General features: G+C 38.9%; 1 pseudogene; it reads left to right on the forward strand.

The window, feature by feature from the left end:
• The first annotated feature begins 13,021 nt into the window (after positions 1 to 13,021).
• On the forward strand, positions 13,022 to 32,028 carry LOC114697967 (annotated as a pseudogene).
• The last annotated feature ends 40,061 nt before the right edge of the window (positions 32,029 to 72,089 follow it).

Genomic DNA, 72,089 nt, shown 5'->3' on the forward strand with positions numbered 1-72,089 from the left:
TGTGTTTTTATACTTGTCTCTGCATCTATATGTATTTCTTGTGATTTTTCTTTTGCTCTTTGTTGTTTGTTTGCTTGTTTGCTTTATTCAAGTTGATTTTCTTGTTATTATTTTTTTCTTTTTGTTTTTGGGTCATTTCTTTCTTTTTTCATAAGATTCCTGTTTGTTTTCTAAAGAGACAAAGCAAGAAAGGATGTGGATTTGAGTGGATAGGGAGATGGGGAAGATCTAGGAGAAATTGGGGGAGAGACAAGCATAACCAGGATATATTGTATGGAAAAAAGTTATTTTCAATAAAAAATGATTTAAAATTATATATAAAAGAATTTATTGTCCTTTCATGAAGAATAGCCTAAGGAAATGCATTCATTGTTGTTGAGGTTACCTGTGGAAGAGGAGAGAGAAGCAATAACAACAACAAGAAGGAAGCTACTTCCCCTTATTTCTGGTCCATGAGTAGCCCCAAGATGACCAAGTCTCTGTTACTGAACCAGCAAAGATAGACAGACCTTGAAAATTAGCACCCAACACAAGTGGCCTCACTGTGGAAAACCAAACCATGCAAGGCTACTCACCATGATTAAAAATAGTCTACACTTAGGAATGACATTCAAGCAAAGAAAGACTTTCTTGTTTCTGCAGGGACAGGAACTCCAGCGGCTGTGTGCTTTAGTCAGATGAATGCAAGTTGGATGCAGGAGACAACTTTATTGGGATGCTGCCTTTAGGATGACCAAGGAATCCCCTCCTCAGTAACACAGCTTTTGCTTCTCTTGAATAATCCTTAATAGACTATTTAAATAGATAGAGTGTGTGGTCATTAAGAGTCATTCAGAATTGAACTAGTTATTTGTGGATCAGATTGGTGAACTATATTAACATAGAGGAGATGCTTGTAACAACAATAACAAAACAAAATAATCTGCCTTTATATCATTTCACTGAAACTAATCAACCTAAAAATCATATCTCAACATGTATTTTTCTCACAAGGATCTAGCAGTTTGCTGTTTAAAAAGGCTTTATGCTTACTTTTCCATATAAGAAGCTATGTTATGGCCCCTATTACTTGAGGAGAAAATAGAGACACAAAGCAAATGAACAGAAAGCTGCATTTCTGACTGCAGGAATTGGATGCCAGACCTTCTGACATGATAGTACTAACCTGCTATCAGGTCCGCTAAGGCCCATGGTTCTGCCTGTGTCAGACCCTGCTCAGCTTCTGGACTGCAGAGTCTGGATTCAAGCAGAAAATTATAACTGGATAATAAAGGTCATTCATCTAAGGCATACATCCAAAGTCAGTGGTTCTCAACCTCCCTAATGCTGTAACCATTTAATACAGTTCCTCGTGACATGGTGACCACCAACCATAAAATTATTTTTGTTGTTACTTTATAACTGTAATTTTGCTACTGTTATGAATTGTAATGTAAATATCTGTGTTCTGCCGTAGTCTTAGGCAAACATTATAAAAGGGTCATTCAATTCCCCAGAGGTCGCAACCCAAAAGTTAAAAACCACTGATTTAGGGTATGATCAACATTCTGTCCTACCTACACTAGTTTAAAACTTCCAAAATTGAGGGCTTTGTGGTGTTTTGGAGAAAGTTGTTCTTAAGTTCAGGGCCTTTGTTTTTCTTAAGGATATTCCAACTTCACCATTACTGTATTGGATGAGAAAACCCAGCCTTCATGTAGGGTATGAGATCCAGTGAATGAAAAAAAAAAACAAAACAAAAAAAACAAAAAAAAAAACTACATTCCTATCTAGATGAAAGCATTTTGAGTAAAGAAGTCACCCTAACATAGTTTAGAGGAGTACTTACTAATAATTGTAAAGAAGATCTACCTCTATGTCCTTTGCTGAATGTGATACAGCCAGTAACTTAAGAGAATGGACGATTAATATCAGAAAACCAGAACACTGGTATGTTATCTAAGTGAACCACCAAATAACCTCCGGCTGGGAAATACTGCTAAAATGAAATAACAAACATAGCTAAGGGGAATCACTTAAGTTCTGTGGTGAATAGGCCCTAGGTCGAGTCTAGTCTGTGCTGCCTATAGCGTTTTTCTCTCCCCCTTGTGGCCACATGTGAACATTACAGTTTCTACCCTTCAAATACAATGTAAAAAGGTTCATCAAGGCAAACTCAGTCTCTTGCCCTAGTGTTAGTTAAAAAATAAATGTTCCCTTTTCCTGAAGCAAATTATTTTTCAATATTATTTTCATTTCCTGTCTCTAAAATTCTCCCAAATTAATATGCTTTAGTTGGAGGGAAACGTTGACAAATATTGTGCTAGAATGGATTTCGGATTTTAGGATACAATAGCTTTGCCTTCACCAATTACATACATACACTAAGTCTAAATCACATCTTATTAATTTTATATATTCTAAAAATAAATAAATAAAAATTAGAAATAACCCAAGAACCTTCTAAAGCTGATGTTGTATGTTTCTAGCTAGCAAGACATCTAAACTGCAAAGAAATATGTGCACGAAGCAAACACGGATTCTCTCACTTAAACATAATCTTCTAAAGAAAACACTGACAGGTTAGCATGACTTTATAACTAATAGAAGTCACTCATTCAATATTTGAACAGACTTCTCCCATCCAATCTTCTGTGGGTGGGGGTCTCTGAGGGAGGCAAGAAGGTAGTTCAGTTCAACACAACTAAGTAGCTGGTGTTGTTTCAAACGTCAGGAGTCTGACCCACAAGTAGTTTATTTTAGGTATATTTGGTAAATTTGGTAAAATTAAATTTAGGCACAATTTGGTGAAAAATTTCCTGGTTCTCCTGGTCCTACCTGTGAGCACAGGACCTCCTACATATGGAGTATGTATACATTTGTGACGTCTCACTGGAGAAAGGAAGTAACATGAAACCCAAGATCTCATGGAACCACAGTAAAGGCTACCTTTCTATTTGACTCACCTCACATGAAAAAGGACACTTAGCCAGATAGAATCTCCTCTTGAACCGAACAAACAAAATAATTCTACTCTCAGAATAACTTTGAGTATGTGTTAGTCTGGTTTTTGTTTTATTGTTTTTTTGTTTTGTTTTTTTTGTTTTTTTCTTTTTTGCTATAACAAAATACTAGAGGCAGCTACTTGACAAAGGATAGTTGACATTTGGCACACAGTTCTGGAGATGCAAAGTCAAAGTGCCAAATTGTGCAATGGCCTTCTTTCTGTCTAGGTGTACAGGACAAAAGACAAGGAATACACAGATTGTGTGTGTGTGTGTGTGTGTGTGTGTGTGTGTGTGTGTGTGTGAGTTCTCTTTCTCTCTTCCTTTAAAACTATTAAGAGTCAATAATAGAGTGTTTATCTTAATAAATTATCTAACCCTAATCACTCCCCAAAGGTTCCATTTCTCAACACTAGTGTTAAGCTCCAATCCTTTTTAATCTTGTACCGTAGGTATTCATTTCAACACACAAAGCCTTAAAAACATTCAAATCAAGTCCAAAGCAGAGCAAAGTCATATAAATTACTGAGTTATAACAGCTTCCTTTAGGCAAAGCTCTCGTTAAGATTAAGTCAACATATTACGGAAACAATAGTATATCAATGATTTTTGAAGCACTGTTCACAAGAGCTAGGCTGTCTAACAACTGAAGAACAAATAAAGACAATGCAGTAGACATACACATGGGATTTATTTCAGCCATAGAAAGGAATGAAAATATGTCATTTGCAGAAAAATAGAGTTAACTGGAGATGTTAAGCAAATTAGAAGCCAGACTCAAGAAGACAAACATAGCATGGTTTTGCTCATTTTTGGTTCCTAGGTTTTATATAGTTACATAAAATTATGCTTGTATATAGAGCCTATCAGCTTGAGGGGAAAAGCAGGAAAGCGAAAGCACAAAGCAGACAGAACTGTTTAACACTTTAATTTTAGTGTTGTGAAATACACTTTGAAGAAGGAGAAAACGTACTTTTATGAATGTTGTCTTGTTTTCTACCCAGGTTATGCTCTTATAAGTAAGGCATCTAATAATGTTCCTTTTATCATAAAATATAACATGCTCACAAAAATGTATTGAAAGTAAATATAAAACTTAAATGAAAATTTTGAAATGAATCACATTAGATTAGGAGATTATAACCAATAACCAGATACCACCACTACCACTCACTACTTCCCTTCAAGATATAGACCCTCCTGCCACCAGGTAGATTAATAACCATCACCTTTGTCAATGAACAAAGTTATAGTTTATTTTTAGTTCTGCCTAATAGTCCATAAATGCAGTACCCTCAGTTACTCTTTGTTATTGATAGATATTTTATTGTTTCATTTAGGGACATTTTGCTGTTGTCTATGTGTAACAGTTCTTCTGATGTACACTATAAATAAACTTGATGTGTCACAAACACATAAACACACAAACCTTCAACTTTGATAAAGGCAAATTTAAGAGGAGTTGTACCCTTTTGGTTATCTGAGTTTCCATTGCTCTGGACTCATGAACAGAATCTCACTAGATACTCTTTAGCCAATGTGGTGGCTACATAGCAGTTTGTCATTGTTTTAGTTTGTTTGCTTGGCACCAAATGAGGCCAGTGTTTGAAGTGTGTTTTATGTGATCACTTAATTCTCATGGGCGCTTTTTATCCCCCATTTTAGGCATGATTGCGACCATTTCTGTGTTGCCAAGTGACTTGTGCTCTGTGCACATACCTATCACCTTTCTTAGACAGTCGTTTAGTAAAGACAATTTCTTCTTAAATTTAATGCAATGAGTGAAATCAACATTTTCTGTACTCACATCAGGAGTGAAGGAAGACTATTTATCCAGATTTCTTTTGTGAAATTTTATATTGGAAAATCAGTCATGGGCCTCATCCCTGGAAAAGACTAGTTCTCCCTCTCTCAGAAATCATTAGTTGTCTATAGTATTGTCTAGGGTCAACCTCAAAACTATATACACATAAACCACCAAAATAAACTCAGCAGGTTATGTTTATATATTTGTGATCTCTTTTACATATATATACATATATACATAAATATGTATATATATATATGAAAAAGAAGCTATCAACTTGACAGCTTGGGACATGGGAGAGCCTGAGGGAGAAAAAACAAGGGTGCAATTGTATTTTAATTTAAAATGTATTTTTTTTCAGGACTAAGTTCCATTTCTTTAAATAAGAAAAAATTTTCACTCATTTTACACACCAAAGATCCCCCTCTTCCCTCCTCCCAACCTCCAGCCTCCCCTTGCAACCCACCCCCTACTCCCCCTCACAAAAAGGTAAAGCCTCCCATGGGGAGGCACATCCAGTAGAGGCAAGTCCAAGCCTTTCCCCCTGCCTCAAGGCTGCACAAGGTGTCCCATCATAGGTAGTGGACTCCAAAAAGCCCCCTCGCGCACCAGGGATGAATTCTGATTCTACCACTAGGGGACCCCCCAAGCAAATCACTACACAATTGTCTTGCCATGCAGAGGGCCTAGTCCAGTCCCATGTAGGCTCCACAGCCATTGATCCAACTTTCATGAGTTCCCACTAGTTTGGTTTGGTCATCTCTGCAGGTTTCCCCATTATGATCCTGGTGCACTTGCTCTCAGAATCCCTCCTCTTTCTTTCTGACTGGACTCATGGAGCTCTGCCTGGTGTTTGGCTGTGGATCTCTGCATCTGCCTCCATCAGTCATTGGAGAAAAGCTCTGTGATGACAGTTAGGGTATTCACTGATCACTGGGGCAAGCCAGTTCAGTTCAGTTCAGGTGCCCTCTCCACTATTTCTAGTAGTCCATGCTGGGGTCATCCTTGTGGATTCCTGACAATTTCCCTAGCACAGGGTTTCTCTCTATCCCCATGATATCTCCCTCCATCACAGTATTTCTCTCATTGCTTTTCCACTCCATATCTGTTCTAGCTTGACCATCCCATTCCCTTGTGTTCTCATCCCTTGTCCCCTACCCTCCATTGCCCACCCCTCACCCCAGTTCACTCATGGAGATCTCATCTATTTCTCCTTCCCAGGGCAATCCATGCATCCCTCTTTGGGTCTTCCTTATTATCTAGTGTCTCTGGAGTTGTGGGTTGTTGTCTGGTTATCTTTTGCTTTACTTCTAGTATTCACTTATGAGTGGGTACATACCATGTTTGTTCTTCCGAGTCTGGATTGCCTTACTAAGGATGATATGTTCTAGTTCCATCCATTTGCCTGCAAATTTCATGATGTCATTGTTTTTCTCTGCTGAGCAGTACTCCATTGTGTATATGTACCACATTTTCTCAATCTTCAGTTAAGGGGTATCTAGGTTGTTTCTAGGTTCTGGCTATTACAATAATGCTGCTATGAACATAGTTGAGTATGTGTCTCTGTAGCATGATTGAGCATTCCTTGGGTATATGCCCAAGAGTGGTATAGCTGGTCTTGAGGTAGATTGATTCACAATTTTATGAGAAACCACCATATTGATTTCCAAAGTGGCTGTACAAGTTTGCACTCCTACCAACAGTGGAGGAGTGTTCCCCTTGCTCCACATCTTCTCCAACATAAGCTGTCTGCAATGCTTGTGATCTTAGCCATTCTGACAGGTGTAAGATGGTATCTCAGAGTTGCTTTGATTTGCATCTCCCCATGACTAAAGATGTTGAGCAATTCCTTAAATGTCTTTTGGCCATTTGAAATTCTTCCTTTGAGAATTCTCTGTTTAGCTCTATAGCCCATTTTTTAATTGGATTGTTCGTTATACTGATGTCTAGTTTCTTGAGTTCTTTATATATTTAGGAGATCATCCCTCTGTCAGATGTGGAGTTGGTGAAAATCTTTTCCCATGTAGGCTGTAGTTTGTCTTATTTACTGTGTCCTTTGCCTTACAGAAGCTTCTCAGTTTCAGGAGGTCCCATAAAATGTATTTTTAAAAGAAATCTCATATTGTCTTCTAAGAGTTTTATGATATTCTTTAAACCTTGCATTTTTCCATGAGTTTTGTGGTCTTGAGAACTAAGAATATAATAGTAGTTTTGAGTTTGGGTTAAACTCATGGACAAGTCAACTCTTTCTCACTCATTTTCATGCTTAAGTGTCTGTGAATGTGAGGATATCTTTGGAGTCTGTCTTCCTCTCTGCTGTTTATCTCTTTATTTCTCTGTCATGACATCTTATTATATCATCTTTACAATAAATCCCAGTATTCATTATACTTTAGTTTTCTTTAGTATTCATTATACTTTAGTTTTCTTTAAACATTCTCAACAATGCCTATTTCTGAGGTCCCATTCAACACTCCTCATGGGCTTCGACTAAAGCAAATAAAAATAGCAACAGTAAGCCTTTCTGAATTTTGATCCCAAATGATTTCTTCAGGCCATAGATCAATACATAGGGAGAGTTGAGTGTCTCTTATACCTCTACTTTTACATATTGATACTTTCTCTCATAGATAATGCAGAGGTTCTTATAAACTCACAGAGACTGTGCCAATACACCCAAGGCCTGCACAGGTTCGAGCCAGATGGGGTCCCAGCGCTGAGAAGGAGAAGTGCACACAGGCTCTCATCCCTAACCAAGAAGCTGTCTGCAGCTGATACCCACTGGCCAAGTGGAAAAAAATCAGTTTTCTCCAATGGAGTCTCACAGGGTATATTAACCAGAATTCAGTGTAGGAGCAGAGTTCAATTCTCAGCATCTGTATTGGATCACTAACAACGACCTGTAGCCCTAGCTTCAGAGACTCTAACAGCCTCTTCTGGCCTCCACAGTCACCCACAAATGCATGTGCATAGTCTCACACAGACATACACATATATAAAAATAAAACTTTTTTTTAAAGAAAGGTCATTTATGCATTCCCAAAGTGGATATAATTATTGTGTGTCAGTTAAAAATAAAGCATAGTTTTAATTCCTGATCTCAACAGGAAATCTTTGGCCTTTTTACAACTTAACTATTTTGTTTAACTAAGATTATACACATACCTATTATCAGATTTGGAAAGTTTGCATTTATTTTCTAAGACATTTTTATGAAAAACCTTTGATTTCACAAAAAGTATTTGTTCAACACCTAAACCATCATGTAGTTTTTTCATCTATTAAATTGATGGATGTAGTGATTTGTTTTCTGATGTTAAACTAACATTCAGTCTCAATTAGTGTTAACCTAATTAGGCATGCATATGCATATTATGATCTATATAAATTATTGTTTACAGTTGCAATGCTGTTCTTTGGACTCTTTCATCTAAATTTACAGGTTAGACCTGCCTAGAATTACAATGTTTTGACATCAAATTTATATCTTTCTTCATAAAATAAGTTATGCAGTGTTCCTTACTTTATTTTATTGAGAACGTTTCATAACTTGTAAAATGATCTGCCCTTTGAACTTTTCAAATAGCTCACGAGACACAGTCTGGAATTTTCTTTATAATAAATTTTATTTTTATATCAGTTAACATTTTCAGTTCAGTTTGGGAAGCTATGTGTTCAACAACCCATTTACTTTTGTCTGAATTTCCAAATGTTTGAGATGTCTCTCGGCATCTCCATGCTATTCTGCCCTCACTGTACCACTTCCCGTTGTTCCTTTTTCAATTGTAATAGTAGTTATTTTTGCTTTTCTCACTCCTCCTTTTTTCTTTGCAAAGATTTGTGACTTCAAATAACTAATGTGGTGCTTGTTTGTTTCTACTTTCTCTATAAACTGTCTCCTCTCAGTTTTATGCCACGTTTTCTGCCTTGTGGGAGCACGGAGATCACACCATCATCTTGTAAGTGCTTTAGATGGTGTCTAGCTTAATCTAGTTTCCATCAGTTTTTTTCTTCTTAAATATTAACTTTTAAATACACATTTTCCTCTTCACCTATCATTTGCCCAATAGGGCTTATTCTATGTTCTGTTTCCCTTGAGCTATACAATAAGAAGTCTGTGGTAGAAAGAACCATTGAATAATCTTCTAGGTGTGGTTATGCATTATAAAATATGGGCTGGAGAGATGGCCCAGCAGTTCATATGTTTGCCATCCAAGTGTGAGACCCTGCAGATCCCATGTCAATGCTGGATGGACATGGAAGCCCCTATAGTGCCTCATAAGGCACGGACAATCTCCAAACTAAGCTAGCCAGACTAGTTCATTGAGAGACCCTGCAATATAATGCATATGGTGAAAAATCAGTTGAGGAAAATTCCCAACTTCAACCTCTGACCTTGACATGCACACACACCTGTCCATGTGCACCCTACAAAACATATGCAAACAGGTAGACTCACATGAATATGTACTCCACACATGAAAAAGAAAAAATAAAATAATTAAAATAAAAACTAGCCCAAATTTAAATTAGACATATATTTTCATAATTCATTAAAATATGTCCTTCATTTGGTACAAAACCCTGAGTGTTATTCAATAGCAAAAAATAAACTAAAATAACAAATGAATTCAACAAATTAGGCGGTAGGCATATAGATCAATGGATTGGTGGGTAGATTCTAGTGAATGGATGTTTGACCTATTGACTTTTGGTAAGTCAGTTTTCATGAATGAATCAGCACTAATCCTGGGAATCTTAGAGGGGCCACAGCTAAGCTGCCCATGATCTATAAAACTATATGTATATATGTATGTATATGTATGTATATATATATGTGTGTGTGTATGTATATATGTATGTGTGTATATATGTATATATATATATATATATATATATATATATATATATATATATAGTTTTGTGCCTCTCATCTCAGTGATAATCACCCAACTCACAATTCCCTATTTGGTCCCATCTGGCTAGTAGTGATATTTCAGTTTCCTAATTAAAGATTAAAGAAAAGGAATGGGTCTTTGGAGGAAATTCTTCAATGGGATTTCACCGTAGAGATCTGGCTGCTTTCTTTCATATTTTTAAAGCCTTTGCCTCATTCAGCCATCACAGTCTATAATATTTACCCATTCTCCTAATTATTATTTGGCAATGAGCAATAAGGTTTTATTTTGCTCATTAATTCAGGTTACAGTCCAGTGAGGAAGCCAAGGTGACAGAACTTGGAGCAGCTAATCGCATCTACAGCAGATTGCATTAAGAGCAGAGAGAGAGAACACTCTCACACAGACATACACTCAGGCAAAACACCAATGCACATAAGAGAAAAATAAATACATTATTTGAAAAAAGAAAGAAATTATCCATTTCTTTTTCCAAGTAAATGTTTCTTTGCCTATGTCTCTGGCTACCTCAATAAAAGACAAAATAACCCATGTGCTCATCAGAGTACTGGCTAATCTGCAGCTACACAAAGAGTACACAGAGGGTCGTGTGCTTACACCTGCTCTTTCTGAAACTTGCGGGGTAAGCAGGTCTTTTAACTATCTGAAAACCAGTCACCTACTAGAGCTGTCAGACTGAGCTAGTGCTGAAATTGAAGCATCTTGCCTAGCCTTCTTGCTTCTCAAAAGAACAAAGCTCTCCTCTCACTCACTCTTCAACAACCTTGATAGCTAGAAAGGTGCCATGCACTTAGGCTGTGCAGTCAACTAGAGAAGCCTCTCAGTGCTGTACAGATAGCAAAGCAACTCAAAATAGTAAAAAGCATGTACTACAGCAGTGGTTCTCAACCTTCTTAATATGGTGACCCTTTAATACAGTTCTTCATGTTGTGGGGACACCAACTATAAAATTATATCATTACTACTTTGTAACTGTGATTTTGCTACTGTTATGAATCATAATTCAAATATTTTTAGAGATGGGGTTTTGACAAAGGTTTGAGACCCACAGGTTGAGAAGCACAGTTATAAAGGATTTACTAATAGATTTATTTAGGAGACATTAGGTCACACAAGGGGAATTTAGGTTAAGGGGCACCACCTCCAAAATACCCCAAAGAGAATAGTCTGCTAACCACGCCTGTTAGAGATAAGCAAAATTTAGGATGCTAGGAGGCACATGTTTATTCAACTACCACTAAACTCCATGCCCATAATAAAGAAATAGCCATGACTTACAACCAGTCATTTTGCCCATCCCCAAAGTCATACCTCCAAGGGCAGCTCAAGAGGGGCAGCACAGAGTCACAACCATCATTAAGTCTAGTCTGCCATAAGTCCCCTGTGCTCCTGTCAGGAGTTAAGAAATAACTCTGGCAACAGCTTTGCTGTGGAAACCTCCTGTCTGTCTAAACAGCCAGACTTGCAGTCTCCTGTCTCTGTGTAAACTGTTCAAAGTGTTCAAAGTCCTGAGGCCAAGACAAGATTTATAGATGACCATGTTTGGGGAATACATAAGCCTACAGTGTATATACCTTCTGTTCAAACCTAACTCTTATTTGGGCCTTAGCCCCAGCCAGCTAGGCATTTTAGCTAAGAGTTTCCCTTCATCTCTAAGTGCGTGGAGTGATCTCTCACTGGGAAGGCATGTTATTCCAATGACAATACCTGTTCACAATTGGACTTCAAAAGGAACCAGAGCCACGCTTTGCGTCTAAAGATCCTGTACCCTGTGCTTTCTATGAACAAATTTCTGTGCTCAGAATGAAGGCAGAAACTTTGTTACCTGGCTTCTTTTAGTAAATGAGTATCAGAAATGAGCAAAAACAGGGAGAAGCAAAACGGCAGTTTGCAGGAAATGAACTGTTGCAGAATAAAAATCACAAGTCAGAGTCACATTTTTTTTTGTTGTTTTTTTAAATAGACTATAGAGAAAAGAATGAAATATAAAGGTGAAATGTCATGGCAAGGCAGATCCCAGACTTCCATTTCCAGGCTAAAAGGAGGGTTCCAATTTTCCCAGGAGTGAGGCGCCTTCTCTGGTTGCATTTCTCTTGGGCTAACAAAGACCCTGACAAATAGTCACTTAGAGGTGGAAGGATTTATTTTATTCACAATTTCAGGTTACAGTCCATAATTCCAGAGGATTCACAGGGGTAGGAGCTTAGAGATGTCATACCACATCCCTATGTCATGAATATAGAGAAATGAATATATCATGCCTACTGCTTGCTTGCTGAGGGCCCAGCTAGCTTCATTTATTCTTACACAGTCCAGGACCCAGCACAGGAAGTGGTGCCTCCTTGGTTCTTTCCACCTCAATTAACAATCACGACAGTCAATTCACAATCGAGACAACCACCCCGAGACATGCTCACAGGCCAACTCAATCTGGATAATTCCTGATCTCTTTTTCAGGTGGCTGTAGGCTGTGCCAACTCGACAGTAAAAACTAACCACCAGTGAGGGTTCCTCACCAGGAGAGTGCATGGGATAACTGGTGTAGTCCAAGCCTGAAATCCTAAGATCCTCGAACAGGCTAGAGGCACCAGTAGTGGAAAGAGGTGGAATTGATACATTGCAGAGTTTGATGGTGGGGTGTTGGATGGAGAAAGGAAGAGGGCAAATGTGATTCTAAAAACGTGCTACTTCCCATCAGTCTGAGCAACTGGGGAGAATGATAAACATCCAGGAGTCGGCTTTTGACAGATGCATTGCCCATCCCTAAACAAATCAACCTTTACATCAAACCTCTCAAGGTTGATAGCATCTTCCTTACACGGAAAGAAATAAGTTCAAATGTTTGCTCTTCTGACAAAGTAAATATGAGCACAGTTCCTCACAAATAAGAATTGGAGCTGATAACTGTAATCTGCTTAGCAAAATAAAGGATTTATGTGCATTGAAGAGTTCTGGGCTGGGGTAAGCCATGGGGATCTTATAAATGAAAAGTAATTACAGGGTCTGGTGGGTAGCATGGAGCTAGAAGAGAGGTGAGCTAAGACAATGGAAGAGAGCCATGGGGAACATCTGGGTGGAAGTGAGGAAAGATATAGCAAGAAATAACTGAGTGATGAAAATATATCCTAAGGGTGAAGCTCCTCAGAGGAAATGAAAGGAGAGGTAAGTACTCTAATTTCTTCTTAAGCTTGAGTACAGGCTTTCTTGTGCAAGACACTGTAAAAGAACATTTATTGCTTTCATTCATTTAGTGCCTGCTCATTCATTCACTATCCTGAGTCTCTGTGTCCTCTGCAGCAGCTGGAAGAAGCATGGCAACAACTCCTGATACTGCTTTTGAAACCCTCATGAATGGAGTGACCAGCTGGGATCTTCCTAAAGAATCCATTCCCAGTGAACTCCTTCTTACCGGGGAGGCCGCCTTCCCAGTGATGGTGAATGACAAGGGCTAGGTGCTCATTGCTGCCTCTTCCTATGGCCAAGGCCGCCTGGTTGTCATATCCCATGAGGGCTACTTGTTGCAGGCTGGCTTTACTCCATTTCTTCTCAATACAGTGAACTGGCTCTGCCCCTCCCCAGGGGCTCCCATTGTAGTGCATCCCTCCTTGGCATCACTAGTAAACATCCTAGGTGACTCTGGCATAGAGGCACTGGTTCAGCCTGAACCTGGAGAGACTCTGGGTGTTTACTGCACGGATGCCTACAATGACAGCTTGACTGAGAAGCTGGTCCAGTTTGTGAAGCGTGGTGGGGGCTTGCTCATTGGAGGCCAGGCCTGGTACTGGGCTGAACAAATGGACATGATAAAGTGCTGTCCATTTTTCCTGGAAACCAGGTGACAAGTATGGCTGGAGTGTATTTCACAGATGTCTGTGGGAATAGAGACTTGTTCAAGGTCTCTAAAAAGATATCCAACCTCACACTTTATGTCAAGTAAGTGATATTTCCTTTCTTGTTAAGTATCAGCCCAATCAGTCTATTTTAAAGGGAGCTTTCAGCCTAACAGTAGATATGTTGGTTATCACCGAGTAAAATAGTTATAAATACTAATGTAATTATCACCTATAGTAGTTGTTTTAGTTAGTGTTATTTTGCTATGAAGAGATACCATGGCCACAGCAACTTACAAAGGAAAACACTTAATTGGGGCTGGTTAGAGGTTCAGAGGTTTAGTCCGTTATCATCATGGTGGGAAGCATAGTGGGACACAGGCAGACATGGTGCTAGAGAAGGAGCCCAGAGTTCTACACCTAGATTGGTAGCCAGCAGGAAGAGAGAGAGAGAGAGAGAGAGAGAGAGAGAGAGAGAGAGAGAGACAGACAGACAGACAGACAGACAGACAGACAGACAGACTCTGGGCCTATCTTGAGCTTCTGAAACATCAAAGCCCACCCCCAATGACACACTTCTTCCAACAAGGCTGTATCTCCTAATAGTGACACTACTTAGTGACCAAGCATTTAAATACAAGTCTATGGGGGGCCATTCCCACACAAACTACCATAGTAGTTAAGCAACGCTATTTTATCTTCTCTAGTATAGACTTGATATTAAATACCCTGAGGTTGGGGTATTTTGTTTTATTTACAAGTGAGTCTCCTCATCATAAGTAATTATTAAGGAGTGGTTACAATTTGAAGGTAAGTGCAGAAAAAAGTCTACAAAATATATGAGAAATAAATTGTGTTTGTTCACATCTGGGAAGATGGCCCAGAAGGAAAAATACTTGCTAAGCAAGTGTGAGGACCAGAATGAGATCCCTAGCACCCATATAAATGCTAGGTTGGCATGGAGACCATCCAGTGATTCCAGTATATGGGAGGCAGAGACAAGGGATTCCTGGTGGAAGCTGGCTATGTAGGCTACCTAAATGGATAAGCTCTGGGTTCAATTGAGAGATCCATCATCCATAGATAAAGTGGAGAGTGATCAAGGAAGACTTCTAAACACCAGACTCAGGTCACCATGAGCATGCTCATACTTAAATTTTCATCTACACAGATGTGAGCACACACACAAGTAAACAGGCACATATACACATATTCCCTCACACAGAGAAATTTAAAAAATGAATTATATCTGTCTTGTATATTATATCACCACTGTATTGTTAGAACATCATGAAAGACCTGGCATTATGAGTAGGAATTAAACATAAATGAATGAGTGAATGAATGAATGAATCAGTCAATCAAACACAAAGTCAATCTATTCCAGGGATAGCAAGGAAATGTGACATGAATAAACTGCATAGCTTTACATTCAGGAACCTCTCTCCTCGAGCAGAGTAGTACTATCAGAAAAGGGTAATGCCTGAGCTAAAAATGGCAAAGTGTGGTGAGATACCTGGGGGCAGCCCTGTAGCATCTTCTTCCATGATACAGCAGGATTACTCATTAGATAAAAATGGGATTATGGTGGGTTTCCCTTGACTGTAGGATTGGATCAACTGCTTGATGCTTTTCATTCCAAACAGATTCCATTAAGAGTAACTACTGTGCTGGGTGGTGGTGGCACACACCTTTAATCTCAACACTCGGGAGGCAGAGGCAGGTAAATCTCTGAGTTCAAGTCCAGCCTGGTCTACAGAGTGTGTTTCAGAAAAGCCAGGGATACACAGAGAAACAAAAAACAAACAAAAAAAGGGAGAGTAACTAGCATGATACAAAAGAACAGAGGTTTAAGTTATATCAATATTTGTTGTTAAAGTTTCGCCATCAGTATCTACAGTTCATCGCATACAAGTTTTTTTTTTTGTTTGTTTGGTTTTTGTTTGTTTGTTTTGAGACAGGGTTTCTCTGTGTAGTTTTGGTACCTGTCCTGGCTCTCACTCTGTAGACCAGGCTGGCCTTGAACCCACAGAGATCCACCTGGCTCTGCCTCCCAAGTGCTGGGATTAAAGGCGTACATCACCACCGCCTGGCCCACATACAAGTTTTTACACCTAGTCTAATCAGGCAAAAGCCTGATTAAAATATGAAATGTCTTTTGAAATTGGAAACTGCTATTTTAAAAGGCCATGTTAACTCATAGTAAAATATAGCCTATACTATTACTAGTACTGAATAGTACGAGTTTTTGTTTAATATATTGTCACTGTGGCATAGAGAAACTTTATTCACTTGTGTTTTCTGATTACTAATGCAGAACTTTTTATATGTTTATAGCAATTCATACTTCTTTCTTGAAATGTCTGCTCTTCAGTTTTTCTACTTAACTTTTATCTCTTTTCTTATTGTTTACTAAGTGTCCTTCCTCTTCTTTGGCTTGTTTACATGTTGCAAATTTTTCCTCCCACCTTTTGTTTTGTGTTTTTTTTTTTGTTTGGTTTGGTTTGGTTTGGTTTTGGGTTGTGTGTGTGTGTGTGTGTGTGTGTGTGACATATATACGCACATACCTGCTGTGATCAATTTTATCAATTTTGTTCTTTTCCTTCTTCTCTTGCTCTCATCTTCCCTTCCCTCTCCTCCCCCTCCCCCTCCCCTCCCACCCCTTCCACCTCTTGCCCTTCCCTCTCCTCTCTGTCCATTCCTTTACTTTTCTTTGTTATTGGCTTACATTTACTGTACAAAATGCCTGCTTGCATTGTGATAGTATTGCACATACACCATGGACACTCCTCATGCTCACCTCAGTACCCTCTCTTGGCTTCATCATCCCCACTGGTCCTCCTCCTAAACGCTCCCCTTCTACTTTTACATCATTTTTAAAATTCTGCATTTGAAGTGAGACATAGAATATTTGTAAGCATGCTTTATCTCCTTCAACACAACCATCTCCAATTTCCAGTTTTGTCCACTTAAATTTATTTTGTTGTTGTTGTTTCTGTTTTTCCCCCATATTGGGGTTGCATCCAAGGCCTTGCACATGTGCGGTGAGTGCTCTACCACTGAGATTCGTGCCCAAAGATAGGCTGTTTACACACTCTATTTAATACTGTTAATAATTCAAAGAAGCAACTTAAATATCAGAATAGGTAGCAATTCACTCTGGGAAATTCCACTAGGATGGTTTCTATGTGTATTTTAAGCTTCACTGTATGATAGATAAAGATCTTGTGTTGTTAAATGTCCAGTTAAAACCGATTTGAAAGCCGGGCAGTGGTGGCGCACGCCTGTAATCCCAGCACTTGAGAGGCAGAGGCAGGCGGATCTCTGTGAGTTGAGGCCAGCCTGGTCTACAAAGCGAGTTCCAGGAAAGGCGCAAAGCTACACAGAGAAACACTGTCTCGAAAAAACAAACCATCGATTTGAAGATGCAAGTATCGCTCTTCTGTTCACTCTCTTTTGTTTGCTTGTTTTTTTTTTTTTTGTTTTGTTTTAAACAAGGTTTCTCTGTGTAACAGCCCTGGCTGTTCTGAAACTTGCTTTGTAGATCAAGCTGGCCTGGAACTCACTGAAATCTGCTTGCCTCTGCCTCCTGAATGTTGGGATTAAAGGTGTGTAAAAGGTTTTGTACCCGAAGCACTGAGGTCCTGGACAACCTCTTCTGCCCTACCTATACTCACTTCTCTTCACTGACTTGAGAACTGTCTCTTTCCAGGTGTAATGATGAGCTCAAGTATGACCAGCAGCAGCTCCTGGAAGGGGTGTCTGAGATGGACATTGGGACAAGGGCAGTCCCCTCCCAGCTGCTGGTACATGGGCAGAGGGCCTTTCCCTTGGGAGTTGACAATTCATTCAATTGCTTTCTTGCAGCTGCCCACTATGGCCTCGGCCGTGTGGTGCTGGGCGGGCATGCACGTTTGATGCTTAATCAAGCGATGCTGCCATTTGTGCTCAATGCTTTGCACTGGCTGATGGGGCATCAAACAGGCAGGATTGGGTTGGCTTCAGAAATGAAAGCACTGAAGTCTATGCTACCAACAAGCAGCTTCCAGTGGGCTGAAACTGAACTTCTGACCAGTGATCTGAGTGTCTTTTGCTGCTGCTCATTCACTGATATAGATGCCAAGAAAGCAGAGGAATTTGTTGCCGAAGGTGGAGGTTTGCTAACTCTGGAGGTGCAGACCCCTGTTATGGGGCCACAGGAACCCAGACTCTAACTGCATGACTAAATACCCAAATAACATCATCCTTAAATGCTTTGGCCTTGGAATCATAAGCCAGGTAGTCAATCAAGGCTCCTTCCCAGTCCCAAATTCTAAAGTGATAAACTACCACATCCGTACAGCCCTGGCCTAATTTGAGTCCATGATCTACAGCCAGGAGAGCATATTACAAGAGAGATGGCTGGGGAAGCTCCTGAAAGACTGTTCCTACATGTTTCAAATGACACATCAGAAGATTTCTATCTATGACTCTGTGAAGAAACACGCTCTGAAAATCATCCCAAACAAGGGCTTCCCAAATGTGAGTGAAGAACACCCAATCGTAAATGGCAGCTCCCAGGCCTTTCTGCTTTTCCTCGCTTATGAACTATTCAAATCCGGAGTTGACATATCTCAGTTACTTCCTCCTCCCTCCTTACTGTCTTCCACAGAATCTCCCATGACCATCAGCACAGGTAAGGAATGGAGTAGGGACCCTGGGAATTCAGGACTAGAGAAACAGGGGCTGGCTAGCGTCAGCATTGCTACATGGTGCTTTCCTCTCAAAAGTCTATCTTTTTTCTTTTCTATGAACTTTTATGAAGGTAAGTTTAGGAACACAGGCAGCTTGGGTGGCTGAAGGATGGTCTGGGAGATCTGTCGCTCTGTTGGTGGAGTAGGGACTATGGGTGAAGGTGGAATCATGAATGGGAAGACTGCAACCTTTCTTATGACTCTCATCAGACTACGGCAATTCCTGGGTGAGCACTGGACTCTACTTACCTGAGGGTCAGGTCGCACAAATAACACTTCCCAGTGAAGTGACTCAAGCCAACCTGAAGGTAAAGCATTTGGCTCCCTGTTAAGTGAACTTTTGACACGTCCGGTGCAGTTTCGCGTCCTCTTCTAGTAACTTGTTCGTTCATTTGAGACAGGGTCTCTCTATGTAGCCCTGGCTGTCCTGGAACTCACTGTGTAGGCCAGGCTAGCCTCGAACTCACAGAGATCCTCCTGCCTCTCTTCAGTAACATTTTAGATTCTCCCAACTACCTCACCAGGCATATAGGTCAGAAAACACCTCCCTTTATATAGACAAAGACAGTAGTCATTGCAAAGCTGAATCTTGGCACATAACAGAGGCTTAGAAATGCACTTCCTCTTTCACCTCTCCATCTTTACTGTCAAAACTTCTCTCACTGGTTTTCTTTCTTGGAGTATCTGAAATACTGTCCAAATGTTTTCCAAGCTTCAGTTCCATGAACCACTTCCATAGTCCTCTCTTGTAGAGACCCGAAGGAAATGGCAGTGTACTCTCTGAATCAATATTTACCTTGGAACTGGTTTTATTTTTTTTTAAATCCCTAAACTCTACAGAGAACAAAAAGTGGTTATGAACAGGAAAGGGTGCCCTAGAGAAAATGGATAAGTAGTAGTAATATTCTACTTACACACATGACACTTGCCATTCTGAGGTTCTCTTCTTGCCAACTCTGCCAGGCTTCTTACGTATATATACATATACATACAGAGGGGAGGTGGTTCGGTCATTCTCATGATGACTTATGCTCACTATGATAGGTCCTCATTGGTTGCCATATGGACGATGTAAGTGAAGCAAAAGTTTACCACCGTCCCCCTCTGATGACGTATACATACCACTTAGATTCATCTCAGAAGTCCATCTCCTGGCTCTATGGGGGGCTTCTCTACATCATTGTTCCCCACAAGTACAATCAGGATGATGTGTCTGTCACCATCACTGGGGCTGTGTCTGCTCCATACTTCAGGATAGGTGAGTAGGAAGCCCAGTTTCATAATGGAACACAAAGCAGAGGGAAACCTGGAGCAGGAGAAGGGACTTGGCTTGAGAGAAGGCAGTTGAATGATTGGGGAAAGATGTGTCCCAAGACAGAAACTGGGCTAAGAAATATGAACACCCTCTTCTAGGAGGTCTAAAAGGAGCACAAAGAAAGACAAAGCGAGATTTATTACCAAGTTATTTCTCTGTGTGGTCTACAGTTGAAGGGGTATAATTGAAATCCAGAAAAAGTGGTATGTAATCTTTATGTCCAGGTAAGACGACCCAGGAGGAATGGAAGAATCTTATCAAGTACAGCAAAGCTCCCTGGGGATAACTAGCCACAGACTATTATCCTGACGATCCCTACAGAAAACCTCATGGTCCTTCAGGACCCATACCCGGTGCTCCAACTCTGGGATGAGATGGTACAGGCTGTAGCCAAGCTGGCAGCCAGGCCCTTCCCTTTTGAAAGACCGGAGAGGGTTGTACTTGACAAACAGATTTCACTTGGTAGGTATTCTATAGGAATACTCTGAGAGTTGAGCTTCAACTGAACTGACATAATTTTATAGAGATCAATGGAGAACATAGTCCATCATCATTTAATCTTAAAAATGCAAATAGTTACAGGATTGTAGGAATGAAAAGCAAAAATCTGTAGATTTTTCATGTGTCCTCATGGAAGATAATTGAATAGAGTCAAAGATGGGTAAGAGAAAAGACAAGAGATGCATACTCAGTAGCTTTCAGCAGAGTCAAGGAGACTTGTTAATGCTGAATAAAACAGGAGAAATAATAGATTGTGTAGGGAACAATGAGAAAACTAATTGGCATCTGCAGACTTTCAAAATGATTCCTCAACATTAAGATATTGATGTATTCAACCGTCTTATTAAATAAGAAACACAGAAACAATGTAAAAGAGAAAGCCGAGAGGTCAGAGCTCAGAGCTAAAATCTCACCCTTCCTCCTGCTGTCCCAGCTTCGCGAAAAGAGACCTACTTCCTGTCGGTTCTTTTTTTTATAGTATGTTGTTCTGCCTTCTCATTGGTTATAAACCAAAACACATGACTGCCTCGTCACTGTCTGAATGTACAGCCCCCTAGGTCTTAAAGGCATATGTCTCCAATGCTGGCTATATCCCTGAACACACAGAGATCTTATGGGATTAAAGGCGTGTGCCACCACCGCCATACTCTTGCTATGGCTCTAATAGCTCTGACCCTGAACACACAGATATCTATGGGATTAAAGGCGTGTGCCACCACCGCCACACTCTTGCTATGGCTCTAATAGCTCTGACCCCCAGACAACTTTATTTATTAACATACAATCAAAATAATAATTCAGTACAATTAGATTACCACCACATTTCCCCTTTTCTATTTTAATAAAAAGAAAAAGAAAGCAAAAGGTTATAACTAACAAAAGAAAAACTATATACAAAAGTACAATAACTATATACAATATATACAAGTAATAAATACCTAAACAGGTATTTGACAAATCAGAGAAAATAATTCCATTATCTATCCTATTTTGGTAAATCCAAGATGTATCTAATGCACTTTCTATCCTAATTAATTTTCAACTATAACTAACTAATCTTCAACCATAACTAACTAATCTTCAACTCCCTCAGAGATCCAAGAAGGGAATAATATTAGCTAACAAAAATAAAAACAGGAAGTGCATGCAAGCAACTTCCAAAAAATTTTGTGAGTTGACAGAAACAGCCAGCTGCCTGGGCAGTCACCTGAGGTTTCTCCACAGTGTTGGGGCATCATCTTCAGCCTATAGGCTTAGTGTATCTGACAGACTCATTTGTGAAGTAGGATGTACACAAGGTCAACAGTTCAACCTCACATTGGGTGAGAGCAGTCCACATACCAGAAACACCTGAATTCCACTAGTGTCCTGGCATGATTCAGGATTTTAAATTCTGGAAATTGTTGACAGTTTTTTAATTCAGCTGTCCATTCTTCTTGGCTGTGTATATATGGCTTCATCTCAGCATCCCCTTCTTCTCCACATCCCTCTATTAAATGCCAGTCTACTTTTGAGAGGCATGAGCTTTCAGCTGCTGTTCCATTGTACAACAGAATCCATCGGCCCTCTGCCTGTTAAGCTGCCTTCGAAGAAAAGGGCACTGTACCTTTTCTGGATGCGAAGGCCACTTCAGGGATGGGGCCATATTGTCCTGGCCTCAGAAGATGCCTTTTGATAAAGCCATAGCCACACTTGTTTTGGCAAGAATCAGTAGTCCCTTGTTTCATGATCTGTCTGTCCATTTTGTCCTGTTGATTCGAGGATACTTTGTTGTCCAGTGGCTAACTTTTGCCAGAATGAAAGTTGACTCCATATGCAGTTTCTTCAATGCCCATATTTTCTCTAAAGTAGATTGGTACTGCCAGGAGCCGACATGTCTCAAAAAAGAAAAATTTTCTAAGTTATTAAAACATTTTAAATGCCATATTCTGTAGATCTCTGAAGGGTTTGAAGATGACCTGTCTAAAACATCTCTGCTCAATTTTTAAAACATATCTAATATGACTACAAGTTCTATGATAATGTCTAGCTACTAGCTTTCATTTCTTTATATCCTAATAGTTGATAATAATAACATTCAAGGATCAGAAATTTGCATTACATTGTTAAATGGATGGAATAAATACAATTAGAAATATACATATAGCATTTTCTAACAATATCAGTTTCAAATTTGTATACAATATAAAACAATTCAATCCAATGTAAAGTATTTAAAACTAGTAATTGTCTATTTCATTTCTTTCTTTTTCTTTTTTTTTTTAAACAAGAACCTTAAATCTAATCTCCTTTGCTTAACCTTTTTCCTAATCCTTGACAATAACTTGTAACCAACCCCCTAAATACTGAAAATTATCCCAGACCCAAAACCCATTAAAAAGACCAAAAAACCACCCGCCCCACACCACCTCTTTGGGAATGTGGGTGTCGTATTCTTAAAATTGCTTCCTGCTGGGTATGGGCGAAGTTTTCTTTATCCTGAAAGAAAAATTTTAGGTTAATTGTCAAATTCTAGGAGAGGTAACTATATCCTTCATTATCCAGTCTGTGTATAATGCCAAAGTTCAGGGTTTATCTCAAGTCCTTATTCAAGTAGTCTTTGAGACTGGATCATCTCAGCTAGTCATCTCAAAATTGCTCTGAGCACCTTGTAGTTCAAAGCTGATCTATGGATGATGTTTGTCAGCTTAATGATATTATTATTGTCCACGTGGAATTGTTGTTGTTGTGGGGCCCCATCTTCTTTCTGGAGACTTCAGTTGATGTTAGGCCTGGCCGTGATTTCCTGCAGAAAACTGATAAGAGACTCGAACACAAAAACATATATATGCAGCTAGCCTTTTTTCTAGAATTAGTTAGTACTCTATGTGACCATTCATATCTTAACAAAGTTTAAAATGTATATATATATATTAATCTTGTAAATTTTGATATAAAATTTATACTTTAAGAAAAGTTTAAAGAATCAGAATAGAATCGAAGAGTTGAGATTAGTAATAGAATAGTCCCTTAATTAATTTTGCTTTTGTCCTGTACCATAGCAGAAGATGGCTCTTATTCTGGCATGATACAGGGAGTTTGCATTTTCCTTTTAACAACATGCTTGATTTTAAAGAAGGAGAGAGCCATTCTCCAGCTCCAAAGTCAGCTTTAAATTTTAATTGAACTGGGACTGTTAGAAGACCAATAGTGTTAAATCTTTAGAGAAAAGCAGAAACAAACATTTAGGAAGACATAATTTTTTTTTTTAGATAATATATACCCATACACCGTTTCACTCTGTTTCTTGGGATAGATGATTTGTCCTTTTCTTCAGTTGTCTCATTTGTCCAGTGTTCTTCAGATTCCTTAACCTTTATTCTCCTAAAAGATAAAAACAAAAACCTTTCCCCAAGACTAATTTTGGGGATGTTTCCTTTTGACAAGTTATTATCTGATTAAATGAAAAGGCATGTGTTATTGATACAAGTTAGTTTAAATTGGATGTTCATGCTGGTTGATGAACTATCACCTCCTCTAATTAAGAGGTCTCTCTTGTTCAAATCGAACCTTTATCAATTTTGATGGTACCCACAGCTTATCTTCTCCTGTAGAAACAAAAGCAAAACCTCGTCCCCAATGTAATACATACCCTGGTTTCCATTCTGAGGTCAGCACATCCTTAAAGTATATAGGCTGATTTAATTCTGTAGTTTTTTCTATTATCCAATGTCTCTCTGCAGCTGTTGTTCCTTTCTCATTGGCATTCAGAAAATTCAAAGTTAGAAGAGCATTATGTAGTCTATTTCTGGGGGTTTTTGTTACCCATTTCTGTTTATTTAGCATATCCTTTAGAGTTCTGTTTGATCTTTCTATAACTGCTTGACCTGTAGGATTATGTGGTATGCCTGTAATATGCTTTATATTGTAATAAGCAAAAAACTGTTTCATTTTAACAGAGACATATGATGGAGCATTGTCAGTTTTGATTTGTGCAGGTATACCCATGATGGCCATAACTTCTAGCAAATGAGTGATTGCAGAATCAGCCTTTTCAGAACTCAAAGCAGTTGCCCATTGAAATCCTGAAAAAGTATCAATGGTGTGGTGTACATATTTCAGTTTTCCAAATTCTGCAAAGTGAAACACGTCCATCTGCCAGATTTCATTTCTCTGAGTACCCTTTGGGTTACATCCTGCTGGTAATGGCGTTTGATTGTAGAAGGAACAAGTAGGACATTTCTTTACTATTTCTTTGGCTTGTTGCCAGGTTATGGAAAAATCCTTTTTTAAACCTTTACTATTGACGTGATGTTTTTTATGAAATTCTGAGGCCTCCAGCACATTTCCTATCAATAATTTATCAATCTCATCATTGCCTTGTGCTAGAGGGCCTGGCAGACCAGTATGGGATCGAATGTGAGTTATATATAAAGGATGATTCCTTTTCCTGATTGTATCTTGTAATTGAATAAATAGTGAAGTTAATTCTGAAGCATCAGGGATAAATTCTGCAGTCTCAATATGTAACACCACTCTTTCAGCATACTGAGAGTCAGTTACTATGTTGAGAGGTTCTGAAAAATCCATTAATACCAATAGAATAGCATACAATTCTGATTTTTGAACTGAATTATACGGACTTTGAACCACTTTACTTAAATTTTCTGATTTGTAACCTGCCTTTCCTTCTTTGTTGGCATCTGTATAAAATGTACGAACTCCAAATATGGGTTTTTGCCGTACAATTTGAGGCAAGATCCATTCAGCTTTCTTTATAAGATCAATTCTATTGCTTTTGGGATATTTGCTGTTAATTTCTCCCAAAAAATTACTGCAAGCTCTTTGCCAAGGTTCACTTTCTGTCCATAATTTTTCAATGTCCTCCTTAGTTAATGGTACGACAATTTCTGCTGGGTCTATGCCTGCTAATTGACGAAGTCTCAATTTTCCTTTGTAAATCAAGTCAGATTTTTTCCACATAAGTTTTTAATTTTTTATTTGGTTTATTTGGTAAAAATATCCATTCCAATATAATACCTTCCCTCTGCATTAATATTCCAGTAGGAGAATGCCTAGAAGGTAAAATAACCAAAATGCAATCCAGTTTTGGATCAATACGATTCACGTGTCCTTCATGCACTTTCTTTTCTACCAAGGCTAATTCTTTCTCAGCTTCAGGTGATAATTCTCTTGGACTATTTAAGTCCTTGTCACCTTCTAAGGTTCTGAACAAATTAGTCAGTTCATCATTTTTTACCCCAACAATAGTTCGTAGATGAGAAATATCTCCAAATAATCTTTGAAAGTCATTAAGAGTCTGTAGTCTATCTCTCCGAATTTGCACCTTTTGGGGTCTAATTTTTTGTAGCTCTATTTTATATCCTAAATAATTAATAGAATCTCCTCTTTGTATCTTTTCAGGAGCAATTTGTAATCCCCAGCAAGGCAAAATTTTCTTTACTTCTTCAAACATTATTTCTAAAGTATCTGCATTTGAGTCAGCTAGTAAAATATCGTCCATATAATGATAAATTATAGATTTAGGAAATTTTTTACACATCACTTCCAATGGCTGTGGCATAAAATATTGGCACAGAGTTGGGCTATTCAACATTCCCTGTGGGAGGACCCTCCATTGGAATCTTTTAACCGGTTGAGAATTATTATAAGTAGGCACTGTAAAAGCAAATCTTTCTTTGTCTTTTTCTTGTAAGGGTATTGAAAAGAAACAGTCTTTTAAATCAATAACTATGAGAGGCCATCCTTTTGGTAACAGAGTAGGCAAAGGCATCCCAGATTGTAGAGAGCCCATTGGCTGAATTACTTTGTTAATTGCTCTAAGGTCTGTTACCATTCTCCATTTACCAGATTTCTTTTTAATAACAAATACAGGAGAATTCCAGGGGCTGGTTGATTCTTCAATATGCTGAGCATTTAACTGTTCTTCTACCAGCTCTTCTAAAGCCTGGAGTTTCTCTGTTGTTAAAGGCCATTGCTGGACCCATACAGGCTTGTCTGTTAACCATTTTAAAGGTAGAGCTGTTGGTGTCTTTGGAAGATCATCAGTTATTGTGCCCTGTTCTTGTATAATATGGATGGCTGGTGACCACTCATTAGAACAATATCTTCTAATATTTCTCTCAGTAACATGTGCTAGTTTATGATTTGTTTCTGAGATTGGAGGGATGGTAATCTGAGTATTCCATTGTTGCAACAAGTCTCGACCCACAGGTTCATAGTTATGTTAGCCACATATGGTTTTAATTTTCCTCTCTGTCCTTCTGGACCTATACATTCGAGCCATCTTGCACTCTGTTTCACCTGAGATAATGTCCCAATTCCTAACAGTTGAACGTTTACCTCCTGAAGAGGCCAAGTTGGATGCCAAAATTCTGGTGCAATTATGGTAACGTCCGCACCTGTGTCTACCAGACCAGACAACAAAACACCATTTATTTTTATTGTTAATTTTGGTCTTTGTTCATTAATAGAAGTTTGCCAAAAAATTTTCTTTATGTTTTCTCCTGAATTTTCTATTCTCTCTGTTTCATCATCCTGACCAGCATGATTTATTCCAATAGGCATTTGGTTATTTAATCGCTCTCCAGAGCAGGCATTTCCTCTATGGCTGCAGGAAAGGTTTGAACTGGATTTGCACTGGGGCCTGCGCGAGGCCCCTCTGGGAGTTTCCCGAAGACTGAGGCAAAGGATTACCCTGTCTGTCCTTTGTTGATCTACATTCGTGGTCCAGTGTTTTCCCTTACCACACCTTCTGCATACTCCAGAAGGAAGGGGCATTCTGTTGCCATTGTTCCTTGAAGAAACATTGTTTCTGGGAATGACCTGTCTACAGTCCCTTTTCAAATGTCCTTGCTTTCCACATCCAAAACATCTAACACTCCTCAAACCTTTTGAAATTACTTCTCCTACCCATGTATCATCATGCTCATCAGCTTCAACATTAATTGTTTCTCTAATCCAATCTTTTATAGGTGCAGATCTTGCCCTTAATGGCCTGATTATTCTTTTGCATGCTGCATTCGCATTCTCAAAGGCCAAAGATTCAATTATTGCCTTACCAGCTTCTGAATCTGAGACCATTCTCTTTACTGCTGAAGCCAGTCTTTGTAAAAAATCTGTAAAAGACTCTTTTGGGCCTTGCTTCACCTTTGTAAATGACTCAGATTTTTTTCCTGGTTCCTCAACTTTGTCCATGCATTCAAGGCTGCCGTTTGACATAAAATTAGGGTTTGGACATCATATAAACATTGTGTTTGTGCTGAAGCATATTGGCCTTCGCCCATAAGCTGATCCTGGCAAACTTGTATTCCTTTATCCCTCCATTGTTTTTCTATGTTTTTAGCCTCCTCCTTAAACCAAGTCAGAAATTGAAGTCTCTGGCTGGGTTCCAGAACACCTTGTGCAAGGTCCTGCCAGTCCTGTGGTACTATCCTATTATATGTTGACCAAGAGTTTAACATTTGCTTTACATATGGGGAATGCATGCCATAAGATACTATTGCCTCCTTAAACCTTTTTAAATCCAACATTTCAATTGGAGCCCAATTATTTTGTGTAGCCATTTGATCAGGCATCTGCTGTACAGTTACAGGATAAATTAAGGGTGACTGTGTGAAAACAGGCTTTCTTTCTGCAACCTTATGATCCAGACTTGAAACAACTTCACTGTTAATTTCTTCTGTCTGAATTTTTACAGGTTTAACAAGTTCTTCTAAAGCTGTTATCCTGGCACTTAAATTGACTATCTTTTTAAATATTAAAATGTGGATTATTATAGTGATAAGGTGCATAATTCCACCAATACTAATATTATATAGTTGTTCCATTGCCAGACTGCCTAAAATTTCGAACAAAAACCAATTTTCTTCCAATGTACACATAAAACCCATTTGTTTTTTAATGTGGAAAAAATTCTCTTTTAGATAGTTTCCTTTAAAATATCTGATATGTTATGACTTACCAAATCTGCGTAGAACAGTAGAAATCCGAGGGGATTTTCAAAGCAGCCACCTAGTGTCCCAGGTGTAAATCCAAAGAGAAAGAGAGAGAGAGAGAGAGAGAGAGAGAGAGAGAGAGAGAGAGCAAGAAAGCGTAGCTGGCTAAAGTTTAAATGCAGCCACGTGTTCCCTCTTGTGCCGAGTCAAGGCTTGGGTCTGGCTTCCTTAAGCTCCGACCACGTGCGTTGGCTTTACAGGCAGGGCCCTGTTCGGCAGGGCAACTCTGAGTTGTTTGTAGCACCGGCTTTAAGCAAGCAGGATTTAAGCAAGCAGCTCACCGATAGTCCAGCCTGAGGTCAAGCAGAACTAGACCCAGGCTAAGAAGCTGCTGCTCGGACTAAGAAGCCGGTCGCCTGCCGCCCTTGCGGGAAAGCGGACCTGCCGCCAAGCCAAGCAGTTTTTAATGGATTCTTGTCACGTTGGGCGCCAGATATTGATGTATTCAACCGTCTTATTAAATAAGAAACACAGAAACAATGTAAAAGAGAAAGCCGAGAGGTCAGAGCTCAGAGCTAAAATCTCACCCTTCCTCCTGCTGTCCCAGCTTCGCGAAAAGAGACCTACTTCCTGTCGGTTCTTTTTTTTATAGTATGTTGTTCTGCCTTCTCATTGGTTGTAAACCCAAACACATGACTGCCTCGTCACTGTCTGAATGTGCAGCCCCCTAGGTCTTAAAGGCATATGTCTCCAATGCTGGCTATATCCCTGAACACACAGAGATCTTATGGGATTAAAGGCATGTGCCACCACCGCCATACTCTTGCTATGGCTCTAATAGCTCTGACCCTGAACACACAGATATCTATGGGATTAAAGGCGTGTGCCACCACCGCCACACTCTTGCTATGGCTCTAATAGCTCTGACCCCCAGACAACTTTATTTATTAACATACAATCAAAATAATAATTCAGTACAATTAGATTACCACCACATTAAGACTAAACTGGAGGAAAGTCATACTGCTTTCCCTCAGTGTTGGGTACCTAGACACAAGACCTCATGACATGCATGCATCACCCATCTAAAAACAGAAAATAATGGATCACATTCCACATATACTCACCCTTCACAGTGAAATGCAGATGAGTGTCAAAATCTGTCCAAGAAAAAAGAGAAGAAAGCCTGATGGGCTGTAAATAAGTTTAGGTAGTGAGCAGAGTCAAAGTGAGCTTATCAGTGTATTTTGGAGCTTCTGGGATAGTGAAGATGCAGTCTACAAAATGTCATTACATGTATCACTTCATCTATTATTTCCCCTTATGTTCCTCAGGTTTTCTCCATTCTGGATACCCCATCATGGGCTACACTAGTATAGCAAAAGGCATCATTGATGAGGTCACAATCAGGTCACACGGTATTTGGGGTGTGATACATGAGCTGGGCCACAACCAGCAGAAGGGTAAATGGAGTGTCCCACTGCACACCAATGAAGCTTTGTGCAATCTCTGGGCTGTTTATGTGCATGAGACTGTTCTAAACATCCACAGGGATCAGGCCCACCCTTCCCTGAATCCTGAACTTCAGAAGCAGAGGATCAAAGATCACCTGTACAAGGGAGCACCCCTGAGTAACTGGGTTGTATGGACAGCTCTAGAGACTTATCTCCATGTACCAAACAGATATTCAGGGAGGTGGGAACCACCAGACTCCCCAGTTACCCCAAGATCCATACACATTGCATGTCCTCCTGGGATATGTGAGAGAGGCAGAGGGTGTCATCTTGCTGTGGGTCAGGAATTGCAAACCTAATGTGGATAATATGTAGATAACTAAATGTGTTTCCTCTTCTCTACCACGTAACTGTGAAAATAAATAAAAGTGTATGGGCTCACTATGGGAAATACAGTGCAATTGACTAGCTGTACTCAGAAAATTTGCAGTGAAACTCAGTTTTGCCAAATGGAAATAGTTTCTCCTGACCTACATTGTTAGCTTAGGAAAAATTAGTGTCACCCCACTCCAACAATGTATTATGAAGATAGATTGTAGGGACAGTGACCTGGTAACAAGTTATTCAAGATGTTATCTTCTTAAGCAAACATCAAACATGAATGAAGTCAAGAGGCTTCGTTGAAAAATAAATAATGTGCAGTATTTTACAGCATTTCAAAACCCTTCCCTTCTAGGTCCTCACTACTTGTGGGAAATACATTGAAAAAAATATTCACATAGTCATACTACATGTTCAAACTTCCAAGGTAACATAGATGAGCTGCTTGCTGTTGAGCTAATTAATTAGTGAAGACAAACCTAGAGCCTAGTTTCAGTGCTTTGGGCATGAAAGCACTCTGTCTCTGGGCTTTCACTGCCTTTGTGATTCCAATGAGTCTGAGATAACTTCTGGACCACACTAGTTTCCTTCTTAATAAGCAATCTGTCTGAAAATCTACAGGATCCAGTCATGGTGTCAATCAAAACCTTGTCATTCAAATTCACTTTAAAGCCCCCTGGGCACAGACTGCTGCTCTGGGGTATGGGACTGAATTGCTGGCCAGGTAGCTGCCTCCCACCACTATTGATGTTCCACATCCAACACCACAAACAACATTCAGTTCTCCAGCATCTTTCACTCCAGTCCTCCAGTACTTTCTTCACAGTCTCCCTCTCTCTGCACTGGATCCCAAATGGACATATCTTGCAGAATGCCGCCAGAAAACACTTCAAACCTAAAACCTACAGTAGCTCTTAGCCCCTTCAGGTAAAGCACCAAACCTCCTCTTTCAGGTTCCAGTTCTCACCTGTTAATCCATCTGCTACGACTACAAACATTTCATCTTCAGAACGGCTCACCATGGTTCATCTTGCCGGCATTTACTAATGATGTTTTTTTTTTTTTGTGGTTGTTTTAGTTGTTTTTTTTTTTTTAATTTAAAACAGTTTTGCCCCCCCTTTTTTAAATCAAGAAACACCCATTTAGCTTTTAATATCAGCTTCTTTGGTGCTTCCAGTAAGCCTTCCTTTATTATTTTCCTTTGCAGTATCTATTCCCTGCCCCACGTCCTAATGTGACTTGTGCACATGCTTCAGGTATTTGTCTAAGCACACATGCGCACACAAGCCTCTGCAGCTCCGAAATCCACATGGACCTTCAATAACGGTTGGTTATAGTTAATGTAAAACATTTCCTAATGACCTAGGCTGTGATTAGAGTTGAGCAAGAATGAAAGGACCAGCTGGTGCTGATTGAAATGTTTTAACTATTGCTCAAGGCTATATTCCTAAGGGTCACAGATTCTTAGAAGGTGAGCCGGGAATCTTTGCTTTCTAAACCTGAAGCAGGAGAGTCCCAGCTAGCCAACTCCAGTGTTTAGCTGCACAAGATAAAAGGGTCTAGCTCACCTCAGGCAGATTCAGATCTTCATGATTAAGCTTAGCAGTAACAGTAATAATAACAATGCTGAAATTAACTGCTGCTTACTAAGACCCTGATAGGAATAAAATGAGTAAAAACACAAAAATCCCTCTGACATTGTCCTGAGGCAGCTTGAGAAATGGCACCTGTCACAGGGATAGGGTTCTGGAGAAAAAGGGATGAGAGACCCACTGACGGATTAAATCAACAGAACAGGATGGCTTATAAGTAAAATCCACAATGTGGTTTCATGCATGTATTCAGGGGATGACTTGCAGGTGGCATATGTAATTCTTCTGTTTCTTTCTCTTTCCAACTTCAGGAGAGCTTCGGGTGGGAGCCATTCATCCAGATCTTTGGTGACTACCAAACCCTCTCGAACTTTCCCCAAGACAATAAAGGCAAGATGAATCTGTGGGTGAAGACGTTCTCTGAGGTTGTGAAGAAGAACCTGGCCCCTTTCTTTGAAACCTGGGGCTGGCCTGTCCAGAGTGATGTGGCTGAAAGCCTGGCCTCTTTGCCAGAGTGGCAGGAAAACTCCATGAAGATGTCTGCAGACGATGGTACAGAGAGAAGAAGCAACTGAAGTTCTATCTGGGAAAAGATCATTTATTGGATGCAAGAGAAAAATCCTCATGATTCCATAGAATTCAGTTTTAGGGACACCCCCCCCCCCCGCACGCACGCGCGCGCGCGCGCACACACACACACACACACACACACACACACACACTTCAGTTGTCAGAATCATCTTAATCTTAATGATCTTTTGCAAGGCAGAGATTCAGTTAGACAATGACTTTGAAAATTTGCAATAGAGATGGCTCAATCTGTTGCTGCTAGATCAATTTCAAGATATTTGATTTGTCTCTTGACCTTCCTGATTAGCATTTTTCATGCTCTGTGTGTATTTACAGGAGCTGCTCAAATCCAGAGACTTAACTGAAGAACTATCCTTTGTTGGCTCTATTGGGAGAATATTTGTTCTAGTCCTAAAATTCATGCACAGACATCATTTGTCTGAGCGGTTTGAACAGAGCGGGTGATCAATAAATGCTTTGTCAATATGAATGATTGCTGTATTTGAGAGTCCACTTGCTTAACCCAGGCTAACCTTTGTGCTACAGCAAAACTACTACTTATGAACTGTCACAGGCAGTCTCTGCTTCAAGTTCATGTGTTACTGGAAGTTAAAGTCTTTATAAAACAGGGTAATATGCACACACACACACACACACACACACACACACATACATTAAGATAAATTCCATTTATATAACAGGCTGCTATATATTTTTTCATGGAGATATATTCCATTAAGGCAGTGGGTGATACTGCTTCATACATATGAATATACATTCAGCTTTACAACATAACTGTGAATTATTCCTTTAGCACAGAATTTCTCTCTTAGCATGTGGATTTTACCACAAATAGATATCTCACCTCGGCCACACAGTGGCCACACAGCCTACCAAATATCAGACTTCATTTATTTGGAAAATAACTGAACAATTTGCTGAAAATTGTATCTGATATCCTAAAAAAGTTTGCATTATTATCAGAGATAGACAAAGGCCAAGGTTTGTGACATACAAACCAAAAATCTAGGCAAGATATGCTGCAGTTTGAAGCCAGACACTTATGCTAGATTCCTGTGTTGAAGGATCAGTGTCTTTGCAACTCCACGGTGCATGAACATTGCTAAACTGTGTACATAAATATAGCTTTCAGAACACATGAGGAAACCCAAATTTCAAAGTCGCCAAGGAGTGATAAAACAAGAATTTACAATAGATCATTAGAGGCTGGGGAGATGGTCCCACAGTTAAAGCACTTACCACACAAGCAAGAGGGCCAGAGTGGGGTCCCCAGAGCCCACAGAAGTGTCAGGTGAGTGGAGTGGCCCATCTGCTACCTCAGTTTGGCAGACAGAGAGAGAAGATCCTCAGTGAATACCACTGAGCTACATCCCAAGATTCTGTCTTAGAAGAGAATATATGTCCACCTATGTATGATAACTAGGTATGTTGTTTATCTGTAGTCACACCATGTATCTGCGAAATACTTCTCATCACTCTTACAATTGTCTCGTTAGTTTCTCTTACCCCACCAGACAGTCCATTTCAGTAAGGCAAGAGTGACACCTATATTTTTCACAGTTGATTCTTCAATATATAACAGTACCAAACACATAAGAAAGCTTTCTGTGGGTACTTATGGGCTATGTAAAATTGTAGAAGACTAATTAAGGATCCCAGACTCTTTTCCTTATTTAAAAAAAAAAACAACATTCTATTTTATGAAATGCAAAGAGATCTTTACAAGGAAATCACAATACCACTTTAATTTTTCTCCTATTCTCTTCTACCTAGTAACAGGCAATGTAAGTTTTGATTCTATTGATGGTCAGATGCAGTATGACAAAGAATATTTCACTGATCTACCCTTTCCCAATTTCCATATGCAAGAGTTAGTTCTCGTGAGAATGGCTTCAGCCATGTTTTGTAGGAGATGAAAACGGAAACTTCCAAGAGAAACCATCAACTTTTAAATACACTCCCCAGTCTTCACACTTCAGGGCCTCTGCGTTCCTTCTTGCCGGCCCTGTTTCTGTTCTCTGTCCATTTGAATCTCATTCAACATCAACTTTGAAGAAGCTCTTCTTTCCCCTAGAGATTATTGTCAAACCCTCCCGGGCTGCATGCCCATGAACTAGGCTTCATGAAATTTGCTGTAGGTTAGGAGGAGCTCCACATTTTTGCGAGCTGAGTAACTGGGGCCCTTTCTTGTCTCCCCTCCAGATGGCGCACTAAGCCCGGGCTGAAACTTCAGCGGCACTCCCACCCCTGGCCGCCCCAGCCTCAGATTGAAGAAAAAAAAAAAAAAAAAACGAGATCTTTTGTAAAAATTCTATCACAGTATTGGAAAAGCAGAAGGAATAGGAACCAAGAAACCAAAATCCTTCCCCAAGCAAGAAGCTACAAAGAACAGAAATAACCATTAAAGGTCTATGAAGCACAGAAAAAAAGAGGGCGGCATGCTGCTAGGGAAAAAGGTATCAGTGGTCACATCAAGAGCTAGATATCACATGCTGCAGGCAAGAAGAACCCACTGGCGTGGCAGTGAGGGTAAATGAACACTCTTGATAGGATCTGAGGCCAGCAGCGCAGGAGGACTCATGCCTGGCATTTTAAACATGGTCGGTCAAAAAACATGGGCCCTGGGGGAGAATATAATGATATTTTTCTAAATAGTCATGTTGCCAAGCTGCCGCCTTCTAAATATTTCTGTTTCTGCCCATAGCTTTGTTCTTCTTCCAGCCTTGCTCAGAGAAGGTCCGATTGTAGCGGGTAGTGGCTAGTGCAGAGAGGCATTACTGTTCAAAGTGCTAAGGGTTAGTGACTGTGTTCACCTGAATCAACCCTTCCACCCCAAGGCTCAGGAAACAACATGGAATGGGGTATGGAAAGAATCTAAGTGCCAGAAGATGAGGGGCACTGTGGCACGCTATCCTCTGGACAGGGCATGGCTTTTGCACGCATGCTCAAAGCGCCTGTGGTTACCTACAAGAAACTCGCATGGGATCAAACCAGCTAAAACTTGGGAGCTGCGGAGCTGTTGGAAGTGTAGGGAGGGAGGAAGTTGAAGCAGTTGCTGAGGGAGGGAGAATGTGACCACTGTTGATTTCTCCATTCCGAATGACTCCACGCCCATGCGCACAAGGGAAAGACTACTGGGACTCTGTAGGTTAAAAACAAATTACAAACCACAACAGGAGGTCATGAAGTTGGGCGGGAGATGTCTATCCTGGGAGAAGTTGGAGAGGGAGCTTGAGAAGTGGATATGCTCAAGAAACGTTGTATGTATGTATGTATGGAAGATTCAAACAATAAATAAAATTTAAAATTAAAAAAAAACTGCAGAGAAACTGGGTAGGAGAAGCAGGAGAGGTCTCAAGAATGTAACTATGGCACCATTTTTATATTTCTACACAGTCACAGAACTTAAAAATTACAAAGAAAAACATTCTATTCTTGTTAAATGTGGGGTTTCATTGTAACATTTTTCTACAAAATTATCTGACATTTTGTTTTTATTCACTCTCTCACCCATCTTTTCCATCTTTCTCCCACTCTTGCTGACCCCCTTTTCTCTTCCCAAGTGGTTCCCCATTCTGTTTTCTCCCTCTCCAACTTCCCCCTCCCAACTTCATGCCCTCCATTTGTAGTTTTTCATTCATTAATTGATATTTTTAGTCGATTTTCTGTTCTGTATATTTCATTAGCCTCTCTTATACCACCGTCACCTCTGTCTTCGTACTCTCTAATAGCTCCCTTCCTCCTTTCTTGGCTTAAACACACACACACACACACACACACACACACACTCACACTCACACACACACACACACAAAACTACATTCTTCATGAGAGATAGTACACAGTGTTTTTCTTTTTTAACTCTGGCTTATTTAACTTCATATACTGATCTCCAGTGGAATTCATTTTTCTGTGGTCGAGAGCAACTTGTTTTTCTTTAGAGCCGAATGAAATTCTATTATGTGTACATATCACATTTTCTTTATCCATTTATCTCTTGATAGACATCTAGGCTAGATCCTAATCTTGACTGTTGTGAACAAATCATGCAACACTAAATATTAATGTGCAGTGCTATACTGACTGGGAGCCCTTTGGGAGCTGTCTTAGTTTCTTTTCTTGTGGTGTGATGAAAATATAGTGATAAAAGCAACATAATGTAGAAATGGTTTGTTTTGGCTTGTATCTCCAGGTTACAGTGCATCATGACAGGACAATTGCAGCAGCAAGAGCTTGAGGGAGCTAGTCACATCACATCTGCAGTCAAAAAGTGGAGAGCATGCTAGGATGTGAGTACTACCCACAGTGTGCACATCTTCCCACCTCGCTTAGTGTATTTAATCCTCACAGGCATGCTGAGAGGTGCATCTTCCAGATGATCCTAGATCTGCCAGGTTAACAGCTAATGATAGCCATCACAATGTGCCCAAAGTACAGTATAGCTGGCCATATCAAAATTCTATTTCTAGTTTTTGAGAAACTTCCATAATGATTTCTATGAGGAAGAAAGCAAATTATATTCTTCCCAGTGACACATATGGGTACCTTTCCCCATCTCCTCATCCGCATTTGTTGTCATTTATTTTCTTAGTGATAGCCGTTCTGACTGAAGTGAGGTGGATCTCAGAACAGCTTTAATTTGTGTTTCACTGATGCCTAAGGATGCTGCACACTTGCTCAAACAGCTCAAACAGTTATTGGCCTTTTGTCTTCCTTTCTTTGAGAGCTTTCCACTGAATTCATTAGCCCATGTATTGATTGGCTGATCTGGGGCAGTATTTAATTTTTGATGTTCCTTATAAATTCTAGATATCAATCCTCAATTCAATATATAGCTGCAAATGATTTTTTCCCATTCTGTCTGAAGGCTGTCTCTTTGTTGTGCTGACGGTCTCCTTTGGCAGGCAGAAGTTTCAATTTCATGCAATCCCATTTGATCTTGGGACGATTTTCTGTAATATTTACAATGTTTTAAAAATATCCCTTCTTATGGCTGCATTTTAAATAGTTTTAAACTTAGGGCTTTCACTAACAGTTTCTGAGTTTCGGGTTTTATGTTAAAGTCTTTGTTACGCTTGGATTGATTTTTTTTTTTCCTGCATCTGGTTTGATTCTCTCATGTGTGTAGACCCAGTGTTCTCAGCGCCGTTTGTTGGAGGGGCTTTCTTCTAATGAGTGTTTTGACACCATTGTCAGAGCTGTAGCTGTGGAGGGTTATTTCGGGAGACTTCATTCTGTTCCATTGATCTACATGTCAGCTTTTGTGTCCGGGCCATGCTGTCTTTGTCACAAGGCTCTGTAATGTAATTTAAAGTTAGGTATTGTGATGTCTCCGGCAGTACTCTGCCTATTCTATGTCCTTTCTCCTTCCATATGAATTCAATTTCTGGGAAGAATTTAATAGGAATTTCAATAGGGACTGCTTTGAAGCTGTGGGTCATTTCTGGAACATAGTGATTCTTCACAATATTAATTCTGTTAGCTCATGAGCATGTTTTTTTTTTTCATCTTCTGTTGCCTTTTTCAATTTCTTTCTTTACCATTTTAAAGTGTTTCCTTATAAAGGTATTTCATCTCCTCAGTTAGGATGATTTTTATACATTTAGTTTTTTTGAAGTCCTATAGTAAGTAGGATTTTTTTCTGATTTCTTTCTCAGTAGGGTCACTACTGACTTATAGAAAAGCTACCAGGATTTATGTGTTGGTTTGTGCACTGCCATTTTGCTGTGCTCATTGATTCTGTGAGTTTTCTGATGGGGTCCTCAGGCAGGGTCATTTAATTATAGGATCATCCCATCTTCAAATAGACACTTTCAGCTTCATCTTTCCCTACTTGCATTACTTTTCCCTACTTTTATTTCTTTCTCTGATCTTATTACTGCAGGTAAGACACTGAGCAGTATAATGAGTAAGAGCAGAGAGGGTTAGCACCCTGGATTTATTCCTGACTTTAAAGGAAATGTTTCCAGGTTTTGTCCATTTATTATTTTGTTTGCTATACATTTTCCTATATCGCTTTACTGTGTTGATGTTGATGCGTGTTCTTTCTTTTCTCGTTTCTCAAGGTTTGTATTCTTAAGGAAGGTTGAACTTTGTCAAAGGTTTCTTTTGCATCTATTGAGATGAACACATGATTTCTATTTATGCTCTGTATTGTATTTATTGATTTGTTGTTGAACCATATTGACTTCCTTGGAATGAAACCAACTTGGTGGTGTTCTTGAATTCAGTTTTCAAGTATTTTATTGAGAATCTCCATGTGTATGTTCAGCAGGAATATTAGTCTGTAGACTTTTTGCATTTTTTTCCCTATCCTTATGTGATTTTGACTGTAGGGTGATTCTAGCTTTGTAGAATCAATTTGGTAGTGCTCCTTTGCTTGCTGTTTTATGGAACAGTTTGAGGACACTAACGTTAGCTATTCTTTAAAAGATTGGTAGGCTGTTGGAGCATCTAAAACTTCCGTTTCCATTGTTAGTATACAGAACATAGGCAGAATATAAAGGGTTTTGCATATTGGACTTACATTAACTTCCTGTTCATTCACCTCACTAACATTACTTTTTAGTTCTTATTCTATTCTTGTAGTTTTTTTCATGTTATCTAAATACATAATTATTTCAACTTCAAAGATTTTTTAAACAATTTATTTCTTTCATTTTCTTGTGTGTGCCTGTTATAGTCTTCTATTTCTTACTGTATTCAGTAGAATTCTAGTGTTACCTACCAGAGTTGTGAGGATGGACGTCATCATCATGTCTCTGATCTTCAGAGCAAAGCATTTAGTCTTTGAACACCATGGGAATGGCTGGATTTTATTCTGAGAGGAAGAAGAGAATATTGATGTATTGATGGCTGAACTGTGAGATCTGACTTCAGCTCCAAGAGAATCACTCCAACCGCTTCCAGAGGAGTAGAGAATTCCCCTTTAGGGGAAGCAGAAGCATGAAGTGAGACCAATAAGGAAGTTATCTCCAAGTCCAGACCAAACCTGGTGACACCTTGCATTAGGGAGACAGCAGGAAGGATGTGTAGAAGAAGCTGAGTTTATTTCAAACAATTCTACAGGTCATGAGAGAAGGAATTAAGCCATCCCTGACTCCATATTATCCAAATTTTAAGTATTTGTATAGCATTTATAGCTATTTATGTTTTATTATATGAACACCATCTATTTTTATAAGAAATTATACATAATCTAGTAACTGTTGAGTTTATTTTTTAAATTTTTACACAATTTCAGATCAACTATTCTCTCCACTCCATACTAGAAAGAGTACAGGGGTATAAGGATAAACAAAGCATTCTGCGTTTTGAAACTTCAAAGGTCAGTGAGAGGCTTTTAGTAAGAAGAAATTGCTTTTCATTTTATTCTTTTAAAATTTCAAACATGTATATAATGCAGTTTGACCATATTCATTCCCTCATTACCTTCTCTTATCCCCCCAATTCTTTCTGGACCCTTCTTTTTGAAATGTCCCCCTCCTACTTCCATGTATTTATTCATATCTTTTTGATGACCCAGAGTTTAGTTAGAGTTGCTTTAGCAAGGATGTGGGGTTATTAACTGGAGCATGGCCAATTTACCACTGAAGGAAATAGTTCTCAATCCCCAGGAACATTTGCCTGCCAGTACTGCTCCACAGGGAGGGACAGGGCCTCCTGAGGCTCCCCACCTCCATGCATGCATGATAGGAGGCTGGATCTTGTGCAGGTCTTGTGCAGGTTGCCACAGGCACTGAGAGTTCACTAGTGTGAGGGCCCTGCCATATCCAAACAACAGTGTTTCTCTGTACTCCCTCCCCACCCCCAATTTCTGGCTCTTGAATTCTTTCCACTCCCTCTTCCATAATGTTCCCAAACCTTGGGTGTGTGATAAAAATGTCCAATTTAGGGCTGCATGTTTTACTTAATTTTTTATTATGTTCCTTGACCATTAGGCCGTCAGAAACTTAGTCTATCTTGCTTACCGCTGGATTCCAGAACCTAATGAGTACTTTGTTTATGTACATTAAATGCTAAATAAATGTTTGCATAAATGGATGAAAGGAAACAGAGTTGGTATTTTTAACAAGCCTTTGAACTACTCCCTCTTTTCCAATCTATAATTCTACTTTTAGAAGTTTATGTTGAGGAAAACTGAACAAGCGCAAACATTTGTCACTGTAGATATTCATTAAACTGTCCTATTTTAATAGTGAAGAAGTAAATGCACCCCAACTGCTCTACTGGAGGAAATCTGGGGGCATGACTCAAAAGGCTCAAGGAGGACTCTGCTCTCTCTTGGGTCCAGAAGACCACTGACTGGCACCCACGGTCTAGCCGACCTGTAGGTAGAGGAAATTTTCAGCTAGATGGCAGGGTTATCTGAGGTCACTTCTAACCATGGATTCTAATTACAACTCTCCAAATCTCAAGGGCTTAATTTTAAAAGTTTTACAGCAGGCTTTGAACTGTTCCTAGGGCCTCATTATTGTCAGCTGTCTTCACCATGGGCCTGTGTGGAGGGTGTTACAGGAAAAGAGGGTGTTACAGGCTGAGGGAGAGAGAAGGAAGAGAAGTATATAAGGCATAGAACCCCAGGGAGCAGACTTTTAATTAAGACCCAGCTGAGCAATTTGCATCAGTGAGTTTCACCCTGTGAAGGAAAAGAGGAGCCTTAGGAAGGGCTGCCTGGTGTGGGCTTGCTCCTCCCTCAGGGGTGGCATTTACAGTAGACATCACAGCACAGATCACAGCAGGTACCAGCATCTTCCTGTGGGGACTCCTGCCTGAGTGTGCCAACACGAGCTTATTGGAATTGACAATTTGTCCAATTAACAAAGTCTAGGTTTATTCCACTGTGTGCTGGGGAAACCCAAAGAGCTTTGACCTCACCTTTTTCTCTCCTAAGACAGAATTATTTTTACCTTGTTCAGCAGGATTCAGAATTCCAGGACTCAATCTTAAGTATATGTGTCCCCTAATCTAAGAACTCCTGAGCTAAAAGTTACTTAAACTTATTTTGTGTCTTCATTTGTATCAATAAGGACACACAGAGGGTGCCTGTAGATGAAAAAAAAAAAAAAAAATAGGATGCCTTGTTTAATGTCCCCTATTTCAACTCTTCCTGAACCACTAGTGGATCTATTTATTTAATGAACACACACTGAATTCTCTTTATGCAGCACACAAGTTAGCCATTGGAAAAGGCTGCACATAAGCAGAAACAAGAACAGCCTCTGTTTTCTTAACATGTATGCTCTGGATAGGAGTATTCTTATAGGTATTCCTGTTCCTGCTTCTGCGTCTGATTCCAGAAACAGTAGCTGGCCAAGACCTAAACCTTCATGAATCAAACAGGACCTAATGTAAAGAAGACGATGTAGCCCCTCTCCGAGTTTCCACAAATTCTAATAAAAGAAGAGAATTCTTGTAGGGAGAGGTTGTTATGATGTTATTGTGATGTTTTGCTGAGGATGCTATGATGGGAATGCATGTAGTATATCTCTCTGCTCATGGTTCTTGGTTAGTAAGCGACAGAAAAGAAACTCTTGGGTCTCTTCACAGGGAAAGGATTCATTAGAAAACATTTAGAAAATGCTGTGCCTGAACTGCCCACACAGGCTCTTGCTTTGGATCCTAGTTCCCAGAGGGTAGCTATGTGTTTGGAGATCATGAACCCTTAGGAGGTAGTACCTCACTGAGGGAAGCAGGTCACGTGGGATAACTGTTGAAGCTCTTTTCCTAGCTTCTGTCATGCTTCACTTCCTGGCATACCGGGATGTGAGCAGCTGTCTGTCCTCTGTCACACATCCCCAGTACCATGAATCCCTGTCCTCATGCCTTCCTTACCAAATGGATTGGAACCATCTGAAATAGAAAGCCAAAAATAAATACTTGTTGAAGCTTTTTTTTTCTTTTCTTGTCAGTTTTTTTGGTCATAGATGCAGATGTGACTAAGGCACCCATTGTTGATAGAGCATGTGGGGGGCTGAGCTTGAACCTGCCACAGACCAGCAATTATACGTTCAAAACCACAGAGGGAAATGCAACGAGGAGAGTTTGGTTATAATGCTACTGATGTAGCCATTGGCCACTTGAGGCAACTAACAAAATGGATCATGATTTTAAGCTATCTGTGTGTCATCTGTTTCAGATTCAGCATCCTGGTGGCCCTGGACTGGCTGGCTGAGCTTTAGCTGTCAGAGTCGCAGGGAAAGATACGTATTGGGATTTTTAGCTATTGTACTTTGAATAAAGACATTGTTTTTCTCTCATTTAGGGTACCTTAAACAAAATCAGGTATAAATGATGAGAGGGAGAGAGGAGAGGAGAGGAGAGGAGAGGAGAGGAGAGGAGAGGAGAGGAGAGGAGAGGAGAGGAGAGGAGAGGAGAGGAGAGGAATAAGAATATATTCTCATGTCTGGTTAAAATTAAATAGAGTGAATTGAGAGAAAAAAGATTGTATCATGAAAATGATCTCTGAGCTAATTATATCACTTTGGCTTATTAGAACTCAGTCTTGTTCTTCCTCTTGATAAACTTCCTTATAACTTCAAAGAAAATAAATTTAACTGACGTTTTTCTCCTTTTGACTCAGAAGTCAAAATTTCTCTCAATATACCGGATTATTATTCTTTTAAAAATTTTTATCTTTGTGTGTGTGTGTGTGTTCACCTGTGTGTAGGTATGTGTGTATGAGTCAGAGCCCCTGGAGCTAGAGTTACAGGCAGCGGTAAGCTGTTCCACATGAATGCTGGATCCTCTATCAGAGTAGATGTTCTCCACTGCTGAGCCATTGCTCCAGCTCCTTCATACTGGGTTCTTTACAATTAGATAAATATCTTACAGCCTTAGCAAACCAGCTCCTCCCTTGGTCCTTTATCCTCTACCTTCCTGCTCACTCCTGCCCTGCCCATAGTGTATCAAGAGCATTTTATTTCTATTGTCTTAAATTCTTTACCTCCCTAAGCCCACCAGGCTGGTTCTAAATCTTTGTTTTCCTGCCTTACCAACAGCTTCCACTACCTTCACTAGCCATAATTTTCTAATTAAGATTCAATAACATATATCTATTGATCTATTTCCTGATCACCTTTGAAAAATCTTGTATAATATTAGCGGGACCAGCCTTAATATTATACATCCCAGGGGCTCAGGAGAGAGAACTACTAACGGTGAGGACTATTTTCAGGAAACAGAATCTCAGCACACCGAGCTCTATAGTCCACTTGCTTTAATTCCTCTGGCATAGCATCCACATATACACAGCTTCAGTTCTGTTCTTGTACCTAGCTCCTTTCTTGTCTGATTTCTCTCTATATTTATCTACTGTCCCCTCTAGGGTCTATCTTAATTCCTTCATCTAGTTCTGACCCTTCTAGGTTCTCATCCATCTAGTTCTTTCCCCTATCAGCTCTTCTCCCATCTCCTTTTCTCTCATCTGGTTTTTCCTCATCTTGTTCTTCCCCATCTGGCTCTTCCTCATCTTCCATCTCGTTCCTCTAGTACTTTCTTCTAGCCCTTCAGTCTAGTTCTTCCCCATCTCAGTTTGTTCCTCTCAAGTTCTTACCCATCTAGTTATTCCATTCTCTTTTTTCTTCACTGTCCTGTGCCCTGGAAGTCCCAGTATAAAAAGGGAGGGTCTGAGTTAAATTGTGTAAAGCTATTACTTAATGTCCACCTCACCTAGGTGGTGTCTCCTTGTGAAATTTACCTAAAGTCAGGAGACTTGCATGTGGGCTATCACTGTTAGTCCTTGAAAGTTGGGCGTCAACCTAGGCGGTGTCTCCTGTTAGTCCTTGAAAGTGGCTAAGGGAGATATCTGATTCCAGAGAAAGCCTTTCCTGAGTCTGTTCTCCAAATTCCTGAAATGTGTATGTCCAGAGAGTGATCAGTCCACACTGTTAACCCTTCTAGGAAAAATGAACTGGGAAAACTATGAAGGCACACATGATTTTCAAAACAGAAGACAGCTGATATATAACAAGCCAAATAACACCAAAAACTCCTTGGAATTTCGCTTCCTCTGGAGGAATTCACTGATCCCTCCAGGTAGTGACTTTGCCATAACCAGCTGAGTTCTTATGATATATTCCTGAGGCCTGCAGCAGAAAAAGCAGTTCTTTCTCAGTTTAGTGACACTATAAAAAGTTCAGGCTTTTGTCTTATTGAAGGGGTCTAGTCCCTACCATCTGCTTGCCTTAAAGTGGTAGCCTATAGAATTATTTCCTTAACTAATGCCACTTGGCTTAAATTTTTGAATGCAGTATATATTCTGATAACTTCTGATTTTGTATTTTTAGTGCTGACATCTGCACTGAGATCTAAATTATATCTATTAAGCTGCTCAGATAAAGTCTAGACTCACATATTAAAAGTTTGACATTTTTCTTAATTTTTGTATCAACATTTACCATTACCTCATTTGAAGGTGTGAACACCAGTGATAGCTCTAGTCAGAAGCCAGAGTTCATCCTTGATCTCTGCGTCCTTCTCCCTAACACACTCCACTCATCACTTAGGGCTATTCTGTCTCACAAGCTGAGAGGATCACACTTTGAAAAAAGCATGAACACTTTGTGCTTTCCTTTCTATTTTTCTTTTCTTATCTTAATGCATTGCCAAGCATGTCTAGGGATTTGCTGATGGAGCACTGAGAGTAAACATTTTATTTTTATTGAATTTACCATAAGTGCTAATGATATTTTACTGATTAGTATTATTCTTGCTGAAGGTCTCTGGTGGACATACTATTTCTTTTCTTTTTTCTGTTTCTATTTTGTGGAATTTATTTATTTATTTGTTTGTTTGCTTGCTTGCTTGTTCTATGTGTTTTTTCACATCATGTATCTTGATCCCATTCATTCCCAGTCCCTTCGAATCCACCCTCTACCCCGTTTCAACACTCAGGAGAGCAGCCCTGAACCTCGCCAGGGCAGCACAATATAGAGCCAACACCATCAGTGCAGCTGTAGGTGAGCCAGCCCTGAAATTGTGACCATGAGAGGGCTGTCCCCATTTCCCATCTGGCAAACCAACCCTACAGGAGCCCAGGCCCAGGTCCAGGGTTATGTCTTGGCTCACCCCAACATCCACCCCATCTATAATCTGCTGGAGCACATGAAGGGCCCTGACCCACAGACCCAAAGCTGCAGGATCTCCACAACACAAGGCAGCAAGGAGATGTCCGGGAAGAGTCCTAGTTGGGCATGCTATTTCTTTCAGGGGATTTCTTTCTGTTTTATTATGCCGTAAATATATAATCATGAATGTAAATTGAATGTCTTCAACTTGATTTCAGCATGATCATAATTTCCCTTCTTAGCAGGTAGAATAATAAAATAAGGAAGTCAATCCATTACCTAGAGAGGAAAGCCACTGACACATAGGAGAAAAATCATCATTATGGATGAAAAACATCAGAAAAAGATAGAAGAAAAATCAGCAAGGAAATTAGATTTTGAAAAAAGAGAACTTTAGGAATGAAAAATTTAATGTATCAAGAAGCACACCGAATCTAGACACGAGAGCTCATTCTTTTAATCAAGCATGAAGACAGAGACAGGAGGATTGCTCTAAATATTAATTAGTCTAGCTTGGGTTATATAGTGAGTTCCAGTTTACTCCAAGCTATGGTGTGGGATTCTGTCTCACAAAACAGAAAACAAACAACCAAAAATCAAAGCTGAACTAAAACCAAGCAAACAAGTGAGCAAACAGTGGGAAGCATCACCAATAGACTCAATCAAACAGAGGAGAGAATTTGGGGCATAGAGTCTAAATCTGAGAAACTTTGGAATGAATTTAACAAAATATATTTATGACTCATATACTAAAAATGCCAAAACAAGAAAGAAAGAACTCAAAGACCTACTCATTCAAATTGGCAGTATTCCCTATAAATTGAAGGTCAAAATATTTTGTTGTTATTTAGAGGTAAGATCATGTATCCCAAGCTGGCCAATAATTCACTATCTAGTGTGGGCTGTCTCAAATATGTGATTTCCTATTCTCCACTTCTTGAATACTAAGGCTGTGTTTAAAAATGTTATATCAATTTCCCCATAGATTTAATACAGTCTTAACAAAAATTCCTCACAAGACTCTTTTTTTAGAAGTTGATAAGCTAATACTAGACTTTATATGGAAAAATCAAAGAAACAAGAAGCGCTGAGATGATTGAGAAAATGACAGAGTGGGAGAATGAAGAAGTAGTATCATATTCAGACTTTGATCAACCAAAATGTAAAAGTCAAGGTTAACACACGAAGCCTTCGCAGTGGGGGGCTGATGAAAGGGCAAACATACAAATCATTACAGTGACATCCAGTCCACAGATAGACTCAGACATATATAGTTCATGTACTCTTGAGAAAAATACAGAAGAAATTCAGTAATATTCAATTTTTCAACAAATGGTTCTTAAAGATTAGAAAACCCACGTCAAAAAGTGACTTGGTTGATACCTCACACCATGTACAAAAACTAAATCCAAATCTTGGTAGGCTTAATATAAAAATTTGTAAAATGTTAAAAAATTAATTCCAGGAAAAAAGGACAAAATTTTGATATCCCAAGTTGAGCCAAAATGTATTAGGCATGACATTAGATCCCAACCTATGAAGGAAAAAACTGAGAAGTCATAGTTCATCAAAATTTAAAATCTTTGCTCTGGGGAGCTGGACAAATGGCTCACTGGTTAAGAGCATTTGCTGCTTTTGCAGAGGACCTGAGTTTGGTTCCTAGGACATGTGATGGCGACTCACAACCATATGTGACTCCAGCTCCAGGGCTACCGAATGCCTCTGGCCTCTACAAGCACTGACACTCATATGTGACTACTCACATTCAGATACACACATGTACACACACACACACACACACACACACAGTTAGTTCATTAAAATAATAAAAATAAATTATTTAAAAAAATAAAACCTGGTTTTTGAACGCAATTGTTAAGAGTGTAGGAAAGTAAGCTACATACTGTGGGATAATATTCCAGAAATGTATTTGTGATAACAAATCTGCATCTATAGGAATTTCTCCCCTAGCTGAGGATTTATTGGCAATTGGTGGCTGCAGGGAAAAGGTAAAGTCAGTTTCTTCAGCGTTGTGGTTCATAAGAGGCTGCCTGTGCTACAGTAGTTGGTCCCGCCCTCATACTGGCAGCACTAAGTGGACTCCTTGTTTTGTTGTTTTTTTTAAAGAGTCCATAAATTTTGAAAGAAGAATGAAAGAAGACAGAAGGGAAATTGGAGGGGGAATTGGGTACAAACTAGATCAAAGCATATATACACACATGAAATTCTCAATAAAAAGAATATGTATCTAAAATATAAAAAGAGTGCTCAAAACTCAATAATAGGAAGACTATTAATCTTATTTTAAGTTGGAAAAATATATCTTAAGGTATTTCATTGTACCAGACACATGGGTAGTAAAATAAACACCAGCAAAAACATTGGGAACATTTTTGGTCTTCTCCATACTTCCCAAGATCTAATTCTTCTCCACTATTAAGAAGACCACATATTGCTTTATAATTATTAAAAAATAATTTTAATGTTAGTATGTGCATTTTAATAAGCATGTTTATATTGTTAAACAATCATTAGCAAAACAACACATCATGTATTTATAGATGATAATTTTTCTGCCTTTTAGTTTCTTTGAATTTCAAGCCTTTATCTGGTGAGTATGTATCACCTTTTCACCTGGAAAAATATATAGGTCAAAACAATAAGTTTCAAGGAACATATGGGAAAAATATCTTGTTTATAAATAGAGTGAAAAAATATTCCTGTACTTTTAATTGATAATAAATTGATAACAGACAACATGATACAGTTTTAAACTCAATTTCCAATGCTGCATTGATAATGCATCCTTTTCATCCTCTGAGAACCTATGCCCACTCCATTCTTTATCATCATTAGAATAAACCATGTTCTTCTGACTACCTGCTCAATGAGAATGAAAAGCATGTCAGGTATACTTAGGGGAGTCAAGAAGTCCAATCCTCAGGAAAAGAAAAATTGAGGATATTTTAAACTTTTGAGGCTGGCATTTAAAATAATGTGCATATTCCCTCATGGAATATCAAAGAAATGGAGTTGTATTCATTGTTAAGGATTTCTTTGTCAGATATATATTTGAAAACTGCGAAAACCACCACCATATGGTTTTAGAGAACTGTTTGATCTATTTTGAGGCAAACTTGACAAGATTAAATTTATTTGTTGGATCTCATGGCTCTTTCCCTGACAAACACAGAACAATGGCATTTGTTGTTTCCTAGGAGGAGATAGGGTAGCTTCATGATCTCTGACACTTACCATGCCATAGCAACTACAACCAGGAAAGGAAGGACCCAAGAAAAATGCATACATCTTAGAAGTAGCACAGCCAGGAACTGATTTGAAACTGTGGACTTTTGAGGGCTGATGTGCTCCCTGCCTTCACCTAATGACAGAAGATAACACCAACAACAATAATAATAGCAATAATAACAGGGATTTTTATCTAACAACATGATGGAGTCCTCACCCATTAAGAATGGATTGCTTTAACCTCTCAGTCTCAGGAGTGTCTCTGTGAGGATATGAGGCGCTATAATGCTATATATACCATTCTCTAAATTGCTTGCTAGTGTGGTCCTCAATAAAAGTTTGAGTAACTTAAGACAAGTCTCAATGATTATACTCACTATCTATGCAAAGTGAACAGGGACTCTACTAGCATCAACCAGAAGTTCACCGAGAACGCCCTGGTTCTCTCCACCTATCAGTTTTTTGAAAAATATCGAGTATCTATAAGTAAATGTGTAGGTGGGACCTTAAGCCACAGCTTCTAAAATTGGAGTTGCAGCCTCATGTTCAGAAACAAATATGTGAATTCTAAAAACCTTGACAACAGGAAAAGATTTTTTTCATGTGAAAATTGCAGAAATTGATTCACACTCAAGTGCTTAGTGGATCCAAGGTATTTGGTGTAGCGCTTGGCCATGCTGCACCATGGGATTTCACTGCAGCTTCAGATTTGAACACCCAGTAAGTGCACTTAGCACTGTACATGTCATGCCACCCATAGGCAACCAGTGCTTACCGTATAACCCTTAGCCTAGACCCCAGACTGTTATATGCATGACTACAGCATTTTACTGTACCCACAAACATTTCTGCTCTTACATAATTATAATGGTTTAATCACAAAAATGAAGACTTTTAATTTTTTCAATCATCATTTTTCAGCATGTAAGTATTAAAAGCAGGAAATGAGAAGTTAAAAAAACAAAAACAAACAAACAAAAAAAAAAACCTGGTCTAAGCCCTTAGGCCTTAAGAGAACAGAAAACCTAGCCTGGGATAGAGAGATCTCTGTCATGAATTCTGTCACTCAGCTGCTTACTGGCTTTCTTCTCCAGTTTCCCAGTAGATCTCAGGTGTCCTGCTGTTCCCAGAAATCTGTGGATAATAGATCTATGTTTGCACTCACCAACCCAGCAAAATGTTAGACAGGTACATTATAACTGGCACAGTGAATTCAAACTCAACAAATCCAGTAAAATCTAAAATTATGGTTTGCTCTCTTCCATCAAGTATTGCCATGTGTGTTCAACACATTCTTAGAAATATATCCAAGATATTTCATTGCTGACATGAATTAGAAAATCACTACAGCTCTTTTCATGTGTGTGTGTGATTTATTGCTTATTTTGAGTTTTTGTTTCTGCAGAGAAGTAGCGCATGAAAGAAGTTATCTGCCCACTTTACAAAAGATGTACTCAACAAATGAAGAAATAAGTTCATTTTTTTTTTAAAAAAAAAAAAGGAACTATTTCTTAAGAGGAGGAACAGAAATATTTCCCCTAGAAAAGAAGGCTCTTGGATCTTCTGAGAGATCATAACATCCACAGTAGTGAGAGATGCAGGCTGAACTAGCCTGCTAAGTAACGTCAGAGCCTCCAGTTTGTGGGCTTTTGACTTAACCTGCAGAGAAGAATTTCAGGACTGTCAGTAACAAAGTTGGAGTTTATTAAACAAACAACAAAGTGCACACTAGAGACAAGGCCAGAATGTGAATGTTAGGTAGGAAAAGAACATGCTTACCTGTCATTAGCTCTGTATATTACATCACCTCATTGTTCAAGGGATGTAATTGACAGTTCCAAAGATTAAGTAAAGTTTTCAAAAGCTGATTTAAAATGTGAGCTAGTTAACTTATTTATTCCATCTTAATTTCATTTACTAGATACAATTGCAAAGGAGGTTATGGTTGCATTGTTCAGGTTTACAGACGGCAGGTTAAAATCAAATGCCACAAAGATGTGAGACATGTGATCTGGCCTTGACTACCATCAATCATCTGTTCCAATCATCTTAATTGGGATATTTCTCAAAAAAGATGGTATCTTCACATGGGACATCTTTGCAGCAATTTTGGTTTTCAATTTGTGTAGAAATTCTTGACTCAGTGCCTCCCCCCTCCAAGGAATGTAAAACATACTCTGGGGGTAGAAGGGAGTGGAGAGAATATTTTCCTTTCTCAGTCCACTTAATTTTTCCATATTGCTAGCTTGTCTCAGGGAGAATTTAATGATGTACCAATTCATCTCCCACATAACAGTATTATAGTATATCTGCTTTCATGGTGTCATGTGAATGGAATTCACTAATCTTCCCCAGGATAGAGACTATAGCATTTAACTTGGAATCAGATCAGCAAGATTAGAAAAATAGCTCTGCATAAGCAAATATTTGAAGTGTTACTTGTGTGAATGGACTTGCTTTCTTACTCTGTTATTAGCAGCACAAAAAGAATACACTCCAGGTAATCACTTCCTACCAGTTTGGAGCCCAGAACAAACAGCTAAAATCAGGATGGCCACAGTCAAAATGCATATTTATATGTGATAAAAATAAGCACATGCCATAACCATTGCAGTGGAGGTTGTTTGGTATACTAACATCTGATAAGAGCACACGTTGGTAATGTCATATTGGCTGTAAGCTTCAAGAAAACTGATGTTAAAAGCTCAAAAATGATAGCAGAGATCATATACTGCCCAGAAAATGGTATGGTAATTTCCTGGGATAACTAACACAAAAATGTATTTAATAAATTATGGCATTATGTAAAGAATTTTTGAAGATGAATTTTGAAAGATTAGTTAATTTTCAGTAGCTGCATTATAATGGTGTTACTTGAAAGGGTAGAACCGAGGAATTAAATAGTTTGCAAAACGTCAGAGGGGGGATTTAATGTAAGAAGTTGGAGGGCTGAATGATGGACTTGGAGAAAAGGCACAGTGATTATTAAATGGCCTCAAAATAAAGATCAAATCAAAGGTGAAGTTGTAACATTCAATATGACCTCATTGAAGACTGAGGCTTCATATTAACTGCTCTTTACAGCTAAGCCAAAGGTCTTAGGGGATACCTGAAAGGAGCCTGATGCATCCCAATTACTTATCTATAAGTAACTCTAGAAGACATGTCTCATAAAGAACAGGCCTTGTTTTAGTATATAGTTGCATAGAATGAAAGTCATAGAAAACTTACTATGTGTTTGAGAGAATGATATTGTGAAAATTATTATCAGCTTGGGCTAAAAGAAGCTGAGACTATGTGAGACACAAAATAGACACTATGTCTTCAACTCTCTGGAAGAAACTGGGTGATGACTGACAGGGAAAGGCTTTTCCGGGTACAAAACAGATTTAAACACCAGATCAGGATATGATTGCTAAAGAAAATAACTGGAGCCTAATCTAGGGGCCCAGAAATATTTGTTTGCCCAGCAGGACTTCAGAAATTCTATCTAGCACTTTTTTGTTCCTGGTGGAAGTGTTTATTTCTGTTACTGAATTCTTACTCTGTGATTATATGTTAAGTGTGTGGCAGGTAGTCATATTCTCATTATTCATCAGTCTCTGATACAAAGAAACCATATCCAGACAAGGTATGTCACGGATATAGATCAAATGAGTTTAGGATGTGATTTTATTTGATGAAGCTGGAAGAAATTTGAGAAAGATGGGTAACCATTCCAAAGGAACAGACTCTGATATTTAATAGAAAGGCAAACGCTCCCTTTCCTGTAACAGCACCAAAGATTCACACTCTTGCTGTGGACTTGTGGAAATAAAGTTCCTGATCTTAGCCGAAGAGACTTACCTTGCCCAGTGGCATGTTGGGATGACCTGTTAAATGTGCCAGTGGCATATTGTGGTGGAATGTTAAATGTGCCAGTGGTATGTTGGGATGGTCTGTGTCTTAGTCAGGATTTTATTACTGTGAAGAGATACCATGATCACAGCAATTCATATAAAGAAAACAGTTAATTGGGGTGGCTTACTACAATTTCAGAGGTTCAGTCCATTATCATCATGATGAGAGCATGGTCATGTGTGTGCAGGAAGAGTTTGTGCTGTAGTTGAGAATGCTACATCTTGCAGGCAACAGGAAGTCAATCGACTGTCACACTGAGGGAAGCTTTGAGCAAAAGAGACCTTAAAGCCCGCCCCTGCAGTGACACTTCCTCCAACAGGGCCACTCCTCCTAATAGTACCACCCTTTTGGGGGCCCATTTTCCTTCAAACCACCACAGTATGTTAAATGTGCTGATAGCGTGTTGGGATGGTATGTTAAATATGCCATGAGCAGAGGCTTGAAATGAGCATACATAGTTGACTTTTGTTCTAGCATTTACACCATCATCGTGAGAACATATCCATGGTAGCCTCAGCCCCACCATATGGTTCCCAGAGCAAGACAGTAGAAACTTACCTACAAACCCACAGTGCCAAGAAGGTACCTCAGTCAACCCTCAAACACAGAAGCAAAAACTAAATGTCCGATGCTGGTCATGGACATGTTGTCATCTTGTTTCGTTTTGTATCTACAAATGACTGAGACTGAGCTCCATCCTACGATTTATCTCTATACTGTCACAGAAAGTACTTCATAAGAATGTGAATTCTAATCACGAATTAATTCAATATCATCGAGAGAAAATCCCCCAATCTGGTGTTTGTTTTTCAGACTACCTAAGATCTTGAATCAATTACAGCTTTTTGGTTCCACACAATCATAATAATTTCACAAAAGAGAAGGAATTAAACCTTATAAGAAGTAAATAGAATCGACTAGAAGCTGAGGATGATATTTAATAACAATAGGCACCAATGGGTTTACTGGAATCTAGAGGGCAACAAAATTAGGAATTATAGAACAACGGAATCTGATGAAGATGCCATGGGAAAGATATATACGGACACCTTGTAACACTATCACATGAAGAAGAAAAAGACAACTGGCTTGATATGGGCCATGTGGGTATCTACTGAATAAAAGAAAACAATACCTCTACTTTGTTTCATCCAACTAGTGAAAAAAGTAGGTACAGAGAAAGAATGTGAGAGAGGAGAGGAGAGAAAAGAAAGGGAGAGAAGGAAGAGAGGGAAGGAGAGAGAGAGAGATACAAAGAGGAATGACCAAGCTGCTGTCAGAAGGGAACACGTATGTAAGGAAGAGAAGATCCAGTCTCCACACTGTCAAGCAGCGCAGGGTGGAGACCCTCTTACAGCAGTGCATTTACATATTTTTAGCAAATCTCTCGAAAACCATAGGCAAGAACTTTAAAAGGCACGCCTCTTCAAAAATCAAAGAAATGAGAGCAGAGGCAACAGCCATGTAGTTTAAAGCTTAGTAGAAACAAGTGTATGGGAAAACCAAGCCAGTAGATGAAGGAAGCAGAGCTCTAAGCTGGAAGTAGTCAGAAAGCGCAGCAGTGAACCAAACATTACTAGAAAGTCTCCGGAACCCAGGAAGATTAAAAAGAGAGGGAGTCATGAAACAAAGGCCAGGTTAAAAGTCTTCACAGAAGCTGCAGACAGTGGCTGCCATGCTGTCCCCTCCAGAAAGCAGGAAGGTCAAGTGAGTGAACTCTGTATTCAAAGACACCATACACAGTCCAAAGCAAGAGCCCTATGCTGAGAGGAGGGCCACTGAGGAAGATTCCCTCCACATTCTACCCTCTTGTCTCATTCCCTAGAGATTTCCAGGATGTGGGCAGCTAGTCTTATGCCTGACAGTTCAATAGATCCTTTTCTAAATATGCTGGCATGTCCATGGAAGAGACCTAGAGCCAGTCATTTAGAGATCTCAAAGTGAAATCTCTGAGGCACCACCTAATTGCAGTAGCCTAGCAAACAATAGTCTATGCTTTATATTGACTCACAAATAAGAACAAAGAGCCAAGAAATAACAGCATAAGAATAAGTGGTCCACAGAATGGTAAGAGAGGAGGGGCTTGGGGAAAATGTCTCTGTGACTGGGTAGAAAAAACAATAGCCTGTTATGGTTGAATGAACTCAAGACTTACACTACTGGCTCAGTTTTCAGGGGAAAGTACTGATAGCCACATATAATGCTAACCAAACAGTCAATGAAGTAATTATTAGAGGAAGTAATAATTTTACAAGAAAGAAGGCATAATAATTAGTGGTGATAAAATAATCCATAACTCAGTCATAATTAAGGTGAACATAATTGTTCACAGTGAGTATCATTCAATACCCAAGTCATGATGTCATTGTTATGCCAGGAAATGAAATACACGTGTGTTTGTCTGGTATGTGTTTATGTTGGAGAGGGGTATAGGAAGGCCAAGGTCTTTCCCTGGGTTCATCAGCTAGATAGTCCAGCCTACTTGATAAACTCCAAGACAATGAGAAACCTTCAAATAATTACATATTAGTGAAATAATATAATAATATATAAACAAAATAATTTATTAATAATATATAATAAAAATAATATTATGGTAGTATAAACATATGGCACTTGAGGAATGACTGAGGTTGCCCTCTGGTTTATTCAGGTACACACACATGCACTCATCACCTGCAAACATGTGAATAAACACACACATATATACATGTAAACACATGAGCATAAAATGTCATATGATGTTTTCAAAATGTCTTGAATGTTAGTTATTCCTCTCCATATTTCTTCCCCTACCTGGCCTTCCCATCTCCTACCCTATTTAGCCCTATCTGGGAATGGGGAGAGGGGTGAATAGGTTCCAGACACATTGTGGAGAATCCTGCAAAAAAATTAATAAAAAGAGAAAAATTGTTTATACGTGCTAGAAAACACAGCTAACAGAGTTGAAACTGAAGACCACAACTAAGGAGAGGGTGTGAAGGCTGGATTTTTTCAGGCTTACATAATTATATTTTCATTTTAATAATGATAAGAAGGCACTAAAGTAGTTTTATTTTTTTACTAGGAACTTTAGTAAGAAGCTATAGGACAGCTGTGAGAGAGGCTTCCATTCAAGTATAAGCAAGGGAGAGTGTCCTGAGAACCTAGAGGAACAAAGCCACCTGCTAAGGAGCCAGGAGAACCTACCAGGAGCCAGATACAGCTCTATAGGAACCAGGAGAACCTATCAGGAACCAGATACAGCTCTGTAGGAGCCAGGAGGAGACGGTGCCGCTGCCCATTCCACTCTACCACAGCTTCCTTACATTAGCTTAGAATCAGTACCAAGATTGAATGAGAGCTCTGGAGTGATGGCACGGTATTTAAGAGCACTGGATGCTCTTGCAGAGGACATGGTTCAATTCCTAGCACCCACATGGTAGTTCACAAACACCGGTAACTCAGACCCAGTGTCTTCTGGACTCCACAGTCATTAGGCACGTATGTGATGCACAGATAAGCAAGTAAAACACCTATACACATAAAAATTAATTAATTAATTTCTAAAAGGTTGAATTCAAGGTTCATCGTCTCTGGAGGTCTTCTAAATTTAAGAGACATGTGTAAACACCATGCAGAGTGCTAGGTTTCTATGGGAAGAAGATGGGCATGGTTGGTAACTGCTCTGTATAAGTTCATTAAGGTGAATCAGAAGACAGTAATGATGCTTGATGCACAGTGAGGGCCTCCTCGGTGCCTTGCACAGTATTTGTGCTACATAGAGTTGTCACTTTGTGTCCTTCTCACTATAATACTATAAATAGCTCTATAAACCAGGTTAGAACTTTATATCTCTGTAAATACAGAGGACACCAGCTGGAGCACTCACCAGGTCTGGGGCATCATGCCAATCTGTAGCTAGAGTTTTCCTACCTGGCCGACAGTCAGGACAAATCTCTGTCCCCCACCAGTCCCCCAGCCACTCAAACCCAACCAAGTAAACAGAGAGACTTATATTGCTTACAACCTGTATGGCCGTGGCAGGCTTCTTGCTAACTGTTCTTATATCCTAAATTAATACATTTCTATAAGTCTATACCTTGCCACGTGGCTTGTGGCTTACTGGCATCTTCACATACTGCTTGTCATGGCGGTGGCTGGCAGTGTCTCCCTCTGCCTTCCTGTTCTTTCCTTTCTCCTCTCTATTATTCCTGCCTATACTTCCTGCCTGGCCACTGGCCAATCAGTGTTTTATTTATTGACCAATCAGAGCAATTTGACATACAGACCATCCCACCACACCAATCTTCCATTATATCTTCCTTAAAACACTCTGGTGGGGGCACATTTGCTATCATTACTTTTTTATAGAAAGAAACTCAAAATAGAAAAGCCTATAATTTGACAGGACTCTCACTGATCATAAATGGACAACCCAGGACTCAAAGGGTCTGGTTCCAAAACCTGCTCACAGAGACATTGCATACACTATTGGCAAACAACAAAATTGAAATGTAAAGAATTTAAGTAGCAAACCTAAGGCTACAAGGTCACTTGTACAGTGAGCCAGCACTCAGGTCCATCCTTCTCAACCTAAATCTTGTCTTATTTCACTGGCTTATACCACTTCCACATCAGAGAGTTCAGTACACTAAAAAGCAAAATGCCCTTTGTCTTGGGATTACCCCCAAGTGATGGCAAGTGGCTGATCAGTGCTGTAAAGGAATCTGGGGTACATAGACATGCAGAGCACAGGCATTAACGAGGACCAATCGCCAAGTCTTGGCATGTGAAGGGCAGTGTGTGTTCCTGCCCTTTCCTCTCCATCTGTAACACCCACAGTAGTGGCACAGACTTGAAGGGGCTTGATTCTGGAGCCATTCCCAAAGTTTATGGAGGCTGTCTCTATTGCTTACTAGTTGAGCTTTCTAATTGAGCTTTAGTCTTACCATGTGTAAAATGCAAATGAAAATCCAGTCATGTCTTTAATTCCAGTACGAGAAAGACTGGAGCAGAATTGCTGGGGGTCTGAGGCCAGGCTGGACTACAAGAGTTAGACTTTATCTCAAAAAAGTCAGAAGGGGGGGCGATAAATAATAACATTGTCAACAACAATAATAATAGCAATGGGATCGTTAGAAAACTAAATTGTTTCTTTGGTAAAATTAAACAATGACAAATTGTTTTTGGCACAGAGTGTTAACATTGATTTTAATTACTGTAATTTTATTATTTAAGGACATCCCAACTCTGAAACCAAGCCTTCTCATTAGTTCACCTGCCAAATATCACCAAGACTGCCTTTGCCTCTGCTCTGGATATTACAAGCTTCAGGATTAGATGTTCTCATCTTCTATCCCAGACCTAATGGGTCTCTTATTTCATGTCCTGTGGTCTGTCTATTCAGGCCTCCAATTTCTGATGAGCTGGTCCTTAATTATTACTCCCAGGACTTGTGTTATAAATTCTTGCTTCTCTTAGAGTAGCCATCAATTCTGTAGATCCTGGCGTGTGTGTAGATGTGAACTACGGTAACCTTTACTCCCTGCCAGCTTGCTCTGGAGCTGACCTCTGAACCTGGAGTTTACATTTTATCTTCCTACCTCCATAAAATCACAATTTACAGTAGATCTAAAGATGATTTAGTCCTTTAACATTTTTAAAATATTTATTTATTTTTATTTTGTGTGTTTGAGTGTTTTGCCTGCATGTATGCATGTACCTCATGCACGCCTGGAGCTTGCAGAAGCTCTATGAGGTTATCAGACCTCCTAGAACTGAAGTTACAGATGGTTATGAGCTATAATGTGGGTGCTGGGAACCAAATCCAGGTCCTCTGCAAGATCAGCAATTGCTGTCAATCGAGCTATCTCTTCAAACTCCAGCCTGTTACAATTTGCAAAGCAATCTTACAACAAATATTAGCTCATTCAAACTCCATAACATTGTAGCTGAAGTTTTCCTGTGTCCTACCTGGTCCACTGCCTCTCAGACCCAGGTAAACACACAGAAGCTTATATTAATTAAAACTGCTCAGCCATTAGCTCAGGCCTACCACTGACTAGCTCTTACACTTAAACTCAGCCCATTTCTGTTCATCTTTATGTTGCCACGTGTTCTGTGGCTTTACCTGTGAACCATTACATGCTGCTCCCTGGATGGTGGGCTGGTGTCTCCTCACTCTACCTTCCTCTTACCAGAATTCTCTTTGTCTGCTTATCCCGCCTATACTTCCTTACTGGTTACTGGGCAATCAGTGTTTTATTAAACCAGTGTACAAAAGTATTATTTCACAGCATTTCCCATTTTTTGTTCAATTAGAAAGGAAAGTTTTAACTTTAACATAGTAAAATTACATATAACAAAACAGTTATCAAGCAAGAGTTACAGTTACAATATCTAGTCTATTTATTTTTTGGCAAATTCAAAGAAAATATTCTATTTATTCAATATTTGTGAGTCTAAGATATCTAACTTATCTTTTATCATAACCAAGGAAAATTATAACTATATAGTCTTCAACTACATCAAAGACCTCAGAAGGATATAATATTACCTAAGTAAACAGGAAATGCACGGTAAGCAACTTCCAAAACTCTGGAAATGACAGAGACAGCTGGCTGCCTGGACAGTCATCCAAAGTTCTTCTGCAATATTGGGACATCCATTTTCAACCCATAGGCCTAGAGTTTCTCAGTCACTTTTTCTGTGTCCTATAGTCTGTCTGGCAGTTTCTTCTGCAAAGCAGGAACCTGAAGGACCATCTCGCCTTGTAAAGTTCAGTGGTCACCTTCCTATGGGTCCTGCATGTTCAGTCAATACAACATTTTGTCAAGCAGTCCAGGCAAGAACAGTGTCTTACCCAAATGGCTATTTTGGCCAAAAAGAAGATAAACTCCATATAGAGTGTTTTCAATGCCCATCTTTCTCTTTGAAATAAATTGCTGCCAGGTGCAGACATGTCTCACTGTCCAGAAAGTCTACGTTTTTAAAACATTTTAAATGCCATATTCTATAGGTCTGTGAAGCGTTTGAAGATTACCTATTTAATTGAAATATATCTATGTATACCTAGAAAACTTAACTAATGTGACTGTAAGTTTGATTCTCATAGATGACTAATTATGAACCTGTATTTCTCAACTATATACTACAATTTCAAATGAGTTGTACAAACAAAATACTTTAAAAAAGAATAGAAATATACATACAGTATAACAAAATTAACTTTAAATTTGTATCAATAAACTAAAATCCATAGGATTGTAAATCATTTCAAAGAAGTTGTTGCTCTTTAAAAGTAGATTCAATAATCTACCCTTTAATCCTATCATATCTATATTATCCCCCTTTCTTCTTTAGAAAGATATTGCCTTTATAATCAACCCCCTTTAAATAAAAATAAACATTTATAAACACTATTTTGGCAATTTGGGCATAGCTTCTCATACTACTTCCTGCTGGTTTGTGGGTGCTGGTAATCTTATGGGAATCCTGAGAAAATTAAGAATTATGGTCAAGTCCTGACTGGAGTAGTTTTGTGACACTGCATCATCTGAGCCAGTTTCCTTGAAGCTGATTTTGGATATTGAATCATCTGGAGACCTCTCAGGGGGTCTTCCTTGATCAAGCCATATTAGCCTGGAAGCAATCCAAAGGTTCTCATCTTCTGTGGAAACAAAAGCAGAACCTCTTTTCCAAAGCAACATATCCTTAGACATAAATTTTGAAATCAAGGTATCTTTAAAATATACATATTGATGTAACTCAGCAGTTTTTACAATCAAATGTCTTTCTGCCGTTAAAAATCCCAAAGACAATATAATACTCTCTGTGTGATTTCCATCTTTACGTGGCTTATTTTTTATATTACTTTAACTTTCTTTCTAAAGACTATTTTTAAAACTTTCTATTTCTTTATATAACTGTCTATATTCCTTTTCCTCTCTCTTTCAAGCCTATGTACATTTTTACACACACTGTAAACCATTTAAATTCTTGTTCCATCTGAATCTGCCTTATTGTGAATCTATTGCTTTAAACTGCAGCATTACTAGGACTGAAATAGCAGCTTTGGCTGCTGGCTCTGCCCACCTCAGCTCCCCAAGATGGTGGAACTATATTGAGTGCCAGCTCTGGGAACCAGGCTCACCACCGACTATGGGAAGTAGTGGGTCTATGCTTCCATCCAGCAGCGTGTAGCCCAAAAACCTCTTTTTCTTTTTTTTCTATACTAGTAAAAACTAAATCTGTCACAACACAGTATACTGTGTGGCTTGGAGACACCACTGTGTACCTTACCTTGGTGGAAGTCTACCATGCTGCACTCAAGCCCACACGCCACTGTGAACCTGCCATACTGTAGCTCATGGCTAGCCTGAGAGACACAACTGGGAACTTGTTTTTAGCTCCATTTCAGAATCTTTTTTTTCTTTTTAAAGCTTTCTCAGGTTTTAGGTGCCACATTTTGGCTCCATTTGTAGCTAGAATTTTTCCTGTGTCCCAGCCTGATACTCACCAAATATCTCCCACTCAAGTCCCCCCAAGTAAATACACAGAGGCTTATATTAATTAAAACTGTTCAGCCATTAGCTCACCACTGACTCACCCTTACACTTAAACTCAGTCCATTTCTGTTAATCTATATGTCGCCATGTATTCTGTGACTTTACCTATGTGCCATTACATGCTGCTGCCTGGATGGTGGACTGGCATTTCCTCATTCAGCTTTCCTCTTCCCAGAATTCTCCTTATCTGCTTATCCCACCTATACTTCCTGTCTGGCTACTGGCCAATCAGTGATTTATTAAACCAGTGTACAAAAGCATTATTCCAAAGCATAACATTATTTGTGATAAGCATTTTACTGCCCCTAAATTTCTGATATTCAGCTAATAATTAACTTAAAAAAACTTCTAAAGGAAGGGTAGCAAAGAATTAGAAACTGAGTTTTCTGTTTCCAGATACTCTATAGAACACATTGCCAGTAAGGTCTGCACAGACTCCATATCAGCCCCCTTCTACCTGGAGCTTAGTTATATTTCTTAAGATAATGTGCCCAGCCCCAACCTCTTTCCTTTACCTTTGTACTTCCAAAAACAGCTATTGCACATAATCACCTGAACAGCCCATGGAGAAATGGGCTCATTTGTGAGATCAGCATCCTTTCTAGGTCACTCTGGCCTTGCTATGTATAATTGCACTCTGTTTCTGGTCTCAGATATCTCCTAGGTCCCAAACCTGACTTATGTTTGACTTCTTCCACACCCTCTTCCATAACATTCTACTATCTTTTCAAACAGAATATTTTCTTTCTTTGTTCTTCTACCCATATGTGTCATTTGATTTCCATCAAGGCCCACACTACATCACTTTGAACTATCAGTTTTCTCTTTGATTTCATTTTCTCCCTTTCCATTCATCTTAAAACTGTACTGGGTGAATCTTGGTAACATATCACTTCTTTCCTTGCTTAAAACTTTCCTGTTGCCGTTGCATAATCAAAAAAAAAAAAAAAAAAAAAAAAAAAAAAAAAAAAAAAAAAAAAAAAAAAAACTTTCCTGTGGTTCTTCATATTCTAAATATAAGACCTAAATCCCTTAACATGATTCCTCTGTGTTATGAAATGCTAGCCATCTTTAGATACCAATAGATACTTACTTCATTTAGAAACAGACAAACAAGCAAAAGACAAACAAGCAAAATCACTGTTATCTGGTTGTTGTGACCAAAATACTCAAGAACAACTTCAACTGAGGAATTACTTATTTCAGTTCAGGGCTCCAGAGGGTCACTTGGGTCCATGAACCTGGGGAGAACATCATAGTGGAAGGAGTCTGTGGTGAAAGAGGCTCTTAACTCAAGGCAGACAGGAAACATGATCAGTAAGGTGTCAGAGACAAGACACGCCTGAGAGCTCACTCTCGGGGACCTACTTTCTCCATCTGAGTCCAAACCCCCAAATATAACCACTAGCTGGAAACTAAATCCCCACCACATGAGCCTTTTGATGGGACACACCACATACAAACCACTACAAATCACATATGTCCATTTACATATACTAACACTCAAATAGAATATATGATCAATAGTTTAAAAATTTTTTTTACCATTTTTAAAAGTATTGGATCATAGACTACCCTTTTTAAGGAAAGTTTAGAAACATTTGTTTGAAATTAGCATTCTACCTAAAGAATCAAGACATTTCCTACCTCTTGATCTGTGACCCTTTTAACTCACATTCCATTGCTACAGTTATGCACATCCCTCTTGCCTCAAATTGACTCCAGCAAATTAGATCAAGTCTTACCTTTGAATTTGACACCATCCTTCTCTGACTACGTGAAGTCCAATGAAGATTCCAGAATTCAGCTCACTGTGATGTGTACTTGTCCCAGACATCCCACCTGGTCTTGTTCTGTGTGGTTCATCCTTCTTAGTAAAGATGACTCAAATGTAGCACAAAAGTAGATATTTGGGAGGGATACATTTATAATTTTTTTAATTCAACTAATTTTTAATATTTGATAAATGCAAGTTGCATATAATATCAAGATACATGAGTGATGATTCACTATACCTATACATTTGTGAAATAATTACTACAGTCAAGCTGATAAATGCATTTTTCCTTAATATAAGTCAACACACATGTTAAAAAAATTCTCTGTTAAATTGTGTATCTTGATTCCTTACTAGCATAGTTAGCTTACTTACTGTCGTTACTCAGAAATCATGTATAACTTCTGTACTGCTGATTTGAGGTACTATGTACAGGTACTACATTATTATTCATGCTTTCTATTCTGTATTTTTTCTGCTAGGCTAATCCATTTATCTCCTTACTTATTAATCTTGCAATGTATGTCTTACCAACTTCTACTGACTATAATAACAATTCCAAAGCTATCTCACAATTTCTCAGAAATTTCAAATACTAGAATCTTCTGGGATTTAACTACAATTCTTTCTTAAAATTTACCTGGCACTCAAATATCATACCTAAAGTGCTACTTGAATAACCTGTATAAAGGCAGAGAACAAGTACAAATGTGGTGGTTTGAATGAGTGGTGGTTTGAATGAGAATAGCCCTGCAGTCTCATATATTCAAAAGCTTAGTCTCCAGGGAGTAGAACTACTGAGAAAGATTGGAAGGAATAGGAGGTGTGACCTTGTTGGAAGTGTGTCACTGGAGTTTGGCTTTGAGGTTTCAAAAGCCCACACCAGGCCTACTGTTTTTCACTCTTCCTGCTGCCTGAAGATCAAGATGTAAAACTCTTCAACTACTTCTCCAGCACCTGCCTGCAGGCTGCCATGCTCTCTGCCATGATTATGATAGACTAAGCTTTGAAATTGTATGCAAGCATTCAGTTCTATGCTTTTCTTTATGAGTTGTCTTGGTCATGGTGTCTTTTCACAGCAACAGAGCACTAATGAAGACAACATAGTACCTTGATAGCAAACAAACAGGTGTACTAAGTTATTTGTGGGTGAAATAAGATGGCTTTATTTCAAAGCTTGGCAACTAAAGATATAAATCTGACATGGGATTAAAACTAGAATAGATAAAGAAATCAAACAACTAAAAAATTAGAAAGTAAGCAATCTAATCAACAAATTGGCAAATGAAATGAACACACAATACTCAAAAGATGAAATAGGTGAGGATAAACACACACAAAAAAATAATGTTTTCCTCATACACCATTGGAGAAATTTTATAAATCAAAACTGAACTAGGATTTCCACCAGTCAGGATGGTGGTCATAAGAAAGGAAGAAACAGCCCAGACAGTGCAGCCCCAGAGACCCAACAGCAGTCTCCTCCCACCACCACCCCCTCACCAACCATACCCTATAGCACCAGTGACCACTGGACCCATATGCCCAATCTGCACCAATTGGAAACAGGTAAGGGCCCAATCCCTGGACTGATCAGGCCAGTTCTCTAATCCCTAGGTTCTAGGGGCACATCCTGTGCCCCTTCCATTGGCCAGTGCAGTCCCAGAGTCCAGGCAGCAGCCTCCTCCCACCCCCTTGACAACCATCCTCTGAGGCACTGGAAGAAGAGCAACCACTGAGCCAGAGACCCCATCTGCACCAATTGGAAGAAGAGTGACCTGGAGCTCTGCCTATATGGATTAAAGGAAGAAATGGGTAGATGGCACTGTAAGAATACACTAACATAAACATAAAGAGCAATATGGTATTATCAGAACCTAGTGATCCTATAACAGCAAGACTTGACCATCCCAAAGCAGATGATCAAGAAGAAAATGACCTTAAAAACAATTTTGTGAAGATGATAGAGGCCCTAAAAGAGGAGATCAAAAATTCCCTTAAAGAAATGGAGAAAAAAAATTGGAGGAAATCAAGAAATCTCTTAAAGAAAGTCAAGAAACCCAAGAAAAAAAATCCAACAGGTGAAGGAAATAGTTCAAGACTTAAAAATTGAACTTGAGGCAATAAAGAAAAACTGAGAGAATTCAGGAAAAGGAAAATCTGACTGAGTAAATGAACAGAAACTACAGAAGCAAGCATAACCAACAGAATACAAGGAATGGAAGAGAAATAATCTCAGGTATTGAGGATACGATAGAGGAAATAGATTCATTGGTCAAAGAAAATGTTAAATCCAGCAAAAAATTTTAAAACAAAGCATCCAAGAAATCTGGAACATTATGCAAAGACCAAACACAAGAATAATAGGGATAGAAGAAGAAGAATTCCAACTCAAAGACACAGAAAATATATTCAACAAAATTATAAAGGAAACTTTCCCAACCTAAAGAAAGACATGTCTATGAAGGTGCAAGAAGCATACAGAACACCAAATAGACTGGACCACAAAAAAGTCCCCTCACCACATAATAGTTAAAATACTAAACATATAATATAAAGAAAGAATATTGAGAGCAGCAAAGGAAAAGGGTCAAGTAACATATTAAGGCAGACATATCAGAATTACACCCAACTTCTCAATGTAAACTAAAAGCCAGAAGGGCCTGGATAGATCTTCTGCAGATACTAAGAAACCACAGATGCCAGCCTACTCTACCCAGCAAAGCTTTCAATCACCATAGATGGAGAAAACAAAATATTCCATGGCAAAACCAGATTTAAACATATGTATCCACAAATCTAGCCCTACAGAAAGTACTAGAAGGAAAACTCCAACTCAAGGAAGTAAGCTGCAACCACCAAAACAGGCAATAGATAACCTCACACCAGGAAATCCCAAAGAAGGAAAACGCACACACATATTACCACCAAAAAATAACAGGAATTAACAATCACTGGTCATTAATATTCCTTAATATCAATGAACTCAATTTGCCTATAAAGAGATACAGACTAAAAGAATGGATATGAAAACAGGATCCATCTTTCTGCTGCATATAAGAAACATACCTCAACCTCAAAGATAGACACTACCTCAAAGTAAAGGGTTGGGGAAAAACTCTCCAATCAAATGGACCTAAGAAACAAGCTGGTGTAGCTATCCTAATATTTAACAAAATAGACTTCAAACTAAAATCAATCAAAAGATACGAAGAATGTCATTTCATATTCATCACAGGAAAAATTCATCAAAATGAAGTCTCAATTCTGAACATTTATGCCCCAAATACAAGGGCACCTATATTTGTAAAAGTAACATTACTAAGGTTCAAATAACACATCAAGTCACACACACTAATGGTGGGAGACTTCAACACCCTCTTTCACCACTGGACAAGTCTGCCAAACAGAAACTTAAAAGAGAAATAAGGGAACTAACAGATGTTATGACTCAAGTGTACCTAATAGACATCTATAGAACATTTCACCCAAATGCAAAAGAATATACATTCTTTTCACACCCCATGAAACCTTCTCCAAAATTGACCACATACTCAGTGACAAAACAAATATCAACAGTTACAATAAAAAATGGAATAACCTCATGTATCTTAGCAGACTACCATGGCTTAAAGTTAAAATTAAATAACAACACAAAATGCAGGGAGCCTACAAACTCATGGAAACTGAACAATGCTCAACTGAATCACCACTATGTCAAGGAAGAAATAAAGAAATTAAAGACTTCCTAGAATTCAACAAAAATGAATGCACAACATACCCAATTCATGGGATACTATGAAAGCAGTGCTAAGAGGAAAGTTCATAGCACTAAGTACCTACGTAAAGAAGTTGGAGAAATCTCACATTAGCAACTTAACAGCACACCTGAAAGAAAGCTCTAGAACAAAAAGAAGCAGACTCACCCAGGAGAAGTAGACAACAAGAAATAATCAAACTGAGGGTTGAAATCAATAAAATAGAAACAAAGAGAAGAATACCAAGAATCAATGAAACAAAGAGTTGGTTCTTTGAGAAAATCAACAAGATAGACAAACCATTATCCAAAGTAACCAAAAAGCAGAAAGAGAATATCCAAATTAACAAAATCAGAAATGAAAATGGGGACATAATAACAGACAATGAGGAAATCCAGAGAATCATTATGTCATACTTAAAAAAAAACTGTACTCCACAAAATTGGAAAATGTAAAAGAAATAGAAATTTTTTGGATAGGTACCACATACAAAAATTAAATTAAGAACAGATAAACAATTTAAATAGACCTATAACCCCTAATGAAATAGAAGCAGTCATCAAAAGTCTCCCAACAAAAAAAAAAAAAAAAAAAAAAAAAACCAGGGCCAGGTGGTTTCAGCATAGAATTCTACCAGAATCTCAAAGAAGAGCTAATACTAATACTCCTGAAATTGTTCTGAGCAATTGAAACAGAAGGAACATTGCCAAACTCTTCTAACAAGGCTACAGTTATCCTGATACCCAAACCACATAAAGGTGCAACTAGGAAAGAGAATTACAGACCAATCTCCCTCATGAACACTGATGCAAAAATTGTCAATAAAACAATAGCAAATTGAATCCAAGAAAACATCAAAAAATCATCTACCATGATCAAGCAGGCTTCATCCCTGAGTTGTAGGGATGGTTCAACATACGAAAATCTGTCAATATAATCCACCATATAAACAAACTTAAATAAAAAAAAACACATGATCATCTCATTAGATACTGAAAAGCCTTTGACAAAATCCAACACACATTCACGATAAATGTCTTGGAGAGATCTGGGATACAAGGAACATACCTAAACATAATAAAGGCAATATACAGCAAGCCAACAGCCAACATCAAATTAAATGGGGAGAAACTCAAAGTGATTCCACTAAAACCAGGAATAAGACAAGGATGTCCACTCTCTCCGTACCTAATGAATATAGTACTTGAAGTTCTAGCTAGAGCAGTAAGATAACAAAAGGAAATCAAGGGGATACAAATTGGGAAGAAAGAAGTCAAACTTCCCCTATTTGCAGACAATATGATAGTATATATAAGTGACCCCAAAAATTCTACCAAGGAACTCTTATAGCTGATAAATACCTTCAGTAATGTGGCAGGATACAAGATTAACTTAAAAAAATCAATAACCCTCTTATATACAAATGATAAACAGGCTGAGAAAGAAATCAGAGAAACATCACCCTTTACAATAGCCACAAATAACATCAACTATCTTGGGCTAACTCTAACCAAATAAGTGAAAGATCTGTATGACAAGAACTTTAAGTCTTTGAAGAAAGAAATTGAAGAAAACATCAGAAAATGGAAAGATGTCCCATGCTCTTGGATAGGTAGGATCAACACAGTAAAAATGGCAGTCTTACCAAAAGCAATCTACAGATTCAATGCAATCCCCATCAAAATCCCAATGCAATTCTTCACAGAACTTGAAAGAACAATACTCAACTTTATACTAAAAAATGAAAAACCCAGGATAGCCAAAACAATCCTGTATAATAAAAGAACTTCCAGAGGCATCACCATCCCTGACTTCAAGCTCTACTATAGAGCTACAGTAATAAAAACAGCTTGGTATTGGCATAAAAATAGACATGTTGATCAATGGAATCAAATCAAAGACTCTGACATTAATCCACCTATGAAAACCTATGAAAGGTTTTCTCAGACACTGAGAAAATTAATAAATGGGACCTCCTAAAACTGAGAAGCTTCTGTAAGGCAAAGGACACAGTAAATAAGACAAAATGAATAGGAAAAAAATCTTTACCAACCCCACATCTGACAGAGGGCTGATCTCCAATATATATGAAGAACTCAAGAAATTAGACATCAAAATATCAAATAATCCAATTAAAAGTTGACTACAGAGCTAAACAGCAAATTCTCAACAGCAGAATCTCAAATGGCCAAAAGACACTTAAAGAATTGATCAACATCCTAAGTCATCATGGAAACGCAAATCAAAATGCCTCTGAGATACCATCTTATACCTGTCAGAGTGATAAGATCAAAAGCACTCATGACAGCTTATATTAGAGAGGATGTGGAGAAAGGGGGATACTCTTCCACTGCTGGTGGGAATGCAATCTTATACAGCCACTCTGGGAATCAGTATGGTGATATCTCAGAAAATTGGAAATCAACCTACCTCAAGACCCAGCAATACCACTCCTGGGCATATACCCAAAAGATGTTCAACCACACCACAAGGACATTTGCTCAACTATGTTCATAGCAGCATTATTCATAATAACCAGAACCTGGAAACAACCTAGATAACCTTTAACCAAAGAATGGATAAAGACAATGTGGTACATTTACACAATGGAGTATTATGCAGTGATTTAAAAAACAAAACAAAACAGTGTCATCATGAAATTTGTAGGCAAATATATGGAACTAGGAAAAAAATCATCCTGAGAGAGGTAACTCAGACTCAGAAAGACAAACATGGTATGTACTCACTCATAAGTGAATATTAGATATAAAGCAAAGGATAGCAAGGCTACAATCCACAACCCCAGAGAAGCTAGGTAAACAGGAAGACACTAAGAGGGATACACATGGATGGCCCAAGGAAAGGGAAAGGGTTTAAGATCTCCTAGGTAAACTGGGAGTGAGGAATAGAGGGGAGGGGATGGGAGGTGGGAACATGAGAACTTGAGATGGCTGAATTGGGAGAGAGATGGGGAGGGAGAGCAATGAAAGAGATATCTTGTCAGAAAGTACCATTAAGGGGATGGGGAAAAAGTTGAAGCTAGAGAAAACCCCAGGAACTCACAAGATTGTCCCTAGCTATGACTCATAGTAATAGTGGAGGGAGTGCTTGAATTAGCCTTCCCCTGCACTGAGATTGGTATCTACCCTAATTGTCATCATAGAACCTATATCAGGTGACTGATGGAAGCAGATGCAGAGACCCACAGCCAAGCACTTGGCCAAGATCCTGGAGTTCAGTTGAAGAGAGGGAGGAAGGATTATAGGAGCAAGGGAGGTCAGGATCATGGTGGGAAAAACCACAGAGATAGCTGACCCAAGCTAAAGGGAGCTCATGGACTCTGGACTGACAGCTAGGGAGCCTGCATGGGACTGTACCTCTGAACGTGGGTGAAAGTTGCATGGCTTGATGTGTTTGTGGTTTGATATAGATATATAAGATATAGATATGATAGGATAAAAGGGTAGATTAATGAACCTACTATTAAAGAATAACAACTTGTTTAAAATGTTTTACTTTTGGTATAGATTTTAGTTGATTGATACAAGTTTAAACTTAATTTTGTTATACTGTATATATCTTTCTACTCTCATTTGAGGTATTATTTTTTTGTAACTCATTTAGGTTAGAATGGATAATTAAATAAATTAATAATTAGTCATCTATGATAATCATACTTATAGGCAGGTTAGTTAAGTCTTCTAGGTATACATAGATATATTTCAGATAGATAAGTAATCTTCAAATACTTCAAAGACCTACAAAATATGGCATTTAAAATATTTTTAAAAATTTAGACTTTCTGTACAGTGAGACATGTCTGCTCCTGACAGCACTGAATTTTACTTCAGAGAGGAGGATGGGCATCAAAGATACTCCATATGGAGTTTATCTTCATCTTGGCAAAAACAGTCATTTGGGCAAGAAATTGTTCTTGCCTGGACTGCTTAATCAACTGGATGGACACACAGGACCCATAGAAAGATGACCACTGAACTTTGCTTGACAAAATGGTCCTTCACTATTCTGCTTCACAGAGAAAACTGCCAGACATTCCACAGGACACTGAGAAAAATGATTGAGAGACTTTAGCCCTGTGGGCTGAAGACGGATGCCCCAACTTTACAAAGGAACATGAGGTGACTGTCTAGGCTGTCAGCTGTTTCTGTCTACCCTGCAAGACTCCCAAAAGTTGCTTGCATCCTCCCATTTCGCAGGTAAAGACCTCCTTCTGAGATCTTTGATGTAGTTGAAGCTAGATAGTTACAATTTTCCTTAGTTATGATAAAAGGTAAGTTAGATATAAAACCTTAAACTCACAAATATAAGATAGATAGGATATCTTCTTTAATTTTGCCAAATAAACTAGTTATTATAAATAGACTAGATATTATAACTGTAAATCTTGCTTGGTATTTGTTTTGTTATCTGTAGTTTTACTATGTGAAAGTTAAAACCTTCCTTTTTGAAAAAAAAAAAAGAAAAGGGGAAGTGCTGTGGATATCGTTCTATATAAATAAAACACTGATTGGCCAGTGGCCAGGCAGGAAGTATAGGCGAGACTAACAGAGAAGACAATTCTGGGAAACAGAAGGCTGAGGAAGGGAGACACTGCCAGCCACCGCCATGACAAGCAGCATGTGAAGATGCCAGTAAGCCACGAGCCACGTGGCGAGGTATAGATTTATAGAAATGGGTTAATTTAAGATATAAGAACAGTTAGCAAGAAGCCTGCCATGGCCATACAGTTTGTAAATAATATGTGTCTGTGTGTTTATTTTATAAGTGGGCTCTGGGACTGGCAGGACTTGGCAGGAGCTGGAGTAAAATTCTCCAGCTACAGTGGTTCCCCTGGCAATGAGACCAGAACTTATTCCAGGTGCACTAACTGGCTTTTCAGAGCCCATTCCCTATGGTGTGATGCCTTATTCAGCCTTGATGCAGGGAGGAGGGGCTAGGTTCGGCCCCAGCTTTGTAGGCCAGCTTGTGTTGACTACCCAAGGGAGGCCTTACCCTCTAGGAGGTGGGAATTGAAGGTGGGATGGGGGAGGTGGGGGTAATGAGAGAAGGGGAGGGAGGAGGAACAGGGGTTGGTATGTAAAAGGAAAGAAATTTTTTTTAATAAATTTAAAAAAAAAAAGGAAAGAAGAAACAGTAAATGCTCACAAGAATATAGACAGAGGGGATCCTATTTACTATTGGTAGGAATGTAAATTAACCCAGTCACTATGGAAGTCACTTTGGAGGTTTTGTTTTTATTATTATTTAAAAAGTTTTTTCATAAACTATATTCTGATCAGTTTTCCTTCCCATATTTCCCTCTAGATCCTCCCTCCCCCCAACTCCATTAACTTTCTCTCTCTCTTTCTCTATCTCTCTCTAGAAAACAAACTACAAACAAAAAATTAAAAAGAAGAAAATCACAAGAAATGCACGCAAAAAGAACTCCAAATCATAAAAACATAAAATTTGAAACCATAGTATACAAGCAAAAGGCCGGTAAGACAAAAAAATGTCCAAACATAGCAGGAGAGACCTTTTGTAGACAAAAGGTCTCCAAAAATAATACTGAGTTCATTTTGTGTTGGTTTCACAGCTGGGCATAGGGCCTGCCCTTCAGCGTGGTTAATATACCCAGTGAGACTAATCTGTCATTTCATCCTACTACATTCAAAATATAAACTGTGGCATCGCCAAGTAAATTCAGTGTATTTTCCATGTCAATTATCATTTTCTTTATTATCT

The sequence above is a fragment of the Peromyscus leucopus genome, chromosome 3, assembly GCF_004664715.2.
Source record: "Peromyscus leucopus breed LL Stock chromosome 3, UCI_PerLeu_2.1, whole genome shotgun sequence".
NCBI lineage: Eukaryota > Metazoa > Chordata > Mammalia > Rodentia > Cricetidae > Peromyscus > Peromyscus leucopus.